At 41.3% G+C, this 72,089-nt stretch overlaps 3 protein-coding genes across 3 annotated transcripts in view; 1 reads left to right on the forward strand and 2 right to left on the reverse strand.

Moving 5' to 3' along the window:
* Positions 1 to 2,032: 2,032 nt before the first annotated feature.
* Positions 2,033 to 7,323, reverse strand: KLF10 (KLF transcription factor 10). The gene is made up of 4 exons (XM_053466876.1): positions 7,144 to 7,323; positions 4,628 to 4,861; positions 3,298 to 4,222; positions 2,033 to 2,866 (listed from the first exon to the last, which is right to left on the reverse strand). Exons 1-4 carry the CDS (start codon positions 7,171 to 7,173, stop codon positions 2,607 to 2,609), a joined length of 1,449 nt encoding a protein of 482 aa, XP_053322851.1. The 5' UTR covers positions 7,174 to 7,323; the 3' UTR covers positions 2,033 to 2,606.
* A 10,132-nt stretch (positions 7,324 to 17,455) lies between these two features.
* On the reverse strand, positions 17,456 to 30,601 carry AZIN1 (antizyme inhibitor 1). Its single transcript, XM_053466342.1, has 12 exons — positions 30,324 to 30,601; positions 26,433 to 26,569; positions 24,247 to 24,439; positions 23,182 to 23,355; positions 22,513 to 22,685; positions 21,662 to 21,796; positions 20,395 to 20,476; positions 20,214 to 20,288; positions 19,882 to 20,047; positions 19,454 to 19,566; positions 18,658 to 18,872; positions 17,456 to 18,104 (listed from the first exon to the last, which is right to left on the reverse strand). Exons 3-12 carry the CDS (start codon positions 24,346 to 24,348, stop codon positions 18,002 to 18,004), a joined length of 1,338 nt encoding a protein of 445 aa, XP_053322317.1. The 5' UTR covers positions 24,349 to 24,439; positions 26,433 to 26,569; positions 30,324 to 30,601; the 3' UTR covers positions 17,456 to 18,001.
* Positions 30,602 to 67,065: 36,464 nt separating this feature from the next.
* Positions 67,066 to 72,089, forward strand: part of ATP6V1C1 (ATPase H+ transporting V1 subunit C1) — a 16,806-nt gene continuing 11,782 nt past the window's right edge. Inside the window, exon 1 of the mRNA XM_053466725.1 lies at positions 67,066 to 67,264. The gene's annotated coding sequence lies outside the window, so the exon portion shown is untranslated. The remainder of the gene's footprint in view (positions 67,265 to 72,089) is intronic.

The raw sequence follows: 72,089 nt of genomic DNA on the forward strand, positions 1-72,089 counted from the left end.
AACGTTCAGAGCATTAACCAAAAACCACTTTGGGGGTCAAGCTGTTATTTCTGTATGCTAGGAGAAAACGTTAACTCTGAAGAATATCTCACTTTCCCCAAGTCCTGGATTTATCACTATGGTACAATTTATTGGGCCAATACTGTATCAATAGGAACTGTTACATGGTGCTCAATGACCAACATAAAGCCAGGTAGCCCCCCAACATGTATAGATACAAAGTATAATTCCCCAGGTTGTTTTTGTGTTTAAAAAAGTTGCGTAATGCTTCTGGAAGGGTGTGTCTGTATTTTGTGCTGTGAAAACGTACAATATCTTGAATGTTATAACAAGAGAATCTACAATACTCCAGAAACTCCAACGTAACAGCCATGTAAACTACCGTTATCATTTTCTCTAATCTGTCACGGTCCTTGCAGACTAAGCACATGTCCCCGGACGATAAGTTTGCCCCGACATCTCAGCTGATTATTCGTCATCCAAGGTAGCCTTTCAACGTCGTTCTCCACCCACTATCATGCAGTTCTGCCCTCTACAAACACTTTTAAGAGGTAGAATGTGGAAGGTCTCCAGTGCAGCAAACTTGGGAACTCTTTGGGTTTGAACCCAGAGCCTCGGGTCAGTTTCTTCTTCCTACTCCCACCCACTTAAGATTGTCTGGGGCTGGTTCCGTCGTGGAGGTTCCAAAGGATGCATATAGATCAGCGTTAAGCTTTATTACTGACCTTATACCAAAGAAGAGAGATTCGTCAGGTCTTTATTATATTGAGAAATGGATCTTTTAAAGACAAAAAAAAACGTAATAGAAAAGTGTTCTTTAATTTTGAACAAGTATAAAGTACAACCATAAGAAATACTGTGCAAATATATGAAGTAGTCACAAAAAATGCCTCCGTTATATTAACATGTTCTCATGTGCTCTCACATTCAAGGAAGAAAACCGAATGCTTAAAGCTTATCAACATTGGTTAGCGAACAAATGTCATATTACATGCCGTGTATAACCAAGAACGGTTTAAATTAATACCAGTCTGGCACACACACATCTGTCAAAAGTATATTTGTGACCAAAGTGCAGTTTAAGAAAGATAAAAAAAAAAAAGCACAAAAAAGCAAATAAGGATGATTTTTAAGCAACCAAAACCTGATGCTCGGTTACTTTAATACATCAGACCTACTCCCCAAACACTGACCCATCTCCAGAGAATTTTCTAAGAGAAGGGTATGCGAATGAACTGAATGAAAGGCAAATCATTTTACAATAAATTTGAGGGTTTTGGTGGTGGATTGCCAGCAACACCTTAAAAGCAGGTGTCCTACAGCAATACACGCATGAGCTGATCTGCATCTTACAAAGAGATAACCAAGCAACAGGTTCAAAGCTCTGATGCCACAGCTCGATATTAACATTTTGATTTGATAAAAAAAAAAAAAAAAAAAAAAAAAAGGGACTTAAGAAATGCATAGGTTTTATTTTTGGACAGTGGAGGAGTAGGGGATGCATCAGAACCCCCTACCGGGTTATGTTAATATGCTACATAATACATCCAAAACACACAACATCCTACTCTGATCAGGCAGCATTTAACAGTCCCGTAAGAGCACTTCATATGTTTATCAGTAGTTTTTTGGGTTTGTTTTTTTTCTTTTTTTTTGGGGGGGGGGGTTGTATATAAAGGGGGGGAAAAAAGTTTTTTTCTCAAAAGTGCATTTCACTATACAATCAAGTCTTAGCATGGAATGGAGAACATACTTTCACAGTGCTGAGTTACCGAAAATGTAAATGCACATAGGCCCAATTCCTGCGTTGCCTGAAACCTACACAGTTTGTGCAAACCAACAAAAGACATGTTTTAAAATAACAATTCTGCAAGAAGCACAAGGAGGAAAAATAATTATAGGAGTTCTGGAAAATCCTGAGTGAGAATTATTAAAAAAAAAAATAAAAAACAAAACAAAAAAAAACACTGGAAAATAGTGCCGATTTATATAAAGGTTTAAAGAAAACATATCTAAATCCTGTAACTGTTCCGATTCTGTGAAAATAGAAAAACATGCACCAAATAAAACAGCAAATACATAATTTTTTTTTACTTAATTATAAGAAAATGTCTTTTAATTAAATATATGTACAAGCACTAGCAGTCTCTGTTGATACCGCTTTACCTTATGGGTATACTTTTCAGAACCTATAGGAGTAAAATTGTAGCCAGGCCTTTTGGTACCAGCTGGGGGGGGGGAACCTTTCAACACTCACAAGCTAGCAGGACATACCATAAATGTTTTGTAAGCTCCAGCCAGAGCAATCGCTTACACTAATGAGATGGTTACAATAATGCAAAAAGTATTTGGCTGCATTATTGTCAGTGAAAAGAAACACTTATGTGCACATATATTGTTACTGCATTATCCACTTCTTCAGTGCAACAAACTCAGGAATCCGAGACACTCGGTGACTGCTGTCATCCGGTCACCAACTCTGTTTTTGTCTTGCAGTTGGAGTCCTAACCATATTCACAGCGAACAGCTGAAGTGATTTTACGTCCGGGCCGAGGCCTTGGACGAGTAAAGAACATTTGGTTGCAGAGTTAACCCTGTTTTTGGTTTCACTGAACAGGAGCCGAGGCTTGTGGCACAGCTAAGTCACTAAGCCGGCTCACCTCCATCTGCCAGGTAGGCAGCTTCTTTGTCGAGAGGTGACGTCTTGCATGTTTTGCCAGGTGATCGCTGCGCATAAAACGCCGGTCGCATTTCGGACATGCAAACTTCTTTTCCCCGGTGTGTGTTCTGCGGTGGCGGGAGAGCTCATCAGAGCGAGCAAATTTACGGTCACAATCTTCCCAGCTACAGCTGAAGGGCTTTTCTCCTGAAAAGGAAAAATGAGAAACATTACATTATTAGAATTTTCTGCATCTGTACGTCTCATGTTTGCAACTCCTCTCACAGCATGGAAAAGTAGCGTCCCTATGACTGGAGTCAGGCACCCAATAAACTGTGCTTTACATGCCGGCTAAACCCGCACAAAAGTATATTTCATAGCTGATATTGGAGGAATAACACTGTTAAGTGACAGAGTTCCCAAAACCAAAAGAAATGGCCCACATTACCAAGAATTAATAAAAATTGCAATCGGTTTTAAAGAACTATATAGGTCATGTATGAAGAGCAACACTGGTGCAAAGTGGTAAAAATGATCACAAGTAACTTTACATCAGTTGTTATAGAAAACGCACTATTTTTACCAGTTTGTACCAGAAGCTCTTCTTTTCACTCCTTGCCAACGGTTAAGTGCTATACCTGTATGCGTTCGCATGTGTGCCTTTAAATGGGAGCTCTTGAAGTAAGTCTTCCCGCAGCCGGCGTGACTGCAGATGTGACTTCGGATGCGCAAGTTGTCTGTATGTGAAAGGATCTTTGTTTCAGAAGGCACAATACCGGGTGCGGGGGCTATGGGTGACAGCTTAGTGCAGCCGGTCAAGAGAGTCTTTGCATTGTGCACAACTGGCTGTGGCATGACAAACATCACCGCTCCTTTAGGCACTTGTGTTCCCATGTAAAATAAGGGTTGCACGACTGTTTGGGTCGGAGCCGGCTGTGAATTGGTAACTACTGTAGTCACTACCGAGTTGTTTGAAGAGAAGGGGACCATCTGACACAAGACTGGCATCTGCGAAACCCCACCGGTGCCAACAGGGGTGGATACGAACAGTGGAGGCGATTGGGTTTGCAGTGGAATAAGACATGTGTCTGGAGGAGATGGCTCGTGGATACCATTGTTGACACTAATCTGACAGGCAGTTGGGAAACAGTCATTCTGCACCTGCTGAAAGCAAGGCACATTCTGTGTCTCCACTTTAATTTTGTCTTTATGACACAATTCTCTTTGTTTGTTTGAAGCCGGATGTGGCTGTGCAACAAGACTGGGCGCACTTTTCATCCAAGATTCCTCTCGCTCACGTAGAACTTTGTTCGCGGGATTGGCCCGGAACATGTTTGGGACCGCCGGAGGTTGGCTGTAGTGCAGAGCGTCTGCTGTATGGCGAATCACGCTTGTCACCTGAGCTTTTTGCTGCGATGTTACGGCAGACGGCTCTTTAATGTCCACTGCTTGATTACTACGAGTCAAGCTAGTGAACGGCTTGCATTTTTCCATAACTGGGGCCGGAGACATTGACTGAGGAGACATCTCAAACTCCGGGGGGCTGTAAGGAGGTGTTAAACACTGCAATGAAGAGAAGGGAGAAAAAAACAAATCTAAAAAACTCTTCCAACACATGAAATGCAGCTATACATAAATAAATAATCCGTGCCTGTGAGATCTACTCGCGGCCAAATAATCTAAAATGCTATCCTAAACATGTCAAGTACATGGAAGTAACTGCATCACGTGTGTGTCCCATGTATTCTTCCAGGTGTCATTGCATGGTTAAAAAACAGATCAGAAGCATCAATGTCCGGATCCAATTATACCTTCTATCCCCCATTCACAACCTCTATGATTGTAAGATCTTAATGTGAAGATGAACGCTTCTTTAGTATCGGAATGCTCTGTTATGTTGCAATATATATAACTCTTTCATGTGGTGATTATTAAATGGGAAATGAACCCAGCATAAGACAGACTTACAAAGGCAGGGACAGGATGGAACTCCGGTGCATTCATCATCACGATATCTTCATTTTCAGACAGGTCGGACGCTGGAGTAACCGGCCTTATCTCGACATACTTATTGGGTTCGGACTTCCAGCGGTTGCTCATGTACATGAGCGCCTCTACTGCTTCGAAGTGTCCTTTCTCCGTGGTTGCGTTCCACAAGGACCCTCTGCGCTGCCGTCTCTCATCTTCTTCCATTTTGTCAAGCTAGGGAAAAAAAGAAACAAAGATATTAACTGATTGCTACTTTCCCATGTGAGCTGCGATTCCGTATAATGCATAGTATCAGAAACTCGATAAGGGATGGCTGTATGCAGGTCTGTGAAGGGGCGCTCGTCTCATAAACAGATTATAAATATCGAGGAAGACAGGATGCTTCTGCTGCAGCCGGTTTCTCCGTCAAACAGCGAAAAGATCTACGCACACGCGTTAAGCACGCCACATATGACAAAACGCCCCAGCTGTGGCAAACGAGACGAAAGTATATGGAATATGCTACACGGGTGTAATGTCACAAGAAAAGCCGGCTAATTCCACCCAGTGCCATATTTAGAGGTAACAGATGGCCATGACAAGCAGCTCATGAAAGGGGTAAAGTGCTGCTGATAAGGAACAAGCAGCATCCATTCACTAAAGAGAGAGTTAGCAGGAGAGGTGTGGGTTAATTCATCTATCTGTTCATTAGGAAGGGTCAGCATTGGCAAGGTTCTCCAGCTAAAGCCTGACCTGGCCCTGTATAATGCATAACTAAAAGGGTACACAGTATACAGGGCCAGCCAAGCTCTTCCTGTAGCTGAAGCTTTAGTGAATAGACCTCTTTGAGAGGTCACACTCGCCTCTCCATCAGAAAAGACCCTTGTTTTGGGTGATCTAATAATGGTCTAGACAGTGGATGTAAGATAATTGAAAAAAAGCAATATATACACACACACACACACACACACACACACACACACACACATATATGGAATGACACGGTGTCCCTTAACTGGGAGCACATATGATAAATGCATATGAAATTCACATGTGATTTATTGTATTGTTCATATGGGACATACAGTTTTAAAATGCATTAAGAAAAAAAAAATCTAAATAATAATAATAAAAAAACACATCCTGTCGCAAAACCTGTTGGGGGGAGCAGCGGGGGCTTACGTGACAAGTTGGAATTTTCAAGAAAAAGTTTAACCCTTTGACTGACAAGCATTGTTTGACATCCCAATGTCACTTTTACCCTGGGCTACCCAGCCCAGAAGGGTTACAGGGTATATTTAGGTTCGTGCCACTGTTTGTAAACTCCATCCATATATCGGTGCCGTGTATCACAGTCAGTACACAAAACGTATGCCTTTGTGTTCTGCCCGCCCCCAAAACCAAGGTCCAGCGGTGTCACGCGCCGGACAGCAGAGTAACTCACACTACGGCCCCCACCTCACCCCAGAGATGCAAACACACCGCTGCGAGCTTTAGCCAATCAGCTTCGGCGCTCAAGCCAATTGGCCTTCAAAGAGGACGTTTCCCAAACAATGATTGGCCCAGGAAGGACGGGGCGGGCACGTGAAAGGAACGTGATCAGCGGCTGCCCTGGAGCACTCCGGATGCGTGAACACAGCGACCTTCCGCGCGCAAAACCTTTCACCTACTTTCCAAGTGAAGGCGCTGTGAGCGCGCATGGACTATTGCCGCGCGCCCCCGAACCAGCACGTTCCGGCTCCGAGCGAGCTGCGCCCAGCTACAGCGCAGGCATGATCCTCCACATAAAGAGCCACGTACCCCACGGTATGCCCCGCGATGTACCCCCCTCCGTGCCGTTATACTGGCGGAACCCCCACACCGCTCGGTACGCGCGTTTACACACTCGTCAGGTTACATTACCAGTGCGTGACCCGGTATGACGGACAGGGACTGACAGAAGAGAAACAGGTGACAAATAGTGCAATTACAAGCACTGCCCCGGGCAACCCCTTCCAGCCCATACTCTTGAGTTACAGCGAAAATAAACAGGGCGAGACGCATAAACAAAACGGGCTGGATGACGGGTGTGCATTTTACCTGGTCCCAGGCACTCCATATACACCCGTGCGGAGCACCCCCTGTCAGTCCCAGATATCACACAGGGATTTCCACTCCATTAACCTGACCTTCTTCCGAACTTTACACAGTGCCGATGTGCAGGGATTCATATATCACCCCAGTACGTGAGCCCTGTGAACGTATCATCAATCAGATTGCGCTAATTAACTTATTACAGCTCATTGCGCCTTCTCTGTATAGAACACTGAGAATCACTACCTGCTGCCAATTAATTCACACCTGTGTAAAGCATCTATTGCCCGCTATAGGGGCAGCCGGTGCCTATCCCACCCCATGCACTGCCGTGTCTACCCCTCGCCAGCTGTCCCGCATTCACAGACTCGGTGCGCACCCCAAATAATCCACCCTCTTGACGGATCTCTGAGTGTTTTGCCCCAGTGAGCGGGTAGACTCACCATGGCGTGCGTGTCGGGGAGGCAGCTCATCGCTCGTTGCAGGCGCAGTGTATCGGATGCTGTGCTCTCCACTCCTGGCTCTGATACTTATTTTATCTTTCTTCACTCGCTCCCAGCTGCTCCATTCAGATACTACTCCGCTCCCAAACGTAGTTGTGGGCGGGAAGAGCCCCTGGCCAATGAGAGGCAAAGGTGTGTGAAGCATCAGCCAATGAGCGGCCAGGCAGCGCGTGATCAGCTGCTGCTAAGCGGCGTGGAAGCGCTGCAGTCAGTGCGTGGTACACAAACCCCTGGGAAGTCCCTGGGTGATGCAGCATCACCGGCAGTCTCTGTAACGAGAGGCTGGGAGAGGGTGCGTGACTCATTGTCACGTCTCAATCCTGTTGCGCTCCCATCCCCCTGTAGATAGCAAAACGCAGAGCAAGGGATAATGGCTGACCAAGGGTCCCGTGGCCCCCACCCATGCCTTTGTTCTCTTCAGGTGGAGCCCTGGACAGTTTTATGTGTGATCAGAAAAGGGCCTGTGATTGGTCTAAAAATAATAAGAATTGTGATTATTTTATGATCAAGGATGATATATAAAAGGGCGACATCGTGTTCACAGTTTTTAAAATAAAATCCTAGTTTGATGATTGTAACCAGTAATTGCTGCAGGGATATTTAACGTATGAACGGATTAGTTTAAGGAAAACTGGCATCGATGACAAAAGTAGCAAAACTGGTGCTCTGATATCCCATACCCATACAAAAGCTGGCTGCATCAACAATCAGCAACTTAACAGAACGGAGGGAGAATGGGGAGGAATACTCCCCCAGACGCTGAGAACAGCAAAGCAAGACAGCTGCGCTCTAGATGGATAGGGTACCCAGTTATGAACGATGAATTGTGGTTTAATAACACATCCCAACATTTTGAATCAGAGCGCCTGTCATTTAAACATTACTGGATGAGGACCCTTGTGACGCTCGGTGCTGCATTTGGCCCATGCTCCCCACTCAACAATTAGCAATCTGGGAAAGTGCCTAAAAATCAGGACTGTCCCACAAAAACCAGGACAATAGTAACGCTGAATAAACAACTACTGCAGTAAAGCCAGACCTCATTCTATCCACTCCCCAAACTGAATGCTGCTCTTTGTTTTATACATATATAGATTTTAGTCTAATTTGCCAGATGAAAACAAAGCAAAAAGCTCTGAATTTTTGTCCCAAGTTCGTTGGCTGTTTCACTTCTACTCTCTCACACTGTCTCCCTCCCCTCTCTTCTGTGTATCGCATCTTCTTGTTCTTCTCTTTTCTCTTATCTATTTTTTCGTCCACGTCTCAATGGACACGACCTCCTGGCGAACTTCTGCCAATATGGTGGAGCTTTCGGTGACGTCTTCTCCCCTGATTGGGGGAAATGACGTCACCACAAGCTCTGCCATTTTACCCTAAAATTACCTCATGTGAACTTCCTCCAAAAGGGTGGATCTTCCGGTGACGTCCTCTCCCACGATCAGAAGCGCCACCGTTTTGGTGGAAGTTCACTGGGAGGTTATGCCTACAGAGATGCAGATGAAGATAGAAGAGAGGAGAAAGAAGAAGCGATCACCACTTTTCTTTCTTCCTCTCACCCAACAACCTGTCCCCTTGACTCCATCACATCATACCTCGCAAAGTTTCTATGTCCATCCCTTGGTCCATCACTTACCCACCTATTTAACCTTTCTCTATCATCTGAAACTATACCAACAATCTTCAAGCATGCGCTAATCACACCCATTCTAAAAAATCCTTCCTTAGATCCCACCTATCTGACTAACTACCGGCCTATCTCTCTGCTTCCTTTTACCTCTAAGCTGCTTGAACAGATTGTGTACAATCGCCTCACTAACTTCCTCTCCGGTGATTCCCTCCTTGACCCTCTACAGTCTGGTTTCAAACCCCTTCATTCTACTGAAACGGCTCTAACAAAAGTCTCCAATGACTTGCTCTCTGCCAAAGCTAAAGGTCACTTCTCCATTCTAATTCTACTGGATCTCTCTGCTGCTTTTGATACTGTTGATCACCACCTTCTTTTTGACTCACTTGCTTCTACAGGGATTCAAGATACAGTTCTCTCCTGGATCTCATATCTCATATATAACCATTCCTTCTCTATCACCTTCTCTGGCAAGACATCATCACCCCTTCCACTTTCGGTTGGCGTCCCCCAAGAAACAGTCCTTGGCCCTCTGCTGTTCTCTCTTTATACTTCATCTCTTGGCAAACTAATCAACTAATTTGGCCTCCAGTATCATCTATATGCAGATGATACACAAATCTACCTGTCTTCTCCTGATCTCTCTCCATCTCTCATGTCGCGTATTACCAACTGCTTGTCTGCTATTTCTCATGGATGTCACAACACTACCTGTAACTTAATCTTTCTAAAACTGAACTCATCTTCTCTCCTTCCAACTTCACCCCACTACCTAAATTCTCTATCACAATTACCAACACAACTATCTCTCCTACTAACCAGGCCCGATGCCTTGGGGTCAAACCTCTCCTTCATCCCTCACATTAATTCCCTCACCCCATATCCTGAGGCTTGAACCTAAAAACATCTCTCGCATCCACCCATTCCTCACCCAGGAATCCACAAAAACTCTCATTCATTCTCTTATCATTTCTCATCTTGACTACTGCAGCACTCTTCTGGTTGGCATTCCACTGTCTCAACTCTCTGTCCTAAATGCTGCTGCTAGGCTTATCTTCCTTGCAGACCACTCCTCTTCTGCTTCCCCACTCTGTGAAGCCCTCCACTGGCTCCCAATTACCTTTAGAATTAAATTTAAAATCCTGGTCCGAACATATAAAGCCATCCATAATACTGTTCCTCCATACATTACTGCCCTCATAAACAAATACTCTCCTACTCGATCCTTACGTTCTTCCCATGGGCTAAGGCTCTCCTCCTCACTTATCACCTCTTCCTTTTCCCGTCTACAAGATTTCACTCAAGCTGCCCCATATCTCTGGAATCTACTTCCACCGAACCTTCAGCATTTACCCTCCCTCCCAACATTCAAGAAACATCTCAAAACTCACTTCTTCAGAGAAGCCGCACCATCTTCGTTTCTAGAACTTCCCTGTCACGGATGCAACCCCCACACTACCTCTCACCCTTTCTTTGTTCCTTATGTTTGTCCTCAACCCATGCCCTCAAGACTGTAAGCTTGCGAGCCGAGCCTCTCCACCTAATGTATCGGTTTGTCTTACTCTGTTAATTCTCGTCTTCTCATACCCCTTGAATACATGTATTGTATCAAGCTCTACGTGAATTGTTGGCGCTATATAAATAAAAGATAATATTAGCAAGAAGCTGCAAGACATGGAAGCAGAAGTGGTTGACAGGAAAGGTAGTGAGTCTTCCAGAAAGCATGAGAGAGTGAACAAAAATGTGAGTGGGAGAGAGTGAGTGATATGTATATATATATATATATATATATATATATATATATATATGTATATACCGATCAGCCATAACACTGATAATCTCGTTATCATGGCGCCTGTCAATGGGTGAACATTTCATCCTCAAAGTTGATGTGGTAGAAGCAGGAGAAATGGGCAGCGTAAGGATCTGAGCGACTTTGACATGGGCCAAATTGTGATGGTTAGACGACTGGGTCAAACATACAGATGAATTGGGTAAAGCACCGGGTGTGTCACCTGTGCTGCACTCGTAAAGCTCTCTCTCCTCCTTAATGTCCCAGCACGGTCTGTTTAATCAATCACGAGCCATGACACAAACCTCTACTGGGTGATCCTAAAGCGAGAAGAATAGTAAAATCATCACAGCTCTGCAAAGGTCAGGACTGTTGGGAGGTATGTTGCTTCCTCCCTGACTTGGGCACTCCAGACAGCTGCCTGGGATGTCTGGAACTCATACCAGCCCTGCGGGAAGGCAGAGATTATAACATCCAGGACTGTAACATTAACTCCACAGGGGAAGCAGCCAGCGACCATTTATTATAAGTCAGCGATCTGCAGACAGGAGCAGTTTCAAGTGGCTTTGGTGGTCCAACTGGGACACTGGGTTCAGAGAGCTCTGGAAAGCTGGACGGGTGCCCTCGATTTATGTTAGTGGAAAGATTTGGTAACAGATAAGCTGCCGTTGGAGCATCCCAAGGGCTTTTACCGGTAGCTTCCCTCTGAGCTCAGGCAGTAAGGTTCCCTGTTTCCTATAAAGACACAGATAATGAGTTCTTTACTGCGAAATCTGTGGCTATTTACACTATTCCTAGAACTGCCAGAACGCACACTTTATATATATATATAGATGCCCCCACCCCCTGAGAAGGGAATGCAGTGATTGGAGACTTTACAGCAAGTAAGACTCCGCCCCAAGCCTTGGAAGGTTTACACCCACTTTATTTCCAGGAATGGTTTCAAAGTAATGGGGAGACTCGGTACATCCATTTGTTTTGCAGGGAAGTAAATAGGGGCAAGATTAGTAAGGAATGATTAAAGCGGGTAATGCCCTCCCCGTGCGCCGAGGATTCTTCTCACCGATTGTCTGCTTGTAGCAGCCAATCAGTGGCAGGAAAGCGCTCCCATTGAAATCAACAGGAGTGCTTTCCACGCGTGCTCACACAGTTCAAACCCCTGTATCAGGTGTTAGGAAAGACGTACTGCCGAGCACAGCTCCTGCGCGGAATATGGCTGGAGAGGGTGGGGAAAAAAGGGTAAACGCAAATTGAAGGATTTCATGTTTGCTGGGGGGGCACCACAAAAATCTCAGCTATTGGCATTTTAGAGTCGGATTACAGGGAAAGGTGCAGTGGAGATTTTTTTATTGCTGTTATATTAAAGAATAGCGATAGGTGGCGCTACTGTGCAAGTGCAGTTGACCCACAATAGTTAGGAGGAGTTCATACTATTATCAAAATGTTAAATAACCAAAATGTACTAAAGACTGCCACTCTCTTTTTAACCCCTTCAGGCCCGGGGTTTTCAAACAAAAGGACCAACATTTTTTTTTTGTCTTTTTTGACCATATGTTTGTTAAAGCATGAAGCAATATTTCATGAAACATTTTTTTGTTCAGGAAAGAAGGGCCTTCTTTAAAAAAACTGTAGAAATACATAAAACATAATAATTATTAGTGATAATAGGTAAAAAAAAAAAACTATGCTAAAATAGAAAAAAAAATTTAAACCGTGTCATAGCTGAACAATGACCCAATTTATGTCCAGCAACATCTCCTGATTACAGTCATACCTCACATACATTTTTTGTTTGTGACCCAGAAGGCCACATCCATGCTTTATATATTATCCACATTACATTTTGTATTATTTAAGGGGTTTGGGGTAGTGATTTTTTAAATATTTTTACTTACTTGAAGAGGTGTTTGTGTGTGTGTGTTAAATCCAGCCGCTGCTCGGGTTAGCGGCAGATCAGGTGAGTGTCAGCAGCCCACTGGCCATTAGGTTTAGGATATGACCAGTCTGAGCCTGCTCAAAAAGTAAAAAATATTCCTTTAAATATTTAAGCTTTAAATATGCACTTTAATGCAGCTGATAGCCGCCTTGGTCCCTTTAGGTTTTTGTGATTCTGCAGAATCCCCCCCATATGTCTTTGCCCACCTCCAGCTGCTGCTGACCACTGGAGTGGCAGATTGAGTGAATATGGGGCACAAATGGATAGCAGCCACCAGGCATTTGGCTAGTATGGCAAATGGCCAGTCCTGGCCCGAATAAGAGAGTAATGTATCAATAAAGTACTATATATCTTTGTGGATAAAGCACCTCATTAAATAAATGAACCTTATCAAATAGAGAAATATTCACAACCTATCAATTCCAATGTGTATATCACATTACAAACATTTCCAGAAGTGTATGAATGAGCCAAAATGTCATATTATTAAACAAATAACTCTGGAAATGGTTAATAGCACTAGTACTACTCTGTCCGATTCTGCATACATTATAATCATACATTCCACTTACATAGCAAAGTGTACTATAAACACAGAAGACGTGGGGTAAAACAGATTAACCGGTTGTTAGATTAAAAAAAAACCGTGAATGAAAGAGAAGCATCAATACTTCGACCTGTAATAACCAACAGGGCTGGAGCGTAAAATATCTTGGAGAGAATAACAAACATATTAAGTACTGCCGAGAGAAGCAGGGTAGTTAAAACTGGATATGTTGGATCTGTTTCAAGTAAACCTTTTGCTAACTGGTTTAATAAACATGAAATAGAGCATATCAGCATATTTTAGGAGGGTGACTTGAAACTGTATCCATTGGGGAGGAAGTGGGTGCGTTAGTGGGTGTACTGGGGGTGTGCAGAGGTGGAGTGGAGCTGAATGCCTGTTCTATGTAATATTTACAGTCTTCTGGAATACGTGTGCACTTACGACTTTGGAGGAAGAAACCGCTGCAAAATAAATGATAAGAAATATATTAAAAAAAGAAACTTGAGAAAAATAATAATAAAAATAATAATACATTTTAATTATTAATAATAATACAAATTAGTGAAGTTGATGCAAAAAGGTTAGTTACTTACATTAAATAATCTGGATAAATATGCATGATTATAATGCACACATTTCATTAGAACAGATAATCGGTGAAACTCAGCTTTCACGCATATTACATATGTGATTGTAATGCGGAATTACTCTTTTATTTACGAGGTGGTAGGAATCAACACAGTGAACCTGTTATCTAAACAAATCCCCGGGAACGGTAACTGATCGTGGCGTTGTTACTTCCCATAAAGTGTTTTTTATTTATTGTAGTCAAATTTCATGTCATAGATTATTATGTCAGGTCAGTTGTCGAGAGTTCTTGTTGCGGTGTCCTTTAGGCTGAAAAAACACAAGTTCAACCCTGCTGTTGATCCAGAACAAGGCAAAAGTTTTGTATCCATCGGGGTGATTTCCAATGGTGGCTAAAAAGGAGGAAACATGGCTTCCTGACTCCAAAGACCGGGTCAATAAGCAATAATTAATTGTGTCCTTATTAACGTAATATCCTTGTATGTTCTTTTCAAAGATGTTCCGAAAAAGCCAAATAACTACCTACCTGTATTCGATAGAACATCCGAAAACACACACGTCTGTGCTGGCTAACGATTACTAGTAAGGAGCCCCCTATATAAACATGAAAAAAATTAAAGGGCGGGGGTAAGTATAATCATGCTCAGGGCATGTTGCTAAAAATTTTGTTTTTTTTTCCCTGTAGTGGCACCTATATTACGAAAAATGTCATAACCAATACCGTAAAAAACAAAACAAAAAAAAACATGGCAGCCGGGAGCTTACAGACGAACCATAATGGCGCACCACGCATACTGTGTATGATCCGTGACCCGCGATCAGCTGCAGCGACATGTAAGGGAAAAGCTATCCCTACGCCACACATTTTTTACTAAAAATAAAAAATAACGCAGGCACGAGTATAGTTACAATGAAAATCCCTGCTGTCGACAAATGTATCTTTAGTCTAAAACTTTAAATAATATATACCTATATAACAAGTGGAAATAATAAGAAATACAAAGCCGGAACACTCCATGCACCAAGCACTAGACACACACACACACACACATATATATATATATATATAAAATTATATACATAAAGGGGATCACAAAAAAAGTTTGCTGAAATGCTGATCTCGCCGTGTTCTTTGCCGAAGGGTCACTGCATTTCAATGATCTGGCTCAATTTGTCACGTCACGAGAATGCATAAAAAAGTAGGACAAAGGTGGCTCAGCACATGACTGCTTACTGAAGCACAGGAACACATGCACTGACTCCAAAATCTATTATTACATCAGCCGCCCAACTCAGGGAGATGCCACGCAAAAAAAAAAAACTTTATTATATATGTCATATGTATATGTTTTATTAGGCACTATTAGGATGGTACAATAAGTGTAGCATTCTACAGACATTATCAGGTACGACAGGTGTGTACACGTTAGGAAAAGGAGGTCCCTGCTTCGCAGAGCTTGCAATCTAAGTTGTGGTGGGCAGGCATAGAAATAGAACGAGTGGGAGCAAGTAAGCTTTATTTCCATTGCTGTGCCTCGTATCTTTTAGAAATCCCAGAAGTTGATTAAAGAGATGAGATTGCAGTCATAAGTGCGCTACCTATTTTTTGGATTTTATAATTTTGTTACCAGTATAGTTTGATGTCTTTTCTCCCCATGATGTATTTTTCAATGTTTGGCAAGGCATTGGAGAGTGCTTAAATTGGGCTGCTGCTGTATACAAGGGATATATTATTAATATATATTTCTTGACTTCTTTGAGTGCTTGGGCTACACGGATATTTTGGTTTTTTTTTTTTTAATGTGGTGTTGCCACAAGGTAAAGGATGGAGCTCTAAACTGACGTGAGGAATTTAGGTGGAAACAGATTCCATGTCAACCCCGGTTGCACAAAACGTGAGATTTACAAGAGAAAATTGAACAAGATACATCTGCAGTTCTGACGTAAAGCTCGTGGAATCCAATGGGCAATAGTCCGCTTAGAGGTAGCAGCCTTTGGTAGACCACAAGTAGAGATAGAGGTCTGGGATGCATCCAATTCTCTGTTCTGGATCCATAAACATCTCTTTAGAGCCAAAGAATGATGCAAGGCTTCCTCCTGATGGCTAGGGTTAGGAAAGAAGGTTGTATCTTGCACTTCTGTAGCTTTCCTACAAACTCCGGTGACGGGGAAGACTACCCAGTCCAGAAGAAACACACAACGGTTCTCCTGTGGACAGAGGCTGCAAATCTCCCGCTCTCCTGGCTGATGTGATGGTCTTTTTCTGGAATAAAAAGGGAATAGGTTCCAAGTCCAGAGCCTAAAAAAGGGGACCGAGTCAGCTGATTAACTTCCAGGTTCAGGTCCCAAAGCATCTGTTTTAATGGATGGCGAGGCCATAATCTGCAGGCTGTTCTGTAGAACCTGTGGAAGGGTCTTACTGAAGCCAGGTCTGCTTCACGGATAGTGGGGAGTGCGGCTATATTTACCTTCATAGTGATTGGTGAGAGCCCTTCGTCGAATTGTATGTTGAACTTCTGGTGAGGATGGATAGATGTGGGTGCTATTTAAATAGAGGTGGTAGTTGAAGGACAACATGCAAAGGTTATAGAGAAGGTTATGAGGTTATGGTCGGAGTAGAAAAGGGGATGCATGGAAATTCATTAGGGATTATTGACCATCTTCCTGTGTACCAGACTCCAACCACTGATGAAGGCACGAGGCCCAAATGACAGAGGGGTCATCAATGTGGCAATAGAAGTCCTCAATGCTGCACTCGTATCTGCCACCTACCCATACAGAGCAAAGGGTGCAAGCCAATGTATATTTAGTGGACAAAAGCAGCTTTAGTGGTTAATAGAAGCTTTCAAGACCTCAGGAGTTATTATTTTCCATTCCAAATGCATTTAAAGATTCAGCTAGTCTGAGATAAGTTTGGGTCATTTGCAAAGTAGCCTTTAAGTTTAAAGTTTAGCGAACACAACGCATTGTTGGAACACAGGAGCGATGGTTGCCGATAAAGGGCCTCGGAATGCGCATTAAAAACCATTTCCAACATTATCAACATCTGTGCTGGATTTCTGATCCATTTGATGGCATTTTAAACATTTTTTATTTTAAAAGCTTTTACTTGTCTAGATGTGGATGAGAGATCCCTTCTACATGCAGGTCTGTTTGCAACCCTTATACACGTGTGAATATGCAATATATACATATATTATATAGAAAGATTTTCTTCCTAAGGCACCATTTGCCTATATAGGATTATATATTTCTAGAGACTATTCTGGGACTATTTTCTAGAGTAATTGGATGTGTATTTACAGTTCAGCGACTTACTACAAATAGCTTTTAAACTATGCATTATAAATACGTTTTTGCAGGTTAAGGGGATGTGTGAGTTTGTAAGCAGAATGCTTTCACCGGAATAAGGATTGAATCTAAAATTGCACATTAAACTACTTTTGCTACTAAAGCAATGTAGCAAAACATGGGTGAGATTGTATATACATTTTCAATGCCAGCCACACGCCTGTAACATAGTAACTCAGGTCTTGCCAATTGTATGAAGCATCTCTTACTATTCTAACCACCACATAGGTAGCATGATGTGTAAGAGTTCTGTTAAGTCCCTTATATCCTCACAGCTGACAGCTCTGGTTCAGACTCACTTTACGTTTGGCTCCTGAAGGGGCTTAAAAATATTGAATTCAATAACTCTTTACGCATTAACCCTCAGAGCCACGATCATAGGTCTCATTCCAAATGAGCCATAAAATAGTCAAATTCTGCACAAAATTTTATTGCAATCCAACATTACGCCAGTTCAAAAAACAAATAAAAACCAATACGATGCAATTTACATTTATTAAACTACAGGTTAAAGCACAAATTTACACAATCTAGGGACACTAAACATTCTAAATCACAAAGGTATTTTCACAGACATTATACTGGAGGAGAGACAATAAATTTACAAGACTTTCTAACAGGAATCCTTAGTATAAAAACTGTACTTATTGTAAACTGTTACAAGGAACCCAGGTCATGGTTTCCATCTCAACTAAGTCATCCATTTTGTTGCATATTTTATTTAAACCGCACAGAGGATGGGAAAGCTGGCATGTTTAAATGTGGACATTAACGTCTAATGCTCGCCCCAGTGAATTATTTTTTAGCTGCTTTTTTTTGCCTGGTCCCAATTTGCCTTCACTGAATTTCAAGTTTTGAATTGAGGTTCACTCAAGATCCACGTTCCTTCCGCCCCGGAATGTTGACCAGGCAAGCTAAAGACTTGTACCTGCAGGTCTAAAATGAGCAATGAGATACAAGTTAAGCTGCTGTGGAGAGGTGGTCTTCACCAAACCTAAAACAAGGCACACAGAGGCTCTTCAACAGTGCTTCCGATATAACCCCCAAGTCCTGAATTTCATACCTAAGGGGAAAAACAAAGAATCTCGTGTAAAGTCCATGTGTTTAGGCTAATGAATATAAGCATACAACTAGCCAAGCATTTTTAACACCATACTGTTTAAAATTAGGGAGCCTACCACTTAAATGCACTACGATTTATAATTTCTCATTAACCCGACTGATGTCAGCCAATTCTGCTTGGAGGAAGAAATTTATGCATAAAACTGTATGAACGGCTCCGCAACCCAGAACCTGGACTCGATCTTTCCAACACATGCTTTTTAACAAAAAAAGGCTATGCATACAATGAGTTCACAGCATAAAACTATGTTATTTACATTTATAGTCTAACATTCTGTGTAATGGTGACATGCTACCTAATACCTAAAGGAATATTAGGACTACAAACGCCTTTGATTCAGGTGAGATCTTTGGAATATACAGCCCAGTTTGTAAAATTTCTTGAATCCAATTAACACCATATATAAACTGCAGTTTTCTAGAAAGAGATCCATTTTACCAATTATTAGTAAAAATATACCTAATTTCACAACACTGCAAGGTTCAATGCTCACCAGTCATTGAGGGACATGATGTTGTACAGGGAGGGCCTTCCAAAATCTGTAAACGCAGATTGTTCATTCAAAGTACCAGACCCCATGTTCTCAAACACTATCCAGTCGCCAACATTCAGCTCCGGTAGCAGGCAATGGTCCACAATTACATCAAGCTCATCATAAGAGGGCCCCAAGAGGCTGCTAGCAAAAAGTGGTACATCGTCCCCGCATTTCTGAAACAAAGTATTCACGAGTCAGTTTCGATACGCGATGTCAGGCACTTGCTGTCTAGACAGACTGAAAACTGAATTGTGTCAATTTTGAAGTCATTCAAAAATGTTTTATTATTATTTATTGTTTTATATAGCGCCATCAAATTCCATAGCGCTGTACAATGGGTAGACAGGACATAACAAGTAGTATGTAACATAAATTGACTAACAGAGACAACAGGTGAGGAGGGCCCTGCTCAAACGAGCTTACAGTCTAGAGGGTAAAATTTAAAAAATAATCAGAATTTGTGTATGCTTTATTTACTAATCTGAATAAGTTCTTGGCTGCAAAAGCTTTGGCAATTTCTACTGCTCTACCGATGGCTGCAAAAGCCACTTGGCATTGATGAGGAACCACAGGAGAGGAGTAAAGCCGACAACGGCCCATAACAGCTTCAACCAGCAGCACAGACCTCTCAGATTTTACCCACACTGTGAAATTACACTATTGCTTTCAAGGATGCAGAAAGCCACTCTGTGCTGGGGGAGACATCTATATTGTTTGAAGCCCCTTAACAGGCATCGTTTGTGCATCAACTTACCTTGTGGACTTTAGGAGCAGTATGTAAGCTGTCTGACAGTTTGCTCACAAAAGACCCATACACCCCATCATTCATGCAATAAATAAAAGCTGGGCAGTTACTTGTTTGCTTGCCTAAACAGAGGGGATAAGAAACAGAACAATGAGATTAGACTTTTGGAAGTTCTACACAATTACACACAAACACTTACAAGGTTTCTTTCTTTGGACAAATCTAACGGCTACAAAGATTAGAAAACTAAAAATTGTGTTATGAAAAAAAAGTGCTAACACAACACAACCACTGGGTGAGTGAACAAGCAGCAAAATCTAACGCACCCGTTAACACTGGTTAGTGACTAAAAGTTCATGTTACCTACACCAAAACATTCATAATTTACACCAAACTATTAACTAGCTTCTATAATTGTATTGAAGTACACTTAGTACCTCCAGAAGGAAGATTGTGATCATATTCAACAACTTTCTTTGTAATGATGTTAACTGCTAGGGTAAATGCAGATGAAACGTAATAGCTCCCAGGCTCAGCAATAACGCTAATTCCAGAATCTTCGGGAAAGTACGCATCCAGCAGTGGACTGACAGCGTGATTAACCTACAAGACAAGGACCACCAAGTCATTTAGTTCTCAATAGGCCACAGGCAAGACTCTTGCACTCGCAACCACAAGATCACCACTCATGTAATCTCTACCTAAAGAGAAATTGTCATCGAGCCAAACAAGCAGCACGCATGCAGGAATACAGGAGAAAACAAATTACCTCCTCCAGCTGGAATTCACTGCCTGAAAATCCTCCACCAATGTCCAAAACATTCAGCCTAAAGCCAAGCTCTTCCTAGACGAGAGAAAAGCCTCTGTTACCCCAGCTCAGAACATTTTCTCATAAAGTACATAACTGCACAGTATTGTAGTCATTTCTTGTAACGCAAGCACGTACTCACCGCCATATCATATACACATCTGGCATCAGACAAAGCATGAATATATGCTTGTGGGTCATCGGAAGAGCTTGAAACATGAAATCTGGTGGATGAAAACATTATGAACATTTTAACCACAATACTAAATTATTCAATTCGTAAAGTGCACCTTATGAACGGCAATTACTTGTTTATTTTGGGTCATTTATGAATGATGCCCTTCTAGTAAATAGTACAATTTGGGTCTCTCATCTGTAAACACTGCATTTAAGAGACAGGATTGACCTGGCAGCGCTGGGCATGTCAAAGCAGTCTATCCTGAGCCAGGCATTCATAGTGATCACTGTAAAATAGCATAAATAAAACTGTGGCAACCAGTCATGTTGGCTACAAACATATTCAAGTGTGTATTTGTACCATAACAGGCCAGTAGGACATGCAAACGGTCGCTATCTGACCAACACTGATTGCAAACATGAAAATTACAGTTCAAACGCAAATTTAAAATTACAAGAAAAATTTCTAGGTTTAAATGTAAAATGCAAAGAGCTGAAACTGAGTCAGACACCAAAACAGAGAAAATCATAGCGGTCTCCCCTAATAGTAAAGATTCAGAACTAAGGAAAAATACTCAAGTCTTCACAGCAAACTGTAGTTATTTACAAAGTCTTACCCATTACAAAAAGTAACAAGGCAATGTAACGATTTTGTTCAGCAAAGCAGAATGTTTTTAAACTCATTTCGTACGTAGAGTAAATGGCGAGTGCAATTCTGCCACCTAGTGGTTAATGCAGGTAATGGCTTTTGTTTAGAGACCAAAGAGGGGGGAAAACCCTTTATACCATGAAGAGTCCGGACAAGGCTCCTGCTAGCAAATACTTATACAAGATTCTAACCAAAGTTTCTTGTCCATTACATGTTACGGCAGCTGTATTTGTTTTTAAGTATGTCAATTGCAAATATACCAGTACTATGGTTTAGACAAGCTGGACACCTTTTATACTTGTAGCAGACGGGCTAAATGTATATACTTCTCACATCCATTATGCACAACCCCCATCATTCTAATGACTGCCAATATATGACAAGGCACACACATTTCAACAAGCCCAACATTTGAATTACTTTGGTTATGTAGCTATTTGGGTCACTAGCCCAAACACACAAATTCATACTTGAGCTTTTGGCAATTTTACAAATCACGTTCTTTCACATTAAAGACATAGCATTTATATGTTGGCTTTCTTTCTGGGAGAAAACGGGTTAACGTAATTTGTGAATGACTCACTTCACTCCAATGACTTGAACATTGAGCTCCTTAGCACACTCCAGGAGGTGCCTGCAGCTCTTCAGCGAGGAGCCAAACATCATGTTCATCTCTTCATGTCCGCTCATACCTTCTGTGGCAATATGAAGCAAGAGCCTAAGAGAAGGGGAAGATGATTGGGGCAGTTGGTTTACATCAGCACATGATGTATTGCAGAAGCATGTTGATAAAGGTGCCAGAGCTCGAGTGCCATCCTTGGAAGAGTCAAGAACTTAAGTAACAATCCTGTATAGAGAAAAAACTAGCAATTAGGGCCCACAACCGGGGAGCCGAGAGGGACAAATGGAATTACAGCAAGCCATGTCTAAGCACTTTTAAAATTCGATGGGTGCTGTAAACAAAAAACAAGTTCCAAAGGAAAAACTGAATTTCAGTGATACAAAAAAAATCCTCATCAACCGGCACTCATTAGGAAATGGGAAAAAAAACACAGGTCACCTTTATGAACAGGTTTCCAGTTAAAGTAGACGCAGAAGGTAACAAATCGCTGAAACAGGACTTTGGGAGGGGATTTTTATTTAAACCACACCGTTACATCGCAGAAGCAAAGAATATGAACTAAATACACGTGTAGAGAAGCCCGAAGAACATTTCTGTCAGCTAGTCTTTACAATTACCCCATAAACAGGCTGCCCGCTGACAACCAGGCTTGAAATGTCTCGCATTAGTGGGCAAACCTGCTTTCTAAATGTAGCGTTAAATGACGAGATGTCGCTTTTCTATTTAAATGTTTGGCACATGCTGAATCTGAAACGCACAGTAATCGGGGCAGATTAAGGAACGCTCGCAAACAGGCATGAGTGACGACTTACTTGGCATTAGGGTGGTTACGTGCAATTTTCTTTAATTCTGTTTCATTATCACAAGTCATCATAGTTACTCCGAGTTTGGCTGCATGCTTGATCTGAGAAGCCTGCTTGCAAGGATTAGTATACACCACATGATCCATAGAGACGCCCAAATCATACACCAACGTCATTTCATTCTGAAATAAAGCACATTAATGATACTTTAATAACGCTAAAGTAGAATTTTCCAAACTACAATAAAACCTTCTGAGATTGACTGCTAACACGCAACATGTCTAACCCGGCAACAAATTTCACAGCTGCCACCTTAAAACGTTTATCAGACGCATCGGGGAACAAAACAGCAAGTTACGGTACGTGAAACCAGGGAATCCAGGCTGAGGGGCCGTGTCTCAAACTAGCTTAAAAATACAGATAACATTTCTAAATCAGGAGAATATAATTTTATAACAGCAGGTTTTCAAGGCTTTGCAGTCCATTTACTGATGACTCCGAGCCATACAAGTCATCCTACCATTATAATAACAGACAAAGTTACACTATACGCCGTATGCATTTTATTCACGCAGCAGCATCGGATTATGTCATTGTGCCGCCGGCGTCAGATATTCAATGAAACTTATAGTTCCGATATCCTACATTCAGAAGAAACTAAATCTGTAGTTTACTTACTTTATTGGCACAAGCAAATCCCACACCAAGCGCCGAGAGGATCTCGAGTACAGCCGGCGAGGAGTTGCACCGCACGGTGTAAAACGGCTTTACGCGCCCCATGGTGTTTTGCCATTCAATGTGTTTCTTCACAATCTTTCCAAGGTCAGCAACAAAGAAGGCATTTTTACCCGTCTGTGAATGGAACACCAACAGTAAAATCAGATACAGCAAGACACGTTCCTTGACGTTGTCACAAAACACATTCCTTGACACAAAATAGTATGGTGTTCGCAGCAAAATGCAGAATTTAATCGAAAGATGGGCTGGTTACGGGGTCATTCCGTGGCCCCTACCTGCCGGAAAGCCAATCATTGCAGCTTTCAGTGTAACTAATGAAGGCTGCCGTCTCAACACAAACATTAGAGATCACATTATCCGCTCCAAACACCACTGAGACACGGATCGATGCTGGTATAATGATGTGTGCCCAAACAGCAGCCGGGTCACGAGGGAGGGTAAAGGGTTAATAAGCCTAACTGCTAAGAAACATTTTGGAGCAGTTGTTATATGACTGAATCTGCACAGGGGGGCACATGGCAGACGCTTCCTACTCTTCTCTGACCCGGTTACTGACACTTTTTCTACGCTCATGTCCAATACGTGAATCTCGGCAGCGGTGGAAATATGCAAAAAACCTATCATTTTTTTTAAAATATATTTTTATATTTTTTTTGCACTGGGAAGTAATCGGAAATCCCAGCAGGTTCCCCAGTGAGCTTCCCGTGGGAGTCATCATCTTATTTAATGATATAGCAGCGCTCGAGCCATTACACAAGCAACGCCGGCTTCTGCTGACAGGGGGTCCCGGCGATCAGCAGACAGCCAAGATCTCCCATGCAAAAACTGCTGCTAGCAAAAACTGTGTGGACACACCTGTACACCCAAAGGGCAGTGAAGAGGTTAATCTAAAGGCACCAGGAGACCGTTGTTTTTAGAGGTCTCCAACGCATACAATGTCATCGCAATGCAACACATTTCTGCGGTTCGTAAGCCGCCGGGGCCAAACGCGGACTCTTTACTCACCACCGTATGCTCGTAGATGTAACTGTCCATGACATCTCTAGGGGATGCAGATTCATCCAGCAGCCCAATGGAGTAATTCGCATCTTCAATAAATCCTTTCATCTCAGCCGTATTCCGCAAAGCCGACAATCATAAACCAGTAAGTGCCAAATAAGGGGTCAACAAGTCTTTTGGGTCCTAAATATGCAACAAACTGTACAGAAAGGAAAAAACACAACAATCATTGCAGGTTTGGGACACAAAATAAAACACTAAATGCTAAAGCACCTGAACACATTGAAATGTTTAAAAAGCATTGAGACGTTTATCTTCTACAATGCTGGGGCTCGAATAAAGATATTTTGTATCGGTTATTTTAGAGCTGCTAGACCGCTGTCCATAACGAATCTATGTGACAGCAGCTAAAAAGGCTTCATGGTTTTAAACGTGGACATCAGTAAATATGAAGAAGAACATGGCCGCCTCTGAGATTAGCTCCGGAAAGAGCTTCTGTTCCAACAAAGAATCTCCAACTCATTCATTCACAAGGTTTGGATGTGTTTTAGTCCCACGTGTTGGAATGACGATATAAAGCATATGTCCGCACATTCATACGGAGAAACGACCCGCCGCCTGCATCCACACGTTCCAGGGAATTAAAGCATTTCTCAGCAACAGAGTAATTGATAAAGTGTAGTAAAGGCTAAAAAAACTGTACAAACATGATTCAAATATACACAAAAAAACACTATCCCAAAATACATGTAGATGTAGAATACAAAGTTTCAAAAGTTCAGACTCCTACCTAGAGAAGCGAAGCCCCCCGGTCGTACAGCATACTCCCAACTATTCGTTTAGGGACAGTGTTTATAGACTTCCCGGCGTGTTTTGACTCGGGTCTGTCGGCACCTTCGCTATACTATGTGCCCAGGAACCCATCAGCTGCCCTTTACACAATACTCTATTAATTGGACATCCTTCTGAGCAGGGGGGCTTTAACAGTCCATTAAAATTGATACAATCAAATACCAACTAGAATGTCTGCATGTCGCCAAAAAAAACAATAGCCAATTGACACACCCGATGAGTTCTATTTATAACGTGCCCCAAGCGTCACTATCCCCGGCGGCTTTCAAAACCGTCTAAAGAATACATGAGCTCTTAAGGCCAAGCGCATGACCGACGCATTGTCACTCGCTCGCATGTTTATAAACTGGGTAACAATAGCCATCCGAAAACCTACGCAGCACATGCACCACGTCCATTACTGACACAAATAGCCTCTAAGCTATTAATAGAATCCCCATTCTGGAGCAATTACACTTCGTATCAGAGGAAGAAATTCTCCCGAAAAGTTAGTTAACTGACATTCTATAGAACTCCGCTGGAAACAACCTACACGACTCAGACACCTAAAGCACGTGCTTCACGCACCCGTCACAAGCTTTATTAACTTATAGAAAGACAATTTGTAAGTCATTATTATTAATGGATAATTGTAACAGTACATAGAGCAGTCCACTGCATTGTCAACACGCTCCACAGATGGCTGGTTAGACATAACAGTTGGGAAACCAAAATAGTCACCCTGTGATGTCAGCATGTGACAGCGTGCGTCTCAGTCTTACACGTGCCCATAGGGAACGAAGTATCTGGCCTGCTGCCACTGAATCCAAAAACTCCAGATTACAATTTCTTGCAGAATACGGTGTATTTCATGCATCATAACTGGGATGTACTAAACAGATTTTCTCTACGTAGCAAATTGTGTGTCATACATATACACGATACACTGTAGGTCCAAGCAGCTTGATGCTTAAACAGAGATCTTAAAGAGAACGTAATCCCCAAACACTTCATCTTCACAGGTGGCAGCATTTCTAGTATTTTATATGAAAAAGCCTGCTTAAGGTATACACCATGGGAGAAACCACCTCAAGTTATACCTTGGAGACCTTTAGCCAAGAAACCGAGGAGATAAGTCTGGCCCTGCCACAGGCTGCTGCCAATCTCAACTACCACAAGGAAAGCCATAACACAACAAGCCACAGATCATTTTAATAAATGAATTCCGACAAAACAAAAGTCAATCCCCATTTCACTACAACAGCAGCGATAGCGATTCAGAGCCCTATTCCCAGACGCAATATAAATACATTGTGCGTGATCCCTCTCCCCAAACCGGTAAAAATAGATATAAAACTTACATGGACAAGTTAGGAGATGGAACCTCCTATCATCAGCTAGGCTGCCAAGGCGGCTCGGCGTTGAAGTCAAAGAGTTCTCTATAGAGCGCTTTCCCTAGCCCAGTCGGGTAGTTGTACGCCTTGACAGAAAATCCGCCCTGCAAAGAAAAAAAATGTGAAAATTCAATACAAATGCTGCATATAAGTAATAAACGTTATTACGGCTCAGTTCATGGGAGAGATTTATACATGTATGGCAACACAACTTACTACAAAGTCATTACTATGGAACCACAAGTGTAGCCCAAAGCCGTTAAAGCCCCTCAGAGGAAATTCCATGCTGTGTGCTACTCATACAGAACGGCTAGCAGAGGTAACGCGACATGTCCCGGACGTCAGCACGTCTCCAACACCGCAGCTAGACACGCAAGATCAGAATTTCAATAGCTAAAAAACGGCGCATTTACAGATGGGTTACGCGTCACCAAGCATCACGGATCTCAGTGTCCGGCGACACTTACCGTCCATTCATATAACAGCGAGCTGCACTAACAGTCTATCCAACCATAAATACAGCGGTAACCACCGGCACCGAAATGACCAAACAACCTGTTTATCTAAAGAAGTCTATATGCTACACATGCAAACATGCCGATTTACAACACATGAGGACTGATCTGGTATAACCAATAGATTATCTGCTTCGAAACAAAGCAATGAATTACGAGAGAATGAAGCGCTGCCTAAATTGTTGGCGCTATATAAATAAAAGATAATTATTTAACAGAGAACGTCAACCAAATGATCCGGCAGCCAATGTGTTCACCGCCGGCACACATTCCCCTACAGCCCATCCAGCAACATTCATTCGCTCTCTAGCAGCTACTTCTTGACCCGGTCCGAGCTCACCGTATCCTCCCGTCAAAGAGCAGCTTTCTAGAAGAATGAAAACTAGTGAGGCAGATGACCTTTTTATATAAATGTATATGTAAGCCGTTGTTACGACTTACAGCTTCTGAGAAGGGACATGGAACATTGTGAGAGTCCGCGTGTAAATGACTGTCCATGCTGCTGCGTATCGGTAGATGCCCTCCAAACGTACCAGAGAAAACGCTGACTCCGCTAATAAGACTGTTCAGAAACAGATGGCAACCGAGCTCCAGAAACCAGCGTAGAAACGGGCTAGAGTTTAACGCACCCAGAACAGCGTCTTACGCTATAACTAATGGACAGCGGCACGGATTCATCTGTCAATCCACGCGGAATATGCTTGGGCGATGGACTGACTCACTGCTTTATTCCTGGCCATCAGATAAGTGGAAGCCGGCGAGGGCCGTGTACATTGTTCATTTAATGACAGGAAAAAAAACCTGCTTGGGCTGGTCCAGACCGGAAAACGACTCTCACCCCACCCAACACTCCCTCCATCGCCACCGTTACCACCAACATCAGAAAGCATGTGACGGGGAGCCGACAGCAGCGGCACGGGACAATCGTCCTCTGGGGACCGCAGCGGCACTAACCCTTTAACTGCCAGGGCATTCCATGGACATGCGATGGGGTCAATGTCAAAACAGCAGTCAAGATGAATTTGCTGCGATTCATAGCCTCGAGAAGTCAGGGCAACTGAAGCATTAAACAGAATACGCGTCGGGCTCAGAGGCTAGAAGCCGGTCTGGTGCAGGGAAGGTAAACGGGGCCACAAGCTGTACGCTGTCTGACAGAAGCATTAAACGCCCGGGAAAAGTACATTAGCAGCCCATAAACCTGTTACTGTCTAGACCATCTGCAGCCACCAACGTCCTTGAACACAGAACCTAAACCGTTCCGGGGAGCTGTCTTTATTCAGAGTACATTTACAGTTACCCAACACGTGCTTCATTCCTGCCGGCACTTCTACTAGAACTCTATACACAAGAGTCTAAAGACACAGCTTCATACCGGCTGCAACAGACACTCCAGCTGATGTGGACTACAACGCCAACAAGGTTCAAAATGTAAGAAGACGGCTGAGAATCATAGGAGTTACAGAACACAAGATTCAGAGTAGAGCATTACCGCACCTGCTGTAAGAAGGATTACAGAACATCTCCCAAAATTCACAGCTTTTGAGTAAACTCAGCAAAAAGCCTGTATTATCTGATGTAGTGCAGGCGGGTTAACCCCGACCTAGGCAGCTTCATACAGATACATCAAATATGCCCCTTTCTTAGACAAGATTAAAGACACAAGCAACGTAACCCATTTAATAAAGCATTATACAACGTCATATGTTACAGGCATGATTTCATAACCTGCATGACATAAGCAGCTACGACACGCAAGGCTGACACAGGATTGTAGAAAAACATAGAAGAATATACCTTTATGTGCGCACATAATCCACGGGTTCTAGAGCATTTAATAGGAAAGCTGAATACTGAAATACCCATAACTGGGTAAAAGTAGACTGCTTATATTTCTATCGGGAGAAATATTTAGACAGTTTCTGATGAGTATTGCAATATTCAGTTTGCTAGGAGAGGGGCAACGAGATTTTCAGAGAAAAAAAAGTCACAGTAACAAAATACTAGCAAAAAAGTAACAAGATGCAAGTGAATAACAGAGATTGTGATGTTATTACATACATACGTGTTTCTTTCATCCTTACATACAGCGCTGGGTACAGTGATGTAGCTTAAACTCAGTTTTATTTCATTTTGTTCTAATAAACTTCTATCGCCTGCAGAGCAGGAGTTTGTGCGCTTGTACACTGCACTAAAAATAACAGCGCTGGAAAACACACTTTTAGACAGCTGCCCAAGGACGTTACATGATCTAAACAATTTGAAAGCAATATTTTTCATGTAATACGTGTTGGGGGAACTGCTCTTTAGACATTGTAGGTCCAGGAATAAGATCAATTGTTGCGTCTTAGCCTGTGCCTGGCAACAGCAGCTTACTCCCTGCCGCTTCCCTATATTATGATTGAAGTCTCAGCGTGACGACCGCGATCTACAGGTAACAATTCAACGCATGACTGCACTAAAGACACAAGACAAGGAAGTAGATTTCAAACACAGAAACATTAAATCAAACTAAGGCAAAGGAGGGAGCCTATACCGCCTGCTCTATGCATAGATCCCATCGTACAGCAGAGGGACACCCCTGTGACCCAGGGAGCCCCCTAAACAAAAAATACACAGGAAAATACTTAGTGAGCCCTGCTGATAGCGCTCGCCACGGCAACACTGGAGCCAAGTATATCACATGCAAAGACTTATTCCGCCACACGTGTTTGTAAAATTCCTATGGCAGGGAAAGAGTCAAATGCATGGGGGTTCTGCAAAGTCAGACAGGTAAATTTAAAGGGACCACAGCGCTTCCATATGCATTAAAGTGAATAGGATGACCAGCACGTCCCTTTAAATACCTTTCAGAGATCTATACAATAAAATGACCAGTCCAGTAACCTTTCTGACATCTGAATTTGAAGCCATTTAAAACGCGCAGCCACTAGAACACCTTTGTTTTTTTAAATCTCCCGCCCTCCCACGAGGATCCGCCCACTCAACGCTCCAAAGTGCAGTGCTGCCGTGCACGCGCAAATTCTCAGTGTCGGCGGGATCGCGCCTCTCACGCGCATTTTTTTATTTGAAGTGCCTCAGAGAGGGCAGATACCGGAGCCGCCGCACGGGAGCGCTGCTCATGCGATCCGTCTGGCGAGTTACTGCGGGGGGGGGAACGGGAGGAAAAAAAAAAAATCACGATTTCTACGATTCTACCCCCCCTCGCTGTATGCAACCCAAGGGTCGGCCATATTGAGCGAAGCCTTTGCGCGCCGGGATCCCTGGCTATTACCGCCACGGTTTCTGGCGTATCGGTTTCATTCCCTCGCGTCAGAAATGGCCCTCCGCTCCCCAGGATACTTACGTGAGGTAACGGCCCAAAGGATTTGGGGAATCGTCTTCTCTTTTTTGGCGGAATTTTTAAAGAGTGACGTGGAAACCCAAAGCAGAAATTAAAGAGGCTTTTTTTGCCATAAGCTCCGGAGTGGCACGGGCAGAAATTCTCGCTGTCGTTTCTGGCTTGCTAGTGTGTTATCTGCGTTCGGTGTGAAGGGAGGAAAGCGAGCCGCCGGCGGATATCGTGCGCGTTGTGCCTGCGTGTAAATGGAGGTGAAGTCAGACAGGAATAAGCCAGCCTGGGCCGGCTCCGAGCGAGTCCCTTATATAAAATCGGGCTGGAGGGGTGGGGCTACGAGCGTGAGGCGTGGTTAGCGACGGCGTGCAGCTGTACTTTGGAGCTGACGCCAGTGGGGTTATTGTGGAGAAGCAAGCATGCTCCATCTTTGGAACTGGCAGAGGAGATACGCGTGACGGAAAGCGCGACTGTGCCCGAGCTACTCAGACTATAGCCTTTTCCGTTCATAGGATTGGGGTATTTAAGGCTTCTGTGTGTCGGGGCTATAGTATCGCATGAGGGAACCTGAGGGAGCGCTTTTGCTCTAACACACACATTATATAAGGGGCCCCAAACATAGTTCCCTGAACACTGCTGGTATTTTAAGTGGCCGGCGGGCTCCATGTCTGCTGGGGATATAATGCATCTGACTGAATAAAGTAATTCTTTAGTAAGGGTATAATGGCCCTTAACACCTGGGGCATTTTTGTTGTTTTCGCTTGTTCGATCATACTTATACACACACAACCACTCTAACACACACTAACATACTAATACACACACAAGCACCCTAACACACACACACACACACACTCTAACACACACACCAACATACTTATATACCCGCTAACACACACTAACATACTCATACACACCCACTAACACACACTAACATACTCATACACACCCACTAACACACGCTAACATACTTATACACACAACACATGCCAACGTACACAACGTAATAAAGCAGGGCATTACATCGATGTGCAGCCCCTGTGGTGCAGAGGGGTCCACATAGGTTTCTTGGTGCACATCCTTTGATTCTGATGCATCTGAGATCAAATTAATTTTTGCGTCATACGTGCAAGGTGTTTGTCACGTGTGTTATTAATCTACAAAACTGGCAACTAGGGTTCATCACATAATTGGTTTCTGGCTTCATACACATGGGTTGACGTATTTCTAAACACAGGTATCGACATCCTCAACTGGATAGATATTAGGGGAGAGAAGACTTAGATCCGGGCTTTTTATTGCTTAAAAAATTCAGTCAAGATAAAAACTGTTATTTGGTAGGGTGGGAAAAAAAAAGCAGTTTGTATGTTGACATAAATTTGTTTTTATGATAATATGACGTAGTAAACAAAATGGGGATTACATCATCTACGTTGCTATCAGCAGGAATGTCATAAAGAGATAATGCTGTGATGTCACAGCGGCAAACACTGATAACCGCTCCAACGTTTCATTTACTCCCAGACAGAGCTTCACCTGCTCAAAGGTTATATGCACTCATGGTCTGATATATCATTAAAAAAATAACTATATATATATATATATATATATATACAATCTACTTATAAGATACAAATTCTTTAAAAGTATAAAACTTACTGTTACCGTTTTCTCTTATAGGTTTTGTTTTTAGAGTTTATTAAAGTATAGTGTAATAATAATCTGTTTTAGAATATGGTCTTCTTCTCATTTATGGATTACTTGTTGATACACAAATATCTTTGCACTAGTGGTTTCCTAATATAATGCCAATATCATTAGTAGAGACTATTCTGGAATATTCAAACAATGAGGCCGGCTGTTGCCAAGATCAATGGTTTCCCCAACAGGCACCTCTGTAAAAATATATATCTCATGGGAGAAGAAACAGGTGGATGGTTAGAATAGTACTCTAACGCACCCCCCCCCCAAAGGGATCATAATCATAACCAACTGGTAGGAATAAACAATTGCTTTATATTAGTCATTAAACATTATCCCATTAAACATTTACATTTTATACACTTGTAAAACTGATTGCAATGTACGACCCATAAGTGTAAGGAATGTAATTGTAGCTGGTCAAGTAGGTTAACAGTCAGTGGGTAAGTGTAAGGACTGTCATCACGAGATTCCCAGTTCAGAGTCTAAAAACAACACAGCTCCCAATTAACATTTAACATCAGCTACTGCTGAATGTAGTGAATTGAATTTGCAGTTACTGGAAATCTGACAATGACTGTTCAACAAGTTAAACCCTGGCCAGTACTAGCACATTATAGAAGAACTTTGTCATCTGCGTTTATAATCGGCCCAGAAATGTTAGACAGAATGTATCATTGTCAAGAATCATCTTGATTGATACAAACTGTTAACTATTAGTCTGTTTTTCTACAACAAGGTGTATTACGGAGTTTATCTGTATATATTGTATTCACCAGCCTTAACTATACCATCTCATCGCTGATGCATGTTGATTTTCTTCCAATGGTGTACTCTACACCTATCCTACCGTACTTTATGAGACTCTACACTGACCCCCTGAAATTTCTGAAAAGCTTCCTGTTTATGGACGCAAATTAATGAGTGCTATACATTACTCCAGCCCTCTCTAAATGTAACACAAACTCACACGCCCCATGAGCTTCTCCTCTTCTAGGGTAGGCCAAGCCTGCAGGACCTCACAATGACCTTGTGGTTGGTAGAAGGCCCTCTAAAAAACTGAGACCCTAGAACTATGAAAGCAGGATTATATTACAAGACAAAATAGGTTTAGCTTTGCAGGTAACACATCCCAGGAAACCAACCAAATAGCAGCAGAAGGTAGAGAGATGACATATAGTAAATATAGCGCTACAGGGAGCTGATCACCCAACGGGGCATAGGCTCCCTGGACCTGCCAAATCTGGCACCGTCAGGGGCGGGCTGGGCCAGGGGGCCCACTGAAGTGGTCGATTCGGCCGCGCTAGGGCCGTCTTTAATGTTGGCCAAAAGCCTGCAACACCCGCGGGCCGGCCAGGGGCAAGGGTACATTAACCAGTACAAAAGGGGGCATCAATACACATGGGAGGGGGGCTGGCTGGGGACATCACATAAATGAATACACAAGGGTGGTGGGGAATAAATGTACAAAGGGGGCTGGCTAGGAGCACAAATGCACATGGGGCAATACACAAGGGCTGGCCCGGACTGGCCATCGGGCACACCGGGCATTTGCCCGGTGGGCCGGACCGCCGCAGGGCTGGATTGACTTAGGGGTTGATGGAGCTGCAGCTCCAGTCCCCTACCTTAAAATAGGCCCAGTCAGGACCGGGCTGACTGGGCCTATGCGGCCTCTACGGCCTATGCGGCCTCTGACTGGGCCTATGCGGCCTCTAGGGGCATAGGCCCAGTCAGTCCGGTCCTGACTGGGCCTATTTTAAGGTAGGGGCCTGGAGCTGCAGCTCCATCAGCCCCTAAGTCAATCCGGCCCTGTCACAGTTGCTGCTTGCTCCGGCAACAAGGTAAGTAGGGTGAGGGAGGGGGGTGCAGTGAGAAGGGGCAGAGGGGGGTTAGATAGTGAGAAATGGGGAGAGAGGATAGATAGTGAGAAGGGGTACATATTGAGAAGTGGGGAAGGGGGGAACATAGTGAGAAGGGGCAGATAAGATGGGGAGAGGGGGTAGTGTGAATGCGTATGAGAATGAATGAATAAATGTGTGGATGAATTGTGTGAATGCGTATGACAATTAATGAATTCATGTGTGGATGAATTGCTTGAATGATTTGTGAGACTGCATTAATGAATGTGTTAATGATTTGTGTGAATGAGTGAGTAAATGCAAAGATGGTGCATGAAGGGTGGGCTTTAACAATAAATAAATAAAAATGGGCTGCTCAGGCTTAAATGCCCGGGCCTATTTTTTGTCCCAGTCTGGGCCTGCACAAGGGTGTGGGGGGAATACATCAAAACCAAAGGGGGGCCCGGCTGGGGCATCAATATGCAAGGGGGGAAACACACAAAAAACAAACCAGTGTGGAAAGCATTTTTATGCTTTGTGTAGATTAACCCACACTGATGCGGGTGTCGGTGTGGCAGAGCCTGTCCTGGTATTTGTGTGTTTGGGTGTCGGTGTGGCAGAGACTGTTTTGGTGTGTGTGTTCGGGCATTGGTGTGGCAGTGGCTGTCCTGGTGTGTGTTTGTGTGTTGGTGTGGCAGAGCCTGTCCTGGTGTGTGTGTGTCTGGGTGTCGGTGTGGCAGAGCCCGTCATGGTGTGTGTGTTTGGTCATCTATTTCCTGGCACTTTACTTACTGTAGAAATAAATAGAACTATTTAATTTTTACTTATCCAGAGATAAAACGCCTCCTGAATTTGTAGTCACTTCAGAGGACAAAACTTTCTAGGCCCAGAAATCAGTGAGAGGAAAAAGTAAAGATTTTGTGTTATTTTAATCTGCATATTTTATTAAAAAGGATTAGTGGCGCTTAATTGTGGCTTCAGGCATCCCATGCACTTTTTTTTAAAGTTGCTGATTCCCATCACATTACATCAATATGCGTTAGAAAATCAGGAAAAGCTAGGCATGGATGGTGGGCTGATTCGGTGGCTCAACGGGCCACTTGACTAGACTTGCCCCCCAGGCCTTAGGCTGTCATCTCCTCCATTGTCTGAATAGGGAAACACTGGCTCAATGTCAGTGACAAAAAAAATAACACAGGGGCCAAAGGAGGCTTACATATTACTGCTGGCAAATCAACAAGCAGAGTACATTACAGCCGTTGGAAAAGGGTGAGAAGCATCTTTGATGATCATCTTCTAAATTCATGGAATGCACAAATCAAGAGCGTATTTTAAGGTAAACAGAAATGAATGCATCATTCACGCACTATGCAATTCTATATATGTTTTGTACATTTTATTTATTATCTGGGGTTAGTGGCTTCTCTATTACAGATTATTAGAAAGAAATGCAATACTTCAGTAATACATACTTATGCTAAAATGTTTACCTAGTGTAATAGGTTAAGTGAGGAATTTGGAAATGCTTAAAATAAAGTAGTAGTTAGTTGTAAATATAACAATTTCCACTTCTAACCCGGTTGGCTAAGTGCATTTAAACATGGTAAAGCTTTTATTAATGTACATGGAAATCTCAGAGCAGGTAAGAGAGGGTCAGTGCCACTGAGTAAATTGTGCTTAAAAGGGAAGTGAATGAGACCAACTCTTTTGCCATTTAGATTTGCTTGGTTTTAAATAAATATATGATAGAGGTCTGCACAGTGCCTACATCTTTGAAACATGACATCCTAGAAGATGGAAAAAACACAATGCATGGAGACATTACGCAGAATCCTTCTCATATACATTTGTCCTTTTCTCCACCCCAGCCAGTTTGCGTGCTGATGTTTTTTGGTTGACCATATTTCTGTGTACCATGCGCAGATCCAGGGGGTGGTGGGCAATGGGGCATGCTCCGCAAGCAGCGACAAAGGGGTAAGACTTTATCCTAATTTCAAGGAGGAGATGGGGTTGAGTGGGGTCAGGTAACCTCATGTTGAGTAACCCCGTGGTAGCACACAAAATATGCTTTAGGTGGTAAATGAGTTGCGCTTGTGTAAAGGCATGTTAGAGCATTTCTGTGTGGCAGGGTATGTTAGTGTGTGTTTTTGTGAGTGTTCACATTTGTGTTAGTCAGTGTCTGGTTGTGTTTTTGTCAGGATGTGTGTGTATATTGGTATGTTAGTGTGTGTGTCTAGGTATGCTAGCGGGTGCTTGGGTATATTAGCCTGTGTCTGGGTATATTAGTGTGTGTTTGCTTGAGTGTCTGTGTGCATATGTGTGACTATGAGTGTCTGGTTGTGTTAGTGTGAGTGTCAGTGTGTTTGTCACCTACCCACCAGTCCGCTGCCAGGGTAGGCCTCTCGTCCTCTGCTCAGCTGTTGAGACCGTCCACTTACATCCAGTCAGCTCCATCGCTGGCTCTGTGAAAGCTGTAGGTGGGGGTCTATTGAGACCACTGTGCACAAGGAGTACAAATGCTTCCATTTATATAGTGGGAGCGTTTTCCTGCCACTGATTGGGCAGCTGAAGCAACAGGGTACAATACCAACTGTATTTTCCATAACGCATATGCAGATGAAACATTTTATTTCACCAATTTTCCTTCACATTGTGTAGAGAGAACGCAGATGATCCCCGCAACTGGTGAGTGCTTTGTAAAGGCTGACGGTAAGAGTTCACTTGCAAGCAGGACAGTACATTGACGATAAGTAATAACTTTAGGTATAATAAAGTTAAGCTCTGTAACAATTTGTTTAGTAAAGAGTTTTATGTGATGGTTTATTAGGCTGTTCCTCGTAGGTGTTTTGACGCTCATGCATCCCTGTCCGTGCTCAGTTACTGATCACCAGCTTATATACGCCTGGTTCCTAGTAATTCATTTCATTTTGCTAGCCAAGCTATGGGCTCCAGGCAAATAATTTCTGAATATCCTGAATGTAAGAAAAGACCAAGCTGATTAAGGTCCGAGTCTCTACGTCTGGAAGAATGTGCAGACCAGACGGGCCGAATGGTTCTTATCTGCTGTCAAGTTCTATGTCTCTATATTAATTCAGCATTCGCAAATTGCATACTTGTTTTACCCTCTATTACAGTCTATTTCCACTGGAACACTTCTACCAACCTTGTAAAAAAGTTTATTGTGTACGTGTAACCTTGGTGGACCACTTTTAAGGCTGAATTGTTATGTGTTACATAGTCATGATGTGTTTTAGTTACAGAAATGAATAATGGCATTGTATGTACTTGTTCACTGTTATTGTTTGTTAAATATTTGGACAATGGAGCTGTCTCTGTGTGGCAACTCAGAGCAAGAAGACTTTGTGATGACCGTACAACTGATGCCAATAAGACCTCGCTTCCCAACCTTCTCCGCAGACAAAGAAAATAACTGGTTTTAGTCAAAACTGATAAAACGCACGGGCACACAAAAAAACACCTCCCTTTGCTGTACCTTGCAATGCGTTTTCCTTTAGGTTGGAAATGAGCTGGTGGGTGAGCCTCCTGAGAATTCGTAAACATGTAATCCCTATATGTGTGTGTGCGTTTAAAGAAAAGGATGCTAAGAGCAGTGGAAACACAATACCAATATTTCAGGTATGTTTTGTATTTGGTATAAATTCTGTGTTATGAATTAAAGTAACTGACTGACTAGACCTAGGGCTGTAGGTCCATGGGGTGGCAGTTCCTCTGACGGGCTCCTCAGTGCACCTCTACTCAATGAGCCTATCGGGGATGAGAAAACACCCTTTAAACCAACCCATTGACACCATAGAGGTCTGTGCCTATCCTGTGCCATCTCCATAGTATCTTCGCCTAGTGCCACTCCACGTTCAGAGGTTGAGTACGGGGATATGACATCAGCAGAGGATGGAGGTCACCAAGATGTGGTTGGGAATCTACCTGGAGATTGGGCAGCAATGAAAGTACAACACTGATAAGTGTTTTGTATAACAGTCTTGGCAGGCAGTATATGAACATGGAATGCATTGTCCTCTCTCCATGGTACTAACAGGAGTATTGGATCCTAACCCAGCCGTGATAACCATTTTCCTCCTTTCAAAATCCACAACCGTTGCCAAGAAAGAAATAGTAACAATAACTTTCTGTCTGGCAATCAACACTATTACATCACCAATTACATGGGGTGTGCTTTTTATGAAGGTGATTAAGTACATTAGAGAATATTTTTACAGACCTCCTGGGCAAGGAAAGGTTTTAATCTCTCTTCCACACCTTCTTAGGTCACTCACACTACCTATACATATTGTAAATGATAGAATGTTAATATCCCAAGGTAATGGAAATAGTAAGTGCTTCATGTATATGCATATACCAAAATGTGTGTTACTTGTAGGGGGTTATTCACTAAACAATGAGTTGGCAGGAGAGTTGCAGTTTCATGTTACCTACTTTACATTACGAAGAATGTAAATAGCATTGTATAACGAATATTTAAAGCAGTGGGATTTAATTAGTCACTAGCTCAGCTCTTCCTGGATTTGCTGGTTATAGTTTGTATTTATGTTTGTGTGTTAGAGTGATTGTGTATGTGATTGTGTATGTGTTAGCATTAAGTATTTAAGTGTGATAGCATGAGTGTGTGTGTTAGTATGAGTCATATCCCGGCACACCAAATCTTAAAAGCACACAGCGCCTTTTAATGCAATCTATGGAGGCTATGTACTAAATCTAAATGTTCACGGTGAACAATAAAGAAATTGTAAAAAATATACTTTTTGCAACATTTATTGTGACTATAAAACAAGACCACGAATCAGGCTTGAGGTTTTCTCAACAGGACAAAAAGAACAGACTAGATTGTCTGAAAGGATTTTGCCATCGAATTCTATGTTTCTATGCATAGAATGTTCCCCGTATTGATGCCATGAAAGGTATGAACTGTTTCCGCGTGTTTTAAATTGAGCACTTTAGAAGTTTTCCCATAAACAAGTATTTGACCTGGTTGCTCTGGTTGGTGAATTGTGTTTTTGCTGTTGCCGTGGCAGCAACTAAAAACCCACGTCTTTCAAATTATAGTAATATTGCTAAATACATATAATAGATAAAAACGTATCCTTACCTCAGATGTTGGAACTGCTGCAGGTCCTGTGAGGATACAGAATAATACCACTTTGGAGCTTTACATAGCGGGCTGGTCGGAACCTCTGCTTTATGACACAGAATGAGAAGAAAACAGATTTCATGGGCATCGAGGCTCTGAGTGTCCCTGAAGGAAAGTGACGGAGTAATTGTGCTCTCCTGCCAATAAATTACACTTTAAATAAATGATGACAAGGACTATTGGACTGAGTCTGCTGCCTAGAACCTGATAGTAAAGGGAAAACTACTGAGAAGCCATATTTTCGCCTCTGAGAATCTCTGACAGGATCACAACACACAAAGACTGTCTCTCATTGTGTTTGTTGTCTCCCTAGAGTGTTAAAGGCGGGCCGGACTGGTGATGATGGGGTGACCCTGGCACTTTAAGGCCAGCGGCTGCCTGATGACATAAGTGCACCCAATGGCTGAAAATGTACAGCCGCGTGCTACATTTTTATGATCACATATCCAGCCACTGGTCGGGTGAGCGGCAGATCAGGTGAGTGTCAGCAGCCCACTGGGCATTTGGTTCAGGCATGTGAGGAAAGAGTTCACATTGATTTTATTGGGAGCTCTTTCCTGCCATTCATTGGCTGCTGGATGTAGCCAATCAGCAGCAAGGATCATCAGGTCATGGAGGAGGAAGGCACCTGCTGGTCTGCAGCTACTCCCTCCCCCCCTATTTTTTAAAGCATACACATTGTAGTATTTATAAAATACGTTAATATGTGTCCATCTTTGACCGGATCTGTCAGGGACATTAAACTGTCCCTTTAAGTACAGCGCAGTATATAGTAATGTAGCTTAGCAAATGGTCTAATTAGCTTTGCTTATCTGCAGACCTAGAGGCTGCCATTTTTGTTAGTTCTAATGCTTCTTGTCTAACGAAATCCTTTCCAGCCTCAACTTTTATTAGTCAAGAGTGTCAGTGTGATTAAAACTGAGACATTCTATTATTTACCAGAAGGCAGTGCGATAAGGAGTCGGGTGTCTTTCTAGTAGATTTGCCTCTCATAACGGAGCTCGATAACATACACTGCAGCTGCCTGGAAACATCGTATTGTACTTGCCCCAGGATTAAGAGATCAGATACGGGTCTCTGATTATACCAGGCATCCTGTCATACGAGTAAACTGCAGCTTGGAGATTCCCCTTACGCATCGGAGTACTAGTGCCAGCAATCCCTTTAATGCCTCCAGCCTCTCATAGGAAATATAGGGTCAGCACTCTATAAAACTGTGTGGAAAGTATATGCTTCTCTATCGGACTTCTCCGTGGTGTATTACTGGATGTTATTTTCTGATCATGATAATATGGCTAATTGTTTGGGGTATGAGTTGTTTTGGGTACATGTGGGGGTGCATTGGCCCTGTGGGCTTTCAGTTAAGATATTAGCATCAGCTACCACTGGCAGAGAAGGTCTAGTTGACTTTGACCTTACTGGGAAGGGCTAGTTGACTGAAGAGCAAGAACCGCAGATAAGAGAATTGTATAAGCACTGATACCGCATTGTTAAGTTACCTTTATTGTGAGTCCAAAGTACTTGGTAATATTATCAACAAATGTCAATGAATACGACCTATGAATCATTTATGTTTATTGCAGCACTGCTTTGTTGTTTTCTCGGACACCAACAACTACATATTTTCCGAGCATACATATGGTAAGCATTAAATAAATTGCAAATGAAAAAAAAATAAATTATAATAATAATGGTCACGTGTATATATATTATTTACCACATGCAGTGTGATAAGGAGCCAGGGTGTTCTAGTAGACATACAAATGGCTAATGTGTAGCTGCCTGATAACATTATATTATGCAAAAACTGGAAATATTTTAATTTAACAGCACAGCATTTTTACATATTTTTTTTACTTATTTTTAATTTGATAAAACTAATAAAAATGGTAGGAGTTTCTCTTTAAATGTTAAGAGTTACAGTATATTTAAAAGTGATCCCTGGTGGAAAGTTTAAAATGTGCTCTTATCACCATAAGGACCCTGCCGATTGGAGCAAACTTTGCATCGGAATAACATTTTGTACATATGTTGGCCTCTTTCAATTCTTCACATATACATTTTTTTATAGAGAGTAAAGTTTTTATTTTTTTAACTCTTAAGAAATGTAGTTCTTACTTATTTTAAAACTAAGGTTTGCACAGTTTTTGTGTTAAAAGATTCACTGCAGTACAGGTGTCGGATGTGTTTATAACGCGCTATGGTATCCTTACTTACTTGCATAAGGACACTGCCGGTACCTATACTGTTGGCGACCAGGTCTGTCCATTTGGACCCCTAAGTTGCAGTGAAGGGGAATCTTAATGCACCAGCATACCAAGATATTTTGAACTTTGTGGGAAGGCCCTTTTCTAGCATGACTGTGCCCCAGTGCGCAAAGCAAGGTCCATAAAGTCATGGTTGGATGAGTTTGGTTTGGAAGAACTTGACCGGCCGCACAGAGCCCTGACCTCAACCCCATCGAACACCTTTGGGATGAACTGGAACGGAGATTGCGAGCCAGGCGTCTCATCCAACATCAGTGTCTGACCTCACAAATGCTCTACTGGATGAATGGGCAGAAATTCCCACAGAAACACTCAAAATCTTGTGGAAAGCCTTCTCAGAAGAGTGGAAGCTGTTATAGCTGCAAAGGATAGGAGGTAACTACATACTAGTGCCCATGGTTTTGTAATGAGATGTCCAAGAAGCTCATATAGATGTAATGGGCAGGTGTCCGCATTCTCATAGAATGTATCTAAGCTTTGGTTAATCATTTCCTTAACGGGCAAAAAAAAATAGTACCTCTTTAACTGTCTTCAATCCTACTGTTCTATGCTGGTATTTTCTTTTCCACTGAACGATAAAGCTTGAAGCAGAGAGACTTCTGAGACTTCAGAGAGATGGAAAATTCAAATGGCATATATGTTTACAGATATTTTTCCATTGGCTTAATTTATTCTCTCCAATTTTCGCTTCATAATTTAACAATCTTTTCCCTTCCCTATTTTCCTAACCCCTGATTTATCCCTCATTCTTTCCACTGCCATGTAATTCTCCTACTGCTTTCTCCCCACTTCAAGTGGTCCTGAGGTTCAACTTTGTCCTTTGTGAATTTGACTCATGGATTTCCAAAATGCCTGTACATGAATCCAAAATAATGCAAATTCTTCCTTTCATAAGCATTCCTTCCATGCAAGACAATCAACACGGCAGCGATCTCACTGGGGTATAAGTGATAAAGTGTTGTTACAGTTCTCCTTTTAAATAAAAAGGCAAATGATTTCCACAATCACTCTGCTTTTCTTGTGTGTTTGTAAAAGTATAATGTAAATGTCTGGCTAGCTTGATTAGGAAATTCAGTAATACTTTACTGACTTCAAGAGCTGTAGACAGTTCAGCACTTTCCTATCGTATCTTTCTTGACTAGAAGTCATTTGATGAGCACACAGGAAGGTGTTTGTCAACATGACACACATCTCATCACGGTACAACAATGTAATGCTGATAACTTGTTATCTGTAAGTTATATGTATGGTGGGGTTTTCTTCCCTTCTTTTATTTTTTTCTCGGAATGTCTTGAACTGATGCTAAAAATAGGGGTATTGCATATTGGTTGGAGTGGAAAGCACCCTAAAGATGGTGCAAAGAAGGGTTCGGACATACAGATCAAGGAATGTGAAGGGGGAACCCAGGGGAAGGAACTAATAGGAGGTGAGCAAGACTATCAGACAGTGGGACTGACAGATATAGTGTTTGGCAGGCCTGGACCGGCCATCGTGTACACCGGACGAATGGTGCCTGATATCACTCCATAGACACCCTTTCTGCGGCTCCGACCTAGAGGTGTAGTGTGGGCCACCGGCTGGATACCTGGTTAAAAAAAAACTAACCTGTCAAATCCAGCTGTCACCTCGCTTACATCATTAGGCGGCAACAGGCCTTAAAGTGCCAGTGTCCCAGTCTGGCTCTGGTGTCTGGTGAGTGACAATAGGTACAGTAACAATATTACGGTGGTAGATATATGTTGGCAAGACACAAAAGTCTTTGTAAATTATTATTGGTAGAACTGGGTCTGTCTACGTGGGATCTCTGGCAGTCACCACAAGCTTTTCCTAAAATGAGCAATATCTAGAACATCTTAACAGAACTTCAATTAGGCTCCATGACAAGTTTTGTGTTCAAGAAAGACTGAGTTATCCTTTTATACTATACTATATTATATAAGAGAAAGAAGAAAAAATACGTATTAACCTGACCCTTGGTCCATTCAGCTCATTGTATACTCTATACAGGATAAACTGTTATCTAGGGAAGGAACGTAACAGGGCTGTTACTGTACAAAGTGCAAAGATAAAAAAAACACAATAACATGATTACCTGTAGAATAGGCCATAAAACTTAAGTTCCATAAGGAAAACACACACATTGTAACCATATACAGTAAATAGTGATATCAGCATTCACTAGCTGTGTACAAACACAAGGGGAAAACTGAGATTGGGGGCAGCCTGTGGCAGAACCAGCATAATTTACTTAATTTCCTGTTGTGAAGTTCCCTCCCTTCTCCTCACCCATTGTAATTCATACACCATTCTGTGTATAAAACTGAAAAGTGATGGATTCTCTTTAAGAGCTTTTATTGGCTTATCTGTGTATCATGGTGTTCTTTATCAGAATCCACTTTGAAACATAGAAACATAGAAAGTGACGGCAGATACGGACCAATCGGCCCATCCAGTCTGCCCAACCTCTGAGTACTTTCCTTTAGTACCTGCCCTTATCCTATATCTAGCTTGGTAAAGGTTCATTTGAAAAAGGCTGAAGGTCCAAAATCAACATTCTCAACCATGAAGAATGTCGTCGCAAAAACCTAATTACAGTTTAGTGCCATCAATTAATGGCTTATTTGTCTAGTTGTGGAACTACCGTTTTTTTTAAAGTCAGTCCCCATTTTTGTCTTTCGGGAACATAGAATCTTGTGGTAAGGGAGGTAATGCTGTGGAATGCACTACCGTCTACCATACCCACACGCAAAAGCCGGAGCCACAAGTTCCCAGGTATGCCCATGAGCCAAGTGGGCGATCTGCCCTCCAGTTTTGCACCAGGGGGACAGCCACCCCACTGGACCTTCCGCCCTACGCCTGGGCCTAGTCAGCCTAAATATGATGTCTCTGGGAAACACCACATATGATTAACTCTATCTTAAAATCCCATGCGTTTATATTTATGAGTTGGACTTTGTGTCAGGGATTTTTACAGCAGCAATTACATGGTGAGATCACCGTCACGTGAAAACAATGCACTTTTGTTTTGGATTGCTTGTTTGTGTTTGGAGAAAACCCCCGTTTGTTCCAACTTGAACCGTTGAACCGTGTCCGTGTTATGATAATGGCTGAAGCTATTAAAATTTCAACATTTCCAAATGCGGAACTGCTTTACGGACAGGTAGGTTACACAACATATCCTTAAGACAAAACAAAAAGAGAAGAACACAGTTACTGAAATGAAAAAGCAGACAAAAAACTAAAACATATTTAAAATACTGGTGATGAAATCGTAAAGAATCTCCTCGCTAAACTCACCTGGAACTAATGCGTTCATTCAGGCTCACCTCGCGATATAATACTACTAGGCAAGCAGTTACTATCCCTGTCCCTGCGAACAGGGGCGGGCCGGGGGGCAGGGGGGCAGGGGGGCAGCCGGCAGATGAACGTTCATGGCAGCCGCAAAGTTAAAAACTAAGCTGCCGTGCCGGTAGCGTACCTGGCGGGGGGCGGTCCGCCTGGAGTGCCGCTCACTGAGGGGTGCTGGCATGCCTCCGAAAACGATGCGCGCGGCAACTGTGGCTGTGCGTCGGGACTTGATGTCAAATCCCGGCGCTCAACACTGAAGCCACGCCCACGGTCTTCCGCGCTCTCTGCACCGGAAGGACGGCACACAGAAGAGGAGGAAGAAGAGGAAGAACGAAGAGGAGGAGGAAAAGTGACAGTGCCAGAGGAAAGGTAGGAAAATATTAATAAGTGTGTGAGAGTGATGGGTGTTATGCTGTAGTTTATGATGAATGTTTGTGAATGAGGGTTTCAGATAGCATGGAAGTGTGGGGGGATAGCATGGCATAGGGAGGCTATCTAGGCATGATAGGAGTGTGATTGCTGTTATCATTTTTTTTTGTCCAACTGTGGTGTGTTAACACTTTTATTAAAAGTAAATTACATACCAAAATTGGACAGAAAAATTCAATAACAGTATTAATAGATATATAAAATTGCAAACAGCAATCACACGCCTATCATGCTAAGTCAGCCAGTACATGCTAGAACCTGGGCATGATAGGATTGTGATTGCTGTTAATTATATATATGTATATATATATTAATATTGTTATTGATTTTTTTTGTCTAATTTTGGTGTGTTACTTTTAATAAAGTATTTTAAAAGGTTTTTTTTCGGTTTTGGCCAAATGAATGCTGAATTTTCAGTTTCAGTCCAGAATTGTCATTTCGGTTCATCCCTACTATGTACTAAGCCAGTCACTGAAGTGTTAGGCCTACACCACATCAATGTTTGGCTTAGTATATAGTGATAGGGGTTGTACTGCAGTATTGTCAGTGTCTGGCTCAAAGTATAGGCACACATTGACAGTGGTACAGCGTAATCCCTAAGTATATAATGATAACAGTTATGCTGTACCACCGTCAATGTGTGCCTCAGTATATAATGATAACAATTTAGCTGTACCCCTGTCAATGTTTGCCTAACCATAGAAACTATGCAGTTTTAAAGTGTGTGTGTGTGGGGTGCCACATACAGGATCTACCACAGGTGCCAAATACTCTAGGTACGCCCTTGCGTCGTGCGGCAGTCAATGGCCATTCCTCAGCCCTTCGTCCCACGTCTTAAAAGGGATGGGATAAAGAGCTGAGGCACGGCTATTGGGCGGCGTGGTGCGTGCACGCCGGCCGCTTTAATTTCATTAGGCACCGGTGGAGTGACTGCCGCACGTCGGCCGCTTTCAATGTCGCTCGCAGCCGCTTTGGTGGCGCAATGGGCCACTTGACTAGACTTCCCCCCAGGCCTTAGACTGCCAGCCCTCCCCTGCCTGCGAAACGCGTCGGGTATTTTTGTTTTCTGCATTTTTATTTTCATCCCTCGTACGTTGCTGGCAGGGAATGACACCTATATGATTTTAGCTTCAATGAGAGAGGGGGACACTATGGGAAGCATTGGAATTATTGGGGTCCCTTGCATGCCCTGACCCTAATAAGTGTTCTCTTGAATTTTTTTTTAGGGAATTGAAAACAAAACCTAGGGTGGTAGATAATTCTCGGCTATATTTAATTTAGATTCAGAGATATTTTGTTTGTCTTTTACACTATTTCCATTTCTCAAAGCCTTGTTTTTGTGTTATTTTGAAGCAGATCCCTACAGCGCAGCTTGCAGTTCTTGCCCCGTTCTTCCTATAGCCAGTTATGTAACAAATCTCTTATATAATAAAATAAAACCTTAATCCTGCATCGTAATAATCTCCCTGAAATAATACATAAGATTATTCCCTGTAGCCAAGAGAAAGATTATGTAACAAAACAACTTCATAAATGTTATGGAATCTAGAAATGCGGAGTATCATTTCCCAGCTTTTTTAGAATAAATGCTACAAAAAAAAATTCTCATACCTTGGATTGTGTGACGTGATCACACCGTGCCCATCTCACTAGGAAAAGATATTGGTTCCCTTTGTTATAGTCTAAAAATTTATATCTAAAAGCTTGGATATTGGATTGCCTCCATGCAAGGGGAAGAAAACTTTGAGTGGCCACATCAGCCATGGAATCCTGGATAAGGCATTCGATGTTTTTATAACAATTTAAAATAGTGAATCCAAAGAACAATAACATATATGTTATATATGATCTATCAAAGGCATAAATATTGGTGATTTCCATCACACTATATGGCCATATATTGCTTAGCTTGCCACTACGTCAAAGTACCCCAAGTTTGGCGAGTTCTATCTAATTTTACTCACTAAACTTGGGGTACTTTAACCTAGTGGTGGGCTAAGCAAAGTAAGGCCATATAGTGTGATGGAATCCCCAATATTTATGCCTTTGATAGATAATATATATGGTATTGTTCTTTGGATTCACTATTTGATAAGTACTTTAAATGGCTATAAAAAACAATATATTTTCCTAGTGGGATGGGAAAATATTTTAAGTTTAAATTTGAATGGTATTCGCTAAATTATTGCCTTATTTTGTGTATTTATTGGTCATTATTATTCTAGCAGCAACCCAGGATTCCGAATGTGTATGCATTTTATGCTTTTTGGTGAACATATACTTCTGTCTTGAAATAAAGTTATACAGGCTGTTATAAGGCAGTTGAGCTCTGGCTCATGTGCTTATTCTCGGTTGTTATGCCCTGGTTTAGTAAATGCCCTCCGCTGTGTAATATGCGTAGCATGTTAAACTAGCATAGAACAGTTTTCTATATTAAGTAATGCCGTGTTTGAGGAATGGCGTACAGACGGATTGCCTTTATAGAGCAAGCACAACATTTAAAACCCATGAGCTAAATTTAGCCCTCGTAATAGCAACACAAGGAGACAATTAATATGAATCTAACATGATGTCTCCTGGACCTAAGTCACCAACCATCTCTGATTATTCTGTAGATATGTCCTCCAAAGAAGACCTAAAAGCATCACCATTAAAGTTCAGCAATAAAAAAAATATAATATTTTACCCCAAAAAACATGTTTTTAATGAATCACCTAACAACATGAAACAATGTAACTGCACGTTATAAGGGTCCGCACTGGTAAGCTTCTCCTGTGAAGGAAAGCCAAGCTGGTCCTGCATATTACATTTGTCATATTTCTTGACCTTGTCTCTCTAATTTAAGGGTGCTGTTCCACTTAGACAAAAATATGAATTGAACTCCCTAATAAGTTAAGCAAATAAAACTTTATAGATCTATCCCTCTTTTCACATACAAGGACGCAAAACATTTAGGAAGCCTCTTTCTGTTTCTATGGCGATGGTCACGTGATAATTATCATAAAGAATTATGAAATAAGAGGAAAAATATTACACAAAAAAAACAAAACATTATTCCTAAGAAGGGTTTGGGTATTTAACAACACTTGGAATGATGATGAGCAGTGTCGAAGAAGCCATACTCTTGGTGACAATATACTTTTGTTTGTGTAACGGACATTGACAAAACTTCATTTCTAATAAGAAGATTGTACTGCAATCTGAGGATCGAAATGTAAAACACCTCATTTCAATAAAATATGTAAAATCTACACTTCTTCTGAAATATCTATGTTCTCTTAAAGGTGCAGCTATATCATGAACCTTTGGTGCAACAATATAAACACAAAATGTATGCACTTTGTTACACGGTATACACTATGTCATGATTTTATACTTTGTAATGCTAAGCTCACATTGATACTATATATATATATATATAGTATCAATACTATATATATATATGTATATATATAGTGGGACTTTAAGGACTGTGTGCTGGGGATCATTTGTTGTCTGTTCTCATTGTTTAACCGCACAATACACATGTGAATGTTTGCTACAGAATATAGTCAGAGGTCAACTTTGCAACAAAAAAAAAAAACAACTTTCCTATCAAACTGTACATGACCCATTACAGATAATAACTAATCGCCATGCTTACGCAAATGGATTTTTCTCTGCTGCCATTAAAGGAAGAACCACACCTAAGAGCAAAGGTGACTACTGACTGGACATGTTAAATGATAACATTATATCCACAGCCTAAATAAAACGATAACAAGACTAGAAATATTTCCACATAGTGTATATTTGCCCACGCATTACTTGATATATTGACCTTAGATTTGCAAATACTCAAAGAGACAAAAATGACGTGACATCCCACCGCCGGGCATTCTTATGGGTTGCGTCGGAAGGTATACCCACATTTTGAGTGTATCAGCATTTATACCAGGGCACTTGTGACTTCGCTGTTGAAGTACAAACCTGTAGGTTTCAAAAACCCCAAATGTACAATGATTACAACCAGTTGTGTCTTATGACCTACACCAGCTAGACAGCCCATCTGCTACATAATGACCCGACTGGGCAAGATCGGGCTTGTTTGCGCACCTCAGCTCCATGGGCTGTGTGGAGAGATCAGAGATCTGACTTGTAAGCGGCCCCTTTACCCTAAGGAGTATTTGCGTCTAGCTGGTACAGCCTCCATAGTGAACCTCATGAGCTCAGCAAAGCTGTCGGCGGCTATGGAGGTGAGTGTTACGGGGCAGCCTGCTTTTCTGTCATGTGATAACTACCTGAAAGAATTATGAAACAAAAGAGGAAAAAGCCAAGATATGTCTATGATTACAACCAATGAGTCCAAACACAAAGATAAATGTCAAATATGCAACAGAGCTAAAGGAATGGAGGAAGTAACACATAAATAAATGCAGACTAGACAGCAAGACTGTAAAATCACTGTCCCAAAAATGTTCTTAAAACAGGAGTCCTGCGTGGGTTACATTGTTTTAACAGGGCAAGGGATGTACACGTTCATTGATTTATAAAGCGCTCTCATATTCCGCAGCACTGTACAAAGGGATCTGCTTTGGAAGGCACACTGAGTGCTGTTAGCTCCTGGTCTAGGATGACCCGACTTAAAAAACATTCGGGGATTTTTATATATTTATGTATATGCCAATTGGCCGGTAGAAATATAATATCTCCCAGAATGTTGACAAGTTTTATTTTTCTAATGCTCAGTATTATTGTTAGCGGAGCTTCAATTCCATCTTAAACAAAGAGGGACAGTTTTAGCACTACCTGGGCGAACCACAACTACTGCGGAGGCTTTTAAGTATAAACCGGCTGGCTCCTTGGCAAGAAAGGGTATTCAGGGGTATATATACAGTAGTAATTTATAATGTGTTAATCCAAGGATTATTTTGACATCCCATGGAGTCATAACACATTTTTATCCCCTCTTGACGTGTAAATTGACTTTCTTTACAACACAATCTGGATCAATGTAATCAGAGATATCTTTGATTGGTTGAATTATTATTATACTTTATTTATAAAGCGCCGACAGATTCCACAGCGCTGTACAAAGATGAAAATGTTACAGATAACGACAGGTACAATAAAGCAATTGACATACAGATACAAAAGGAATGAAGGGCCCTGTTCCCGCAGGAATTTACAATCTAGGTGGACTTGTTTTCGTTCATATCTTTTTTTCCCCAAAGTTACTAAATCTGTAACTGTTGTGACAAACCCTGTAGCACGAGGGCCATAAATGCCACCGTTAGGGTTCTTAAGCATGGCCCTCTAGGGTAATCAGAGTCAGGAACACCAGCTTATAGCAAAAACAGTGCTTTAATTTTAACTCCTCAAACACCAAAACAAAATCATAAAAAGAAAAACCTAGCTCCCAATTGGAGCCCTCTCTAACTATACTATGCTGGCCCAGACTGACCAGCCTAATCACCTGTGCCTGACGCAGGTCCCATGGTAACCCCCGACCGGATCCTGCAGACCGTTAACCTTTTGGAAAAGCCGGCATGGATTTTCCACAGAACGGAGGAACGGAGCATTGGCCCACCCTGCTCTCCAATTGCTCCACCCCAGGGACCCATATGTATCATCTTCATAGCACCTGCGCCCAAATGCCATGCCAATCATCTCCCTGTGTATAAGATTACTAATACAGAATTCAAAGCAAAAGTTACATTTGAAACTTAGCTTTATCTACACCCAACATCATTTCTTGCAGGTGGACTGATGAGGAAAGATCTGAGCTGCAGAGGAGACCTCAGATCATGTTCCTCGGTCTAGCAGTCCTTACCACACAAGGTATAACTCAACCAAATTATGTCAAAAAAGACAAAGTAGAAAGAATGTGTTAGACAAAAAGAGTTGTGAACATAAATGTATATTGTTTAGACAGAACACATTGCCAGAGGTGCAATTGTGTAATATTGGACGTAATGGATCGTGATTTATACATTAGTATGAAATGTAACAATATAATAAGGAGAAAACAGAACATGGATTGACCACGCATAAAAGGAGTATATATTGCAGAAAAAGTAATTGGGATAGAATTACTCAGATAAGTAAACAAGGTTCTGACATGATTTCTGAGAATACGATGAAAACCATTCAACACGTTGCCATTTGCCCATTGAAGCCTGAAGAAGGTCTACAACTCCACCAGTCATGTCCACACAACACAATACCATTTTAGAATCAAAGCTGTCATGGTGAGGAAACGGATGGTGTGAAAAGTTTTATAACATTTATGGTATTTTAGGAATTATTTAGGTGTGGCGGGAAGGCTTGTGTCTGTTACCTTGTGAACGTCTTATATAGCTGCTTACCAAACCGGATGAACAAGAGGGATAAACACCAGTTTTTTTTAGATAATCACTTGCTGTCCTTTTCCTCTTTTTTACAGTGATTTATACCTCAGCTGGTAAAGATGATTTTAGACAAACTTTTTTTTTTGAGTTTTCACCAGAAATGTAATAAAGTCCACAGTGACGTAATGCAAAAAGCCCTGTAAACGATGTGCCCGCCACATCTTTTACAGTCATATTTACAAAGGATGTGTGAAACATGTCACTATGCATGTGAGGCTTTGAAACTTGCACGGGTGTGTTTACTTGACATTTGGTGAGTGTCTAGCCCATGCAAGGTGCTTCACATAGAAGTTACCTTTGGTTCTTTCTTGAGTTGAGCAACCTCTATAAATGTCCGACCTTAAACAAGCTTTCATCCTCCAGAGAAGCTCAAGATGGCCAGGGGATGCCATCTACCAGAAATGTGTGTCTTGTGGGGCTTTAATTACAATTCCATTCCATTAGCGGGTCTACAGAATACTTAGGTAGCTCTTACACTCTAAATGGATTTATGATCACCTTGTATGGTTTCTATGCAAATCCCTTTAAGAAATGCATGTTGGAAAAGACTGCATAGTGGGGCATTGCTGTGTATTTGCTGCGGATATGCATAGCTCCACTGACTAGGCTTGACCACAGGATAAAAGCTGCCCCCATGGAGATGTCTCATCATAACAAATAGCTTATGCGGTATCCTGCTTCGGTTCCCTATGATGAATTTCGTGCATACTTTGTGCATACGTTAAGAAAAAAAAATTATACTGCAACTTGTTTTGGTCGCTTGTCAAATTTGTACTGCATTTAATCACTAATCAATGTTTATATTAATATTGGAATTATTATTCTAATAATTGGAATGTATCTCTAAACAAAACATCCAGAACATGTTCCGATGAGGTATATTTTAGCAATCCTTGGTCTAAATCACACCTTTAAAAAAACTGTATGTATGAAGTAGATTTCAGGGGATATTGCTTTATGAATAAACATATCACTATTCATTACATCACTATTAAATACAATAGTTCGGATTTTATCTTGAACAAATAAAGGAAGGAAAGTTGAAAATCAAGGAGTCCTGTCTCTATCAATGAGCAGGGGGAGTACTGCAGGAAACGTGCTCCTTGATGACCCCTGTCATAGCCAGTTCTTCGAGTGTCAGCAATGTTCTATTTTTTGGAGTTTTGATTTTATTCAGTGTAAGGTATAACTTTTAAACACAAAGTCTTTCAAAATAATATCCCACAAATAAATAAATATAAATATATATATATATATAAATATAAATATAAATATATATATATATATATATATATATATATATATATATATATACGCTCCCATAGAAATAGCGGCCATTTTTCAATCTCTGGTGGATTAATTTTATTTTTTTTACTTTTCTTTTCTGTGACCCTCTAACAGGTTTTAACCCTATTCATACTAGTGAGCAGAGAGATTCACCCAAAAATGTATTTTAATCCTCATATCTCAGAACAGGAACGGTTTGCTGGTTGAAGGAAAGGCACAGCTTAGGATCTGTAACTTTTATAGTTTTCTTTTCATAAACTTTACACCCCCACTCCCCTGTTGCAACTCGCATCCACTTAACCCTCCTGCATGCGAGTGTGTGCATACTATGAGTGATTATTTGCCAGTGTTAACATGAATTCAACATAGTGAACTTATGAGTTGGACTTTTATCCAACTCCCTCGATACGCCAGTGCAAACACTAATGACCAGTCAATCATGTACATGCGGCTGCCTTCTGGTTATGTGCAGCAGAACGTTGCGACCTTAACACTCTTCATCTACACACCGAACGACCGGATCTGCTGCATGAGCCGTAATAAAGGTAAGTCTGTTGCACCATCAGCCACCAGCCCACCAGGCATTTGTCCAGCTTGCCAGAAGGCCAGTCGGAGCTTACTCCATCCCAAACATTCTACTGCAGTGACTCACTAATGCTGGCAACCAAATGGTTCTAATAATAGATAGATATCACTTGTCTGAATCTGGTCAGCCATATTTAAGCAGGGATCGTAATATATCAGTTGAGATACTGAGGTATGATTGAACATGGATAGGAGATAGGAGTTTCAGCTTCAGCTCCAGAAAGTGTAACCCTGAGAACCTGTCCAGATTCCAAAGGAATCTCCGGTAAAAAAGGTTTAACTAAAGGTAAAAGAGGGAATACATTTCAAATGTATGCCTCACACTCTGATTCTAAAATAAAATTAAAAAACATTTACATTGAAAGCCCCCAAAACATAAAAATACACAGTTAACTAAAGCCTGAATGTGCTGCTGCGTATACAGAAAAATACTAGAGATCCCCCAAATACAACGGTAAAAAATAACAATAAAGACCTTATGGATAAGGCATGGATGTGATCAGGGCCGGCGCAAAGGCAAAGTAGGCCGCGGTCACTATGGGGAGGAGTGGGTGTAGCAAAAGGGGAGGGGCTTGTGGGTGGAGCAAACAAAACAGACGATGAGTAGAAGTTCTTTGTTCTTTAGTGAGTAATTCTAATTTTTCTTTTTTTAATGCGATGATGGGATTATATATATTCCAAACTGGCATATCTCATTCATCTTCTCAGCAGAATGTGTTCCTCTTTTCCACTTTGTCGTACCCCAAAAATATCAGTATTTACGATGCACGTTTCTTTACCGTACTCCCACCGTCAGCAACCGTTTTACACTGTAAGTAATTGGATCCACAAAATCAACAGCAAAAACTTGCATCAAGGAATATATTGTATGGAATATTGTTTTTATTACCTTCATTCACCCAACAACAGTGGGGACTTCACACCTGTTGCGTGAACACAATAGCCTGCGATAGCGGGACACTGCGCCATCTGCCCAGACCCTGTCCCACAGAAACCAGGACAACTGAGAGGAATGCTTTACAAATATTGGCAAGAAGAAATAATGATGCAAGTAATTTGAGATAGTTGCCCAAGGAATACAGAATGCATATTTTGCATTCTGTAACTCTAAACAACATTATATGCAGCAGATCCAGTTTAGGTTCCAATTTTTGGGGTCTGTTTCGCAGCTGCTAACAAGTCAGATATTTCAAGGGAGCAGGGGTAAAGTAGGCAGGGGTAGACAGAATGTGCATGGGGGGTGGTTGTGGTCAAACGCCGCTTCCCTGCCTGGAGAAAGAAGAAACTAATATGATGCAGGGCTTCATCTGAAGGCTCGGAGTCAAACCTGGCCAATTCCCAGGTATTTGCATTAGTAGAAGCCTTCAGGTGAAAAACCAAAAAAAGCTCTATTTAAACATCCAAGCAGCTGACAATTAAGGGTGAACAGTCCTCAAAAAGGTACATTATTAACTCCTTCATGACAGAGGGTGTCAAGCAGAGTTGAGATACAGCTACATAAAATCTCACAAATCAAAAGCATTTTTGGATGTTATAGACTAGAACACGACTGTTACGGGAAAACAATAATCATAATTCAGTGTTACTAGGAAAGTTTTACTTGGAAATGAATCACTGTTGGACAGATAAATAGTTGCAGCCTCTGAAGGAGCAGCCATGTCATTTCAGTCTCTCATTGTGCCATAGGGTACTTTATGTGAGCACTTGAGACATTTCATTAGGACACTAAATAGTTAACACCGTCAACCATCAATAACAAGAATTTCAAATGCAAGAATTACACGCTGCGGCTAATTCTGGACGATAAATATTAGAGCATTAAAGAAACCATAGAAACATAGAAAGTGACGGCAGATAAGAACCATTAGGCCCATCCAGTCTGCCCAACAATCAATGGGAACAAGCCTATGTAAGGCTTCTGGAAACATAAAGTGCAGCCTCGCTCTGTCGGCCACGCTTACATCATTAGGGAGCTGCCGGCCTTAAAAGTGCCAGGGCTGCCTCATCTTTCCCAGTCTGGCCCTGACGACCTCTCTTTGACAACTCATATTTGGGTTAAAATATTAATAAATGTATTGCTATATACAGTATATATATATATATATATATATATTGGTCTGAGCAGGTGGAGTTCACTTGTTAGTCTAAATCAAACCGAAGACTAGTAGATAGATAGGAGACACACAAAAGCAAAACCAAACTTCTGAGAATAGGCCCATTAATCTAGAAAGGGAACGCCGGCTACACAGAGCTATTTATGTAACCAGACCCATCAGATCTGGTGCCAGAAGCATCCCGACGTAGCACGGTGTCATACCAGGAGATGCATAAAGGATGTTTGCCTACAACCATGCGGAATATGTCCTCCCAACAAATGATGTGACAAAATATCGTAACCTAAATCAAAGCTTCATCCTTACTGACTTCTTGGTTCAACCGCGGACCAAGAAGCCAATAGAAGCATTGAGAAGAGCTTTTATTTAGTGAGTAGTCGGGAAATGATTTTTTACTCTACTTTGACTCTAGATATGCTTCCATAAACTGAATTCCAGAGACGCAACACATTAACTTTGCTTTTTCTCCGGCTTTATATGGAAGAAGATATGTGTGAATGTGTGAGCGAAGCAATGTGCACGGAAAACATTTCAGCTATGAAGTAAAGCATATGGCCGCGGCATATAATGCTCTAGAGGAGATTACTAGAGTAGATCAACCTAGAACCGCAAAAATGTATTTTACAGTTGTATAAAATGTCACTTTTCATGTAATTCTGATACAGGCCATAGCATTCTTGAAAACTAACTTTCTGCGCAAGAAATATAACTAAAAGAGAAAAGTGACCACTCTTAGCTGAAAGCCCCCCAGCAACAATCTGAATTAGTTATGACCAATTTAGTAAAAGTGAAACTGGGTGATATAATTCAAACACTGTATGAAATCACCAAATAAAAGAGGAAAAATACATAAGCGCGAACATGTCTGTCCTCCTCAGCTTTCTTAAATCATATTGTGCAAATCGATAGCGTCTACAACACCCTTAAAATAAGGATTAAAATACAGGTTACCATAGAATGTAAGTAAACCAATACATAGAAAAAAAAATCAGCAAATTCTAGGATGTCTAATTTATGATAGTTCTTCTAAGACCGCATAAGTGTGATGTAATGCTGTGTGATGTAATGCTGAAGAAACTCTAAAACGAGATAAAAATAAAAACACCTTTAATAAATAAGATTCTGCACCCACAAAGCAAAACATGTTTAATCAGAACCAATGTGTAGTTCTCCAGCACAACTCATCCTGATATCTGATATCTCCTGATGCTATTGTTTAGACAGAGAGGTGTTCACACGGAGATGGCAATCACAATACAGTTGGTGCAATCCACAGGCGCCTCAGAACAACCCGTGACATGTATCATCTATAAGGCTTCAGGTGATCTAACGTAGAGTAATCTAACAGAATAAAATACAGTAATAGTATATCCAGAAATGCCAGGGGAGGGCTGGCGCCTTCTGGTCCCGGGGAGAGGTTGGGTTAAATGGCCCCACCAGCCCTCTTACCCCCTTTGTAACTAACAAAGCACTGGCACACATTTACACACTCATACACATACTAACACATTACAGACACTCTAACACCCACTCCCTCTAACACACATACTCACTCATGCTAGAACATTCACACCAACTCTAACATACACACAAACATACAAACATACCCACCCTTTACCTAATCGTGAGGCTTCTTTTTAGCTGCTCGAAGACATTATTCAAGCAGCCTCGGTTTTACCACAGGGCCACGTTCCCACCTCTGCGACAGGGCAGGTCAGCAGGAATGGCCCTTTTTGAAGAATTTTATTTTGTGTGTTTGCATTTTGTACTCTAGTTATGTTTTTAGACAGCTGAATTAGTATTTTGTTATAACCTGGGGATAGGTGACCCTCCACTGATCTGCTCCCGCTTCACCATAGAGATTCTGCCTATAGATTATGAGCTCAGTGGCCTAGTGAGTTCAGCAGAACTTGGTTAAATCCTTAATTACCACCTTTCACTGGTTCTGCCTGAGTTCAGATGAAACCCTAACCTTCTGGCATGTTCAAAATTACTATAAACAACCTGAGGCTAAATTATTTTTATTATTGATTTATATAGCACTGCCATATTCTGCAGTGTTGTACAAATGGTAAACGTGACATACCTAGTAGTGCATCACATACGGCTGAGTCCTGCTCAAACGTGCTTACAATCTATATTCTAATATACGGTATTTATACAGTAAATTCCATCACGCAAGAGCAGGCAAATTATAGGCATGCTCTAACTACAGAGGCACTCCTCTTATCATCAGCTACGAGAAATAATGTCACTTCGAGCCCATGAGGAAGCAGTTAAGGTTTCAGGGTAAATATACCCCCTTTTACAGCCCATTTACAGGATGAGATGTGCAAGCTCTGCCATTAACAGCTGTGATCAGCATGTGAGTCAGCCGGGGACGGATGTACCGGGGATCTGTCTGTATAATGTGATACGGCACGGAACAGGTGATCCTGTTAGATACCAGTCAGCTGTGTGTGTCTGACCTCTGTCAGACCCTTTATACAGCCTAAAAGTTTAAGAGCCTAATATACGCTATAAATATTATTTCTGAATTCATTTTAATTTAATTAACATGTTAACATTTATCAAGAGGATAGATTCATTTGTGCAACTATATAATACACGCCCTTTATCCGCCAGTGGTAGATGATACAACGGCTCATATCATTATTATTATCTTTTATTTATATAGCGCCAACAATTTACGCAGCGATCCTTGCAATACATATATTCAAGGGGTCTGACAAGACTAGAATAGACAAACTAAGCCACACCGATACATTATGACAGTGGAGAGAGCCTTACAATCTTGAGTATATGTAATCATCTAGTAAGGTACTCTGATAATGAATGTACGGAGGAACAGAATTTTTAGGATTGCTGTAAAGAATCAGCTCAGTGTAGTGGAGCAAGGAAAGTCATACAAAATATCACATGATTGACAACAATGGCAGCCTCCAGTTTTGCAAATAAAAGGACATTTATTGGAACAAAATGGGATAAAACAACTGTTACTTTGTACAGCATTATATTTTATGCTCAGAATATTATATTATAAAAATATATATGTCTTGTTTCACATAAAAATATAATGAATTAATGTGCAATAAGAAACCCTTTGAATGGCAGATATTGCTTATATTGTTGTTTTTGTCACATTGTATTTATATATTGTACATACCGCCCATATTTCACTATTTTAGACAGTTGCGAAGCGTTCATTCAAGGCTATGTATCGAGTTCTGTAAATGCAGGAAGGATGTCCCGGTTTCACTCCCAGCTGGAGCTGCATCTGTCTTTCCTCACTATGTTAAGTTTCTGGTCTGATGCCTGTAATGAAATCAGGTACACAGGGGGTATAAATGTTCTAAGCGCCAGTATATTCCATGTAAATAAATAATGTGTTGGTACAAAAATGCCATGCGTCAACATTACTAATCTACTAACGATAATGATCATGTGACTTCCTGATGGTTTTGTCCGTACGAAACACTCTACTCTGTAAACTCTGATGCAGAGATCCAAATGTACATTGTGCCAATAAATCCGTTTTATATGTATGTATGTATACATGTATAATACATACATGAATAAGCTAATTCTTGTAATTTGACTAGTATGATGTGTAGATACAAACAGTATTTTAAAGCACTAATTTACCCAATCCTTGGACAAAAGTTGGAATTATATTTATTGTAAATCCCACTGGGGATGCTTGTATTAAAATGTAACATGCAACTCGTGGCACCATATTTGCATTGTATTTTAAATAAAAAAACCTTTCACTAACTCTTTTCTTCTTGACAGCCTTTGTCTCAGGCTTGGAGTGGCCATTTGGCGAACGCGCCATACGCACCCGATCTGTCATTCCAGCAGCCAATCGGGTGCTGCCGTGTGGCCACCGGCTGCATTTGCCCGGCCGCATGCTATATGAGCATAAAACATACCATGCAGCCTTTCATAGCCTGCTGTTGTCCACACATTTACCCCATTTGGTGCTTGGGCTGCCTCTTCATCCCTCGTCCGACCCTGCTAGAATTAGCCACCCATCGACATATATTCTCCTTATGCCATAAACACACAGACACAATCATGCAGAGTTTGCTGCGCCCTTAGTGTTTCTGATATGGCTGTGTACTACGTAAATCTGTGGATATTAGTATCAAGATTTCTATGAATGTCCTTGATACAATCTGTGTATAACATTCTATAATTCTTTTGTATTGTTTAATTATTTATGTGTTGCTATTTGTAGGTTTTGAAGTAATCCACGGATGATTACTTTATGATTGCCCCAAGGATCTTGGACTTCTGGGGTCTAATTCTTTTATGGTTTAAAATGCATTCAACATGAGAATGTCAAGCATTTTCTAACATGAAGGTTTGCAAATTTCTTCCACTGAGTTTCTCATGGAAAATGTATAAATAGAATAATATTTACTTAGAAACTGATATAAATATATCGGTGTTCAGTGGGTAGAGGAAAAAAAATGTCTAACAACAAAACACTTCAAAAACAGCAACATGCAGAAGAGGTCATGCGAGTAATGTTTCTGAACCGCTAATGCAAAAACGAGTATTGCAGTATGTGGTCATACGTTTTGTTTTTCCATTGATCTAAGAGATTTTTTTAGGCCAAGCATTTGAAAATATCAACTTCACTTTATAAAGACAAAACCTCAACAGAAGACACGCCAAGCTAGACACGAATGTACTAGTGGAAACACGAACGAAAAATAAAAAATACAGCTACCCTGAATCGAAGACAAGACCAAGGGCTGCTGAGTAAGGTATCTTGATGGACGGAATCGGTCTTATATGCCATAGAATTCTGTGTTTCTATTTTTCAGAAGAAACGATTATCATTATTAAAGCTTTGTTTAAAGATAGAAAGGTAATACCACAAAAATGTAGGCAGAACATCAGGTTGTATAAGTAGAGACATTGATTGCAGAAAGAGGGAGTTGTTCATGCAACATGAGAAACCACGTACTAGACCTCACTCAGGGTATTGAACGAGACACTTGCAGAAGATGTTGACATTTTGAAAATCGTCCATACAGGGGAAACTGAAATAAGGATTTATTCACAACATAAAGACTAAGATCTCAAAATATACAGCTTCAGAAAACCCAAGGGGATGACATTCACAGCTGGAGTTTCACATGCTCCTCCAACATTTAATTTGTCCAAATCAGAGGCACCGGAGGTATCACAAGGAGGCCATGTAGGAGCTGCAGTAGAAGTAGGTGCTACAACACCACAGACCTCCACTGGTTTTCAGGCTCCCTGACCCAGAGTGTGTAGAATACATAGTATGGTCTCCGAGAAGTTGCTGAGGCTGATAGAACTTTTGAAGGTTGAATAATAAGCATACATGCTATAGGCACAAGACTGCTCACGGAGGTGTAATACATTAAGGACCCCATTGCAAGTTGTGTTGAGCAGCCACCCTCTCCTCCTATCATATTGTCTGTGTCTCTGGATATGTCATTTCATAGATGCCAATGGTATAACGAGCGCTTTACACATGCTTGCTCAGAGATGATTGCAAGATTCATTAGTATCAAGTTCCATTAGTGCCAGTATAGAATCACCCACTTGTGTACCAAGAAGTCTTTGTGGGCCCCTAGGACCTGGGCCCTCTTGCACCACTGGGGTTTCAGGGCCTATAATATATACTTGGCTGCCCTGAATATAAAACAATCTGAAGGTCAATCCAAAAAGTATAATCTAAATATCCAATTTATTTTGAGACAGGCGCGATAGACCTTCACACCTGCAAACATACAATATATAACTGGAATTGCCTTTTATCCAGAAGCAGGATTCATTAGAAACCGTCGCCTGTCTAGACAGGAAAGAATAACAGGAGAATGATCTGATATGGTATCCAGTAGCCCAAGATTACCTACTAATCCCAAAACGTTATGGGTGTGATATACATAACAACTGCATAAATACACTAGACATATTCACATAGGGATATACAGTTCCACAGAGGAAACCAAAGCTACCGAGGGATTTCACAAATGTTTAGGACGTTAGGCCTCTAAGAATAACAAAAGAAGGCCAAGGGTCAAAATCCATCCAAGATCTTCAGAGCGATATGGAAATGGGCAGACTAGGTGTGACAAGAAGTTCTTATCTGGCGTCAGATTCAGTGTTCGAAGCTAACAATAACCTTGTAACGGAAATCTGTAGATATACTGAAAAAAAATGTCCTACATTCATCCAATCCTTTTTTTATGCCTAGAAACAATAGTTTTAAAGTTATTGGCAAGACACCGCAGAGATCCTGCTCATTTTTAATATTCGGGGACTCTATATCCTCTGGCAAAGTGCCATAGGAATACAGAATGCCAATGTGATTGTGATTTCAAAAAGGGATCATGAACACAAGTAGAAAATTCTAGATTGGCAAGTGTAACATCTATAGCATCTAAGTTATTTGAAGAAATAACGCAGAATGAAATATTAGACTATAATGAGACATTCAAAAATTGATATTAATTTTATGAACAAAAGTTTCTTCCAAGCAAACCTCCTGGTCTTCTATAATGAGTAAAGAAGAAATATAGATTTGCTAACTCTTTTGCTTTTTTACAATTTATATTTATTAATGACCTTGGAGTGAGTATTGATAGTAAAGTGTCTACACAAAATTGTTTAGTGTTATACATGCAGCTCACGTTATAACAATTTTATGAAATTGGGAGAATGGCCCGAGGAACGGATGACAATCAATATATGTAAGGTTTCCCGTTATATGTTTGTAATTATCAAATTATCATCACTTTATTACCTTTCCAATGGAAAAAGTTTACACTTACACAATGATCATTAGTCTTTGGACAATCCGTACAATCCAAAAGAATGCGGAAAATGCAAAACAAAATACCGCCTGACAATCCACAGGAGCCCTGAGGCAGTGACGCTAATATATTCATACCTGGGGACCATAACAACATGAGACTCTTGAAATATTAACCCTCTAATAGTCCATCATGAAGTATTTGTATTGACTCACTAAATGACTCCAATAGTGGACCTCATGGAAACCTTGACTTAATTAAGTCAGCTCCATATAAGTAGGGATATCAACCAGAACATATGGGTGGGAAAAGCACCAGCTGGGAGTCTTAGATATGATCACAGCAGTGTCGAAAAGTAAGAAGTCAGCTCCAGACTGTATAACCGTGAGAATCTGAGCCTTCACCCTACGCCCCAGCGCACAAAGCAAGGTCCATAAAGACATGGCTGGATGAGTTTGGTGTGTAAGAACTTGGCCGGCAGAACAGAGCCCTGACCTCAACCCCATCGAACACCTTTGGGATGAACTGGAACGGAGATTGCGAGTCAGGACTTCTTGTCCAACATCAATGTCTGATCTCACAAATGCTCTACTGGATGAATGGGCAAAAATTCCCACAGAAGCACTCCAAAATCTTGTGGGAAGCCTTCCCAGAACAGTAGAAGGGGGGGCAACTACATATTAATGTCCATGTATTTAGAATACAATGTCATAAAAGTCCCTGTTGGTAAATTGGTCAGGTGTCCCAATACTTTTGTCCACATAGTGTATCTTTATAGTCACTTGATCAGATGGCTAATGTAATAATATATCTATCTACAGCCCTTTTATATGCCTTTATATGTCCTGAAAATAGATCACTTGCTTCTTATGCAAACATTGCCATGCTATACGTAGAATGCCTAGAATATGTTACCGGTATTTCTAAGACTGTTTTATGATAAACTGAACTAGGTTTTATCAAATTTCAAATTGAGATCATGCACTTTTACATCATTTAAATATAAATGACAAACATTTTGTGCCATAATATAGAGAAGCTGGAGAGTGTTTGAAGAATGAAGCTATATATGCATGGAATGTTGCTCCTATACATTGTGAGCCCAAATGCCAGACAAGATACCAGATAATCTCTAGGTCTGGCATTCCTAGACACAAGAGGCGTGAGACAGCTGTTAATCTTTTATTCAGCAGACATTTGGCTGCTTTGAGAAAACCCTAAGGTGAATGCCGAAAAATATCACCTGTTTAAAAGCACAATACACCCTCTAGTGATGATGCTTGGAAATGCTTGTACATGTGTGTATATGATCTATAAGCTTCCAGATGCATGTGTCAAAGAATTGCACAGATCATAGGGCTATCAGGTTGTCCGATAGATCCATGGCTTGTGAAAATAACCATATACGTCATTTTATAAATGAACAGATCTAACATAGCTTGTAAGCCCATGAGAGCAGGGGCCTTTTTTTTCCTCCTTCAGCTTAACGTAACTTTATTTGGTGGTATGAAGGGGCATCTAGTGAACTACTGTATACTATAAGCAGGATTAAAAATACAAATGTCATCAATCTGTATACTGAATCCCAATCTAGGAAAGGTACCCTGGGGTTGAACTGATGCTCCTACCATCTCAGCATCATTAGGGGATTAGGTGGGGGCACCCAGCCAAGCTCTTCCTCCAACAGAAGCACAATGGGGATGGCCCTTCATAATGTATAGAAGAGTTAAGATCACAAATTCCTGACTTATACATTAAGTTATGTTATATACTACATATAATGTCCTGTCTACCCATTGTACAGCACTACGGAATATGATGGCGCTGTATATAAAACAATAAATGATAACAATTATGAAGACCCATCCCCAATAAGCTTCTGTGCAGCAAGTGTTTGGCTGGACCTGTATAACGCATAGTTAAATGGGTAAGATGCTTCCAAAGTCTCTTTGTCAATGAAAGTATGCATTGTGCAGGGCCACCTAATCCCTTGTAGCTGAAGGAACCTGGCAGTGTTTGCCCTTTCTACATTGAATAGGGAGTTAAAATCTCTACTCTCCCGCAAACTTTCCCTCTGGATAAACCCCCAAAACGTTATCTTTTATTCATTAAGCGCCAACAAATTACACTGCTCTGTACAATTTAATTAAGGCAGTTTAACACATAAAAAAATACATATTAATACATATCGACACATCAGGAGGTGGGAACCCTGCCTGTGAGCAGCCGTCTAGCCTTATGGTACTTTAATACCACGTTCCTGGCTTATGAGGGCCGTGCTCGTGAGCTTACAATCTAAGGGAATAGTACGAGTAATTGAAACAAAAGGAGGAGTGAAAAAAGGAGTAGTAGATCTCTAGTAGCATTAATTAGGGGTAAGTGATTTAAGGAAGCAAAATAATAATACAAAAATTAGGGGGGGGGGCAGCTACTTGCCAATAGCATTAATCGAATAATTCTAAATAACAGATTATTAAGTGACCCTTTATGAAAGATTGGAGTAAAGTGCGATGAGACTCTAGTCCAATATATATATATATATATATATATATATATATATAATTATGAGCAAGTATATATATATATATATATATATATATATATATATTATATATCTTTGCTTACTTATTTTAGAAACACTTATCTTGGCTCCTTTAGGAGTAGAGAGGATGCGGAGGGGCCCGACGGCTCCAGGGATCAGCACCAGCAAAGTGTATTTTGCAGGGTTACATTAAAACAGTGCTGTCCATCATTATACATTTTTGTAAGTATCCCTTTAACCCATTGATGACAATTGACGGTTTGGGTACGTCATGCACTAGCATCCAGTTAGTGACAATTGACGTGCCAGGACCGTCATGGCTTTAAATGCCGAGGCATTCAGCAACACTCTCGGCCATGTCTGGCCCCTCCCTGAGGCGTCAACGTCCGCCAGACGCCCGGTTTTAAAAGCGTTTAGGAGCTTCAATGGTTTCACTGAAATGCCTCGATAGCAAGGCATTCCGTAACACCGAACACCCACCCCAGGACATAGCCACCACTGCGGGATTTTGCCACTCGCAAGATGGCGGTAAAAAAGTTTCCAAGAGGACCCTCCTGAGAACTCTGGCTCCCCTTGCAGGTTGAATACAGGTACTGGAGTTGATACAAGTCAATGAAGTCCAGCTTTCTAATCACAATGTGATTAGTAAAATAAATGGGAAAAAATAAGAAAAAAATACATAAAAATAGTTTAAAAACATATATTAAAAAAATCATAACATGTAAAAATAACTTCCACTGAAGTCACCATCAGGGGAACCTTCCAATTTAAAAAAGAAGGCAAAAAATATAAAATATATTAAAAATATATATATATAAAAAAAATTATGAGCAAGTCCTAAAATTAGCACTTTATCTTGAAACAAATGAATTGGCCAGTCTCAAAGATGTACTAAATAGGGCATGGGCAGTGGATTACCAAAAGTCAAAGTTCAACATGCTCCAAATTTGGCCCTTTTGCCCCAAACAACCAGGCAAACCCATGCATGTGGGGTATCACTGTACTGTGTTGATGAAACACATAAGGGTTTGTTGTGTGACGGTGACATATACGAGGAGCTGTAAATTCATACCTAAAGTATAACATGTGTGGGAAAAATACACATAAAATACTACTGCTAACTTTGACAAAGGCTGGTGGTAGAATTAGTGCATGGAAAGAGTTTAAATAGCAGCATTTGAAATACCCTGCCGGGTCTAGTCTTCAAAAATATATGGTTTGATGGGGTAAATCGCATTGGCCAAATTCAAAGATGCCCAAAATAGCACATGTGGGAGGAATTAACAGATTTGGAAAAAATGGTTTTAAATAGCAAAACGCTACTTGTACTTATTGCCCAATAACTTGCACACAAAAAAAAACATAGGGTATTTCTAAACTCAGGACAAATAGTAGAATCTATTAAGCAGGTTTTTTCATTAGCTTTTATAGAGTAAAAGATTTTTTTCCTAAATTTTTCACAATGTATTATACTTTTTTTATAGTAAATAATATGATACAATAATTGTATCTAAAGAAAGTCCTTCTTGTCCTGAAAAAAACTATATATAACTTGTGTGGGTTCAGCAAACGAGAAAGAAGAAAGCTACAACTAAACACGAGCAGCGCAGAGATGTTAAAACAGCCATCTGGACGCTCTAATACACACTGCCCTTCAATATGTGTGATACATAACTGAGTAACTGATACCCCTCTGTGAGGTTATACATCACACCTACTGCAGGTGGAGCACTTTATATGTGCAAGTCAGCAATATGTGAAATACATGCGTCCTGGTAACACGACACATTCCCATAAGGCTAGAAAAGAACCCCATGGTGAAGCCCCTGTGACTCAGGACCCCGGGCACTGGCCTATAAACCACCGCAAATCCTACGCGTAACGTCAAAATGCAGAACAATGACATGTGACAGACAGCCTTATATAACCACCCCCTGACGCAAGCCACCGTGACGTAAGCACGCTCTACGCAAAAATAAAAAAGGAACTTTAGCAATTGCGACTATAGCCTATAGCCTAGTTCTAAACACCACACAGAGCTGTCACTTGAAATGTTGCTACATGTGTATGGCTCAAGTACTGTAATCAGTGTTCAATGATAATTAGTAATTACGTGATAAAAAAAACAGCTGCTGGAGTCTTCATGTCTCGCAACTCTCACATAACTTTCATGTAGGGTAATGTATATACTCATGTATTATGTCTCTTGTGTTTCGAACTCGTTCCAGACGTTCTTCCACATGCTCCGCCTCTTCCTCTTACGATTCCGGCCCATGGGGGGGGGTGCTCGGCTGTCAGCTGACAGGTTCACGTGACCGAGTGTGTATGTGTGAGGATGGCGGAGGTGTTCTAAATCGGCCGACCCTTCTTCTGTCACCGAACCCGGTCATATCAGCAAGTGATTTGGCTGAGAGTGGTGGGAAGGAGACACACTGCTACCGGAGCTGCTACACTGTGCCAAGACCGGGCCCTGGCCGTCCATTCTGCCTGTGAGTATACGCGCGCTGGCGGATACCGTCACGTACCAATGCTAATCTCTGTAACGCGTTTGTTTAGGCCGAACACTGGGCTTTGGACCTGGGTTATTCTATGGGAATCATTTTTCGTGTTTATATAGATAGAATATGCCGTTCTCGTTTGACATCGTAAAGGCTGTGCTGTCATAAATTAGGCTTAAGATACCCGACAAAATGTCATAATATGAATGGAGATTGAGGGATTTTATTTCTCGTTGCCATGGTAATCTATAAATTTGGTGTGGTTTATTGCTTTGGTTGTGGGATTCATTCATTAGTTTCTGATATAGCAGAAATCAGATCTCCCAGCCTTCCTTTACCTGCACCGTCGTTACAGGATTTCATGGCCTGGAACTGTAGTTTGGGGTAGCCGTATTAGTCCAGTGTATAAGAATGCAGAAAAACAGAATGTTGCAGAATCTCGTAATACCTTTTTTTTATTGGACTAACGGTATTTAAAATAATAGACAAGCTTTCGGGAGTCCTCTCTTTATCAAGTCAATGCTTTTGAAAAGTTCGTCTATTATTTTAAATACTTTTAGTCCAATAAAAAGGTATTACAAGATTCTGCATGGCCTGGAATGAAATGCAAGGATCGCATGCAAATTCTACAAGCTCCTTATGTTCTAAACACATTATATAACCTTAATATGCAGGGTATTTGCATCCAATGCCACTAAGTGGTTCCAAACTTTACAGGTTTCATTATTTACTGATTCCTATTTATTTTGTTTGTGTCTATTATTGTTTACTTTTATTTCATCTGTATACTTGAAAATGAGAGAAATCTCAAGGTATTCTTCCTCTGAAAACCCTTATTGTTCCCCTTTTACATACGCTCACCTGAAATCAAGTATAAATTCAAGATGATTCCCCCCCCCTTTTATTTTTCTTCTGGGTGAATCCTTTGATCTGAATGTAAATGTGGCTCAAAAGTGTATCCTTTAACATAAAACTACAAATAATATTGTCAATCCCGCAGTGTTGGTAGAGTTTGCTTCACATGGTCATTGGAATGAAGAACCATCTTTTAATCTACGTGTTTGTGATCTAGCCTTATTTAATTTTTCCACGATGACAAGTGTAATAAGCCGCACTTGGGTCATGATATTTTAATCCTATTTGGAACGTTTTTCTCGTGTAGTCGTCTTTTAGCTGGCTGTATAATTATTGTTTAGGAGACCCTGTTGATAAAGCCACATTCCAGCTGTTTAATATAACAGTAAGTCATTGTAGTGCTTTATTCTCCCAGCGCTCATATGCAAGAGAGGACAATGGGCTTCTTCATTAGTAATCATACCTTATTCTTATTAGCTAGGCCGCCATTGCTGCACTTTTTAACAGGAAGTTGGTCTGTTAAGTTAAAGGGGAACATATTGAAATAAGATAACCACCCAAAAGCCATCTATGGCGTTTTATGTCCCAAACCTTATACCGTATTTGCTCGATTATAAGACGAGGTTTTTTTCAGAGCAAATGCTCTGAAAAATACCCCTCGTCTTATAATCGGGGTCGTCTTCTAATCAGACCTCAAATAGAGGTCTGATTAGGAGACTAAGATCCAGATCCCCCGCACCGCTGCAGGGGACCTGGATCCTCCTGTCGTCGCCCCCCCCCCACACACACACACACACTTACCGGTGCTTCCGGAGGTGGAGTTGGCAGCGGGGGTTTGTATGCGTCCGTCGCAAATACCTTCCCCGACTGTCAGAGATCAGAGTTCAAGAGTTCCTGATCTCTGACAGCCGGGGAAGGTATTTGTGACGGACGCATACAAACCCCCGCTGCCAACTCCACCTCCTTCCGGCTGCCGCGGAATGAGACGTCAACCCGCTGCCCCGGCAATACAGCAGGAAATTGGATGTGTGTGTGTGTGTGTGTGTGTGTGTGTATAGGGCATTTCTGGAATGCCTTACACCCCTATATGCCACTCTGGCACTTAGGGGGTTAAAAGGCATATTATGGGGCAGAGTGGCATATAGGGAGGTATAATGCATTTCAGGAGGCAGAGTGGCGTTAAGGGGGCATTTAATAGAGCACTCTGCCTCCTGAAATGCCTTATACCTCCCTATATGCCACTCTGCCCCATAATATGCCTTTTAACCCCCTAAATGCCAGAGTGGCATATAGGGGTATAAGGCATTTCTGGAGGCAGAGTGCTCTATATAATGCCTTTTAACTCCCTTAATGCCACTCTGCCTCCTGGAATGCCTTATACCTCCCTATATGCCACTCTGCCCCATAATATGCATTTTAACCCCCTAAATGCCAGAATGGGATATAGGGGTATAAGGCATTTCTGGAGGCAGAGTGGCACATAGGGGTCAAAAGGCATACCATGGGGCACAGTGGCATATAGAGGGTTAAAAGGCATATCATGGGCCACAGTGCCATATTGGTGTGGCAAGCCTGGGGGCAGATGTGCGTAACTGGGGGACAGGTTGGAAAATACAAGAAATAAAAACAAAAAAAAAATATTTTTCTCAATCATAGCTTTTATTAAAAAAAATAGTTTACATGAATTATCATTTACTGGTAAAACTTTTTTCCTTTAGGGTCGTCTTATATTCAGGCTTTTTCTTTTTTTCCTAAGTTAATATTCAGATTTTGGGGGGTCGTCTTATAATCAGGGTCGTCTTATAATCGAGCAAATACGGTAGTTTATAGAACATAATCTTTATATAGCACCATTCAGTCAATAAAACAAATAGGCAAATAGAGAATGCATGCAGGGCTCTGACCATTGGACCTTATAATCTAAAGGATGTATGAACGTACTCTTTCTCTATATCAATCATCATAATGTCCTGTTCTCAGCACTCTTAATTCTTTTTATGCCTAACGTGTTCCACCATCCTTTAGTCTCAAAAATCATTACTCTAATTAAAAAACTAGAAGGGCAAAATATTGTGATTAATTTCCTTATGTTGACAGCTGTAAAGGTGACATTTCCCCTTTTAATATTTTCTTTCTTACTTATTGTGATTTTTTTTGCCATTGACATCCTTTAAGGGCATAGCCACGACATTTCGTGCTAATTTCCTATTCACATCCCATGATAGAAAGATGTAAGGGTACCTGTTTGTTGGACGGCTGGATATGCGCAGCCGTACGCTACGCGTTTATGCTCACATAGCATGTGGTCCGGGCGCATCCAGCCGCTAAAATGAAGCTTGTGCTGTTAATGGTTCTATCGCGTCAGCTTGTAGATGAAGTCATTAATGTGATTTTTCTGTACCCCCAACTCATCTGATAAGTGTTTGAAGGTGAAATCTTAAATTTTCTTCTATACAGTAAGTATCACGGTTGAACAATGACCCAGTTTATGTTCCTCAACATCTCCTGATTAGTTATACCCCGCATACATATTGTTTGTTCCAGAGGGCCACATCCATGCTTTACATATTACCCTGTATTGCATGTTGTTTTTTATAATAGTGTTGACTTAAGGGGTTTGGGGTAGTGAGTTTTATATATATATATATATATATATATATATATATATATATATATATATATATATATATATATATATATATATATATATAAAATAAATTAAATTAAAGTGGCGTCCATCACTGGGGTTCCAAGCAATTGTTTATTGATATTTAATTTTTTCCCCTTCATTTTTTTTTAAAGGTGGAAAAGCTATTTTTCTACATCTCCTCCTCCAGATCTGCTTGTGCTGATTACACTGTGATCAGCAAGCAGGGCTCCATGCATATTGAAGCACTCTGAGAGGCTCCGGGTTACTCAGAGTATTTTAATGTGCATTTTTCTATAGTATGGGTGTTATGGACATTAGGCTATACTCGTTTTTCTTGTATGTTTGCATAAAGAAGACATTTATAGGCAAGACCATCAGTTAAATTTTAATCCCTAGCTGTGATTGCCCATTCTTCAAGGTCATCTGATTTTTAACACATTCCTGATTGGTACTATGTTAATTGTTTGGTTAACTAATTTTTTTATCCTGGCTCAGTTGCCTACAACTTCCTTTGACACCCTTTCTTAAATTATATATATATTTTTCATATTTAATAAAATCTACGATTGAGAAAAATGCACTGTTTTTATTTCTTTTTATTTGCACATCTGCCCCAGATATGCCACTCGGACCACTTACCAATGCATCCCCAGACGTGTCCCCCGTGCTTCAGACTCCCTGGTGTCTAGTGGGGGCAGCCGGTGAACGCCTGCGCAATGTGTGTAGACAACCTCTGCTGCTGCCTGGCACTTCCCCCGGGGCTTCTATGACTGAGCAACCGAAGGTCACGTCACGCAGGCGCTCCGTCATAGAAGCCCCGGTGGTAGTTCCGGGTAGCATCAGAGGTTGCACGCAGACATCCATCGGCTGCCAGAGAGGAGGATCCAGGTTCCCTGTAGCGCTGTGGGGGATCTGAATCTTAGTCTTGTAGTCAGACCTCTATTTGAGGTCAGATTATAAAATGACTTCGCATAAAAGATGAAGGTTATTTTTCTCTATTTGCTCTGGGGGAAAAAAAAACATCTTATAATCGAGCAAATACGATATGCAGAGAGGGGAGCCACAACCTAAAAAGGATAAAAGGCATACACATTCAGATTCCGGGGTTGCTGCTAGAATAATGATGACCAATAAATACACAAAACAAAGCAACAATTTGCTAGGTATGCGCCGAGTGCTTGCTTTGTTTTGAGACGTTATACTTTTTCTCGCACCTTACCTGTATGAAGGGGAAACGTTTGCACAATGGCACTGACCTTAAAGGAACCGTTTACTGATGGCCCCGTGAAGAATGAAGAGTAACATGCTCTG

Source organism: Spea bombifrons, chromosome 5 (assembly GCF_027358695.1).
Source record: "Spea bombifrons isolate aSpeBom1 chromosome 5, aSpeBom1.2.pri, whole genome shotgun sequence".
NCBI classification, from domain to species: Eukaryota; Metazoa; Chordata; class Amphibia; order Anura; family Pelobatidae; genus Spea; species Spea bombifrons.

Bases quoted from the DNA above. Each gene is read 5' to 3' on its own strand.
- KLF10 (XM_053466876.1), bottom strand. From the start codon at position 7,173: ATGAGCTGCCTCCCCGACACGCACGCCATG. The intron at 4,223-4,627 runs GTAAGTCTGTCT...TCTTCATTGCAG, and splicing joins TCCATCCTGTCCCTGCCTTT to TGTTTAACACCTCCTTACAG. The intron at 2,867-3,297 runs GTATAGCACTTA...TTTCCTTTTCAG, and splicing joins ACACATGCGAACGCATACAG to GAGAAAAGCCCTTCAGCTGT.
- AZIN1 (XM_053466342.1), bottom strand. From the start codon at position 24,348: ATGAAAGGATTTATTGAAGATGCGAATTACTCCATTGGGCTGCTGGAT. The intron at 20,477-21,661 runs GTGAGTCATTCA...TTCATCCACCAG, and splicing joins GTTCAAGTCATTGGAGTGAA to ATTTCATGTTTCAAGCTCTT. The intron at 18,873-19,453 runs GTAAGTTGATGC...ACTTTGTTTCAG, and splicing joins CTGCTCCTAAAGTCCACAAG to AAATGCGGGGACGATGTACC.